The sequence below is a fragment of the Dipteris shenzhenensis genome, chromosome 23, assembly GCF_047967505.1.
Source record: "Dipteris shenzhenensis isolate YYH24624 ecotype China chromosome 23, Dip_SZ_1.0, whole genome shotgun sequence".
NCBI classification, from domain to species: Eukaryota; Viridiplantae; Streptophyta; class Polypodiopsida; order Gleicheniales; family Dipteridaceae; genus Dipteris; species Dipteris shenzhenensis.
The window spans coordinates 52851981-52912928 of record NC_141618.1 but is presented as its reverse complement, the minus strand read 5'-3'; the positions used below and the strand labels follow the sequence as shown (position 1 = coordinate 52912928).

The following is a 60948-nucleotide window of genomic DNA, read 5'->3' as shown; positions in this document are numbered from 1 at the left end:
TGAGGAAAGGAAGGCATGTGTCACGGAAAAACGAGGTACTCCAGGTTTGGCTGTTGTGAGCACACGAGTGAGTTGTTGCTATTCGAGGCGAGCTTAGGGAGAGTTTGTTCTAGGGAAAAGCACATCCGTTCGCACTTGGGTAGAGAGCCGAGAAGCTCTCAGCCTCTTAAGATAGCATGGGTAGAAGGCAGTAGAGCCAGTGGGCGGGAGTTGCAGGACTGCGGGAGTAACAACGGACAACGGGCGGTCAAAGGGCCTCAGTGGGGATATGCTGCTCTAGACATATGGGACGTTGTAGTAAAGAGAGGACTCAGGGAGTAAAGAAGGTGGCGGTAGCGGCAGTCATTATAGGTATTAAGGGCAGTAGAAAGTACCCTACACAGAACAAGGTAGAGGCGAACGGGTGGGTAGTGTAAAGGGAGGGTCTCCTAAATAGGCTAGCAAGTCGGTAGCTAGGGAGTCGGGGGAGGGTAGAGAGTTTTGGGAAGGCGGGTCATAAAATTGCGGGTCAGTCGGGACTTCGAGAAGTGTGTAGAAAGGTGGCAAAATAAAAAAATCGGGGGGGGATAGTTAAGGTGGTTAGGGGGTAGTTAGGGGGATTAGGTTAGTTAGTGAGTGTAGTTTAGGGGAAAAAAAGGGAAGAGAGAGAGAGAGAGAGAGAGAGAGAGAGAGAGAGAGAGAGAGAAGGGGGGTTGAAAGAGAAAAAAAGTTAGAGAGAGATAAAAAAGGAAGAAATTGGAAAAATTTAGGGGGAATTTAGGGGGGCCAAAATAGGGGGAAATTGGGAGAAGAACTAGGTGAAAATTAAGGGGAAAAAGGGGGGGTTAGGAAAATTAGAAAAAATAGAAAAAATATATAGGAAAAAGTTAAGGGAAATTTAAGCAAAATTAGGGGGAAATAAAGAAGAGAACTAGGGAAAAATTAGAGGGGGGGTGGGTTAGGAAAATTTAAAAAATATGTAGGAAAAATTTAAGGGAAATTTAAGCAAAATTAGGGGGAATAAAGGAGAAAACTAATTAGAGAGGGGTTGGGGGGAAGGAAGGGAAAAAGGAAGGGGGGGGGAAATTAAACATGGAAATAAATAGGGGGAAGGGATAAAAAGTAAATTGAATGTAAAGTGGGAAAGGGATAGTAAGTGTGTGTGTGTGTGTGCATGTGCTCGTACCCGCCCTTATCCCATGGTGCGCACAACACCATAACTGGAGTGATGGTAGACACGCCAATATGGGAATTGCCTTCCATTCTCCATGACCATAAAAAAGTTCTTCATACCTTCAAGGAGTTCAACCAGTTCTAGTACTTTTAGTAGTGCACTAGGAAACTCCGAGGAGTTTAGGCACTGTCGTATGAGGTGTAGTAATTTTTGTTTTTTGAAATCGCTATTAGTCATAAAACAGACCATTTCTAAAATAGCTGTAAAAGCTTTGGCATTACTGTTGCGCGTAAGTAGGGAATAGGAAAGATTTGGGAAAGGATCATCTTGTAGGCTTGGCCAATAGGTCTATTTGATTGAAAGTGGATAAACTTGGATATACGGAAGGGAATTGCTTTTGTTTTATCAAACTTATCCATAGTAAAGCTACCATCCCCTAGGATTCCAATAGAGAGATTCATAGAATTTGTGGATAGAGTTATTACTTTCTCCACAACACAAATGGATTTGTGAATGGTTTCCTTTATCTCAATGAGAGGTAGGGGATATATCCAAAATTGGTTATTTGGATGTTTGATAGCATTTGGATGAAGAAAATCTTTTATGCAAATATTGTTAATAGATAGAATGCCATCAATGTACCTATATGGGTAGCCAAATGCTATGCTTGTGATACAAAGCTCAACACATCACTCACCCCTTGACATAACCAAACGACTACTACATAGTCAAAATCAGTTATGTTTAAAGAGTGGTAACAAGTTGAATCTACCAAGTCTCATTAGCCTTAAAATGAAAGAAGAATCATACCAAAAGAATTAAAAATTGCACCATAATGGGGAGCATGAAACCCCATTGGAATCCCCTTAACCTATTTCCAAACTCTATCCCCACATTGTATTAGGGGATTGCTAGTAAATAACAAGCTACGAAAATTTATGGATAGATGGAAGGCATAATTCCTGTCCAAGAACTCCCACCTCTATATGATGGTGACTATAATTTCGAGTTGCCTACGGTGAATGCAAACACCTATTCTATGACAGGATTTGGGCAAAGAAGAGATGGCCATCCACAAGATTATAAGTATATTAGGTTTCAATGGCAATGTGACATTGTTAGCTTTTTGTTTGTGACAATAAGTTGAAAAGGAAGATTGAATATTCCATGTTTCAAGTGTAGGGGGAACATGGAGGACCATTGCTTTGTTGCAATGAGAGGCCATTACATGAATTAGAACGTGCATCAAAGATATGTGAGGTGCACAAGGCTTATTGTTCACTTGGGTTGCCATAGTCATGAAATTGAAAAGGGAGGATCCAACTAGCATATCAATATCATGAGAAACTTGGTGGAGGATTATGCTCAAAAGATCCCTACAGCAGGGCAAAAAAGGATGGAGACAGGGGTGGCTAACAACTATCTCATAAAAACGATGGGGACAGAGGTGGCTAATAACTATCTCATAGAAAGGACTAATAAATATTTAATTTAGTAAACTTCAAGGATGGATAGATACATTTAGTAGTTGCTTCAAATTGAGCTGATGATTCAATTGATCTATTCTGAAGATGAAAGCAAATGTCAGTATGAATACTTCCATGCTTCTGTGTTTCTTGGGCAATTAATAGATACTACCAATAAGAGATGTTGCATTTTAAAATGTCAACTACTGGACCAACAACGGGTGTTGATTGAGTGAGTAGGATGCAAAAAAAAGGGGATTTGCAACATTCGTGGGTGTGCTTTCATCATGTGCGAAGGATGCATGGGTGGCCTACAATTGTGGCACGTGTATGACCCAAGGTATGTAGATTGAGCACCCTTAACTTGATTTGAAAATTAACTTTTTGGAGGATATTAAATAACTTTTTATTGTTGTAGTATTCAAAGTCTGCAGTTGTGAAATCGAAGTAGAAGATGCAATAGCCCATATAAAATTTTTAGAGACATTCAATATTATGATGAGAAACCATAGTGTGATAGATGTTTAGTTCCATGGATGAGGCCATGGCAAATTGGAATGCCCTTCTTGTCTCTAAAAATATGAAGATGTTGTCCATATTGCGAGTCTCCTTTCAAACTTGTTTGGAAATCTCCTTTCATGTGTATTCCTTTTCACAAAAACTATTTGAGTTGAAAAATTATAAGTCTCCTTTCATGCGTATTTCTTCTCTCACAAAAGCTACTTTGAGTTGGAAGTAATTAATGTAGGATTGTGTGTAGTGTCCATTGATGGCATGATAGCAAGTGACTTATCACAAAAAACATTTATGGAATGATACTACTTGTTGAGTTTAAGGGAGGGACAAGGGTAGATTATGTTTTGAGTAATATATAGCTAGCCACAAGCTATATTTTTATAGGGTTAAAAACTCACAAGAAAAAAACTCGCAAACTGCCAAGGCCCCTTTTAGTGTGCTGTCTTGTATTGGTTTTGTTCTTGTCGAGCTTTGAACTCTCTAACTTTGTCCTGTTTATATTTAAGTTGTTTTTTCTTGTTTTGGTCCTTTATCTCACTAAGTTTGGTTAATGGTGTAACGCATGTAGCAATTCATGAGTGTATGTAGTTGTGCATCTTGTTTGCATAGAATGAGGTTTTGTAATAGATTAAAGTATGGTTATGATAACCATGCAATAACCATGTTACAAGTATGGTTACAATAACCATACATGAACCCAATAAGGATGAATTTTAACCTTAGGATTATAGAGATCATTGTCTCACATGTGAGACCTCATATGAGGAGAACATTAACACAGATAATAGACCCCTAAAAAACTATATTCAAACTTCTCAACTAAACAAAATGATGAAGATGTATTCGGGCTTCTAAGCAAAACCAAAGTATGAATAGTCTCAATGAAGATGAAGTATGAAGAGGTATTTGGTCTTTTCAATGAAGCCAAAGTACCACCAAGTCTTCGGGACTAGGTTTCAAAAGGCAAGAGTCCCTAATTGATCCAAATGATAGGTAACCCTACACGCATACAAAGAGAAAGCATGCAAATTCCAAATCCAAAGTGCGACCATTCAAGATAGTCAACCAACATCAAATGACATCAAAAGGACATGCAAACATGATGCATTGACCAAAGACAAAGGCAAGGTGAGACATCAACATGCAAAAGATAGCGGTGAACAACAACTACAAGCAATCAGCTACAAATCCAAAGAGTCAAAGTGGCAAATGAAAGTGTTAAACATGAATACCGGCATCAATCTAGGACAAAGCAAAGAGATAAAGGAGCATTTTTTGCAAGCATAGAATATGGATTAATCAAAGCCATTGAGTATCTGATCAAAGGTGGACAATAGAGTACAACAGAAGAAGAAATGTCAATATCCACATGCATATGAAGTTAGAACATCTAGAGGGAAGTATATATATATCAAGCAAGCACAGTCTAAGCAAAGTACATCATAAAGAAAGTATGGTTCTAGAAGGTAGAAGGCCCAAGTTGGACCTGGATGATAGCTATCCTTATTAACAACCTAGATGATGAACTAAAGCATTGATTTGGGGCTTGAATAACTAGCTATAAATCATGAGATAATCTCTCAGGATTTTAGGGCTTGAATTAGCTTGCTATAATCTCTCCATGATGTCGGACTCGTTCAAAACAAAATAGTTTTCGTTGCATATTTCAAATCTGGTGGGTCAGGGTTGTGATCTCTAACATGGTATACGAGCCTTGTTGTTGAAAGCTCTTGTAGTCTAGATAGATATTGAATGAAGAAGTTCCTCGTGAATTAAAGAATTCCAATGTTTAGTTAAGTACTAAAGTTTGTTGACTGAGCCAAGTTCACTCTAGGATGGTTCCATCCCCAGCTTTGAGGAGATCGAATAGCTTTGATTGCTCCAACTATCCACTTTGGAAGATGAAGGTCCATACTGACCTTGTTGTCAAAGGAGTCTTGCAGATCAATACCGATATGACATGAGGTCAAAAACATCGTTGAAGTGGTGACTACCATATTAGATCACATTGTAGTCCAAGATTGGATAGTGTGCGATGCAATGGCCCTAGTGAGCATCATCCTACTGCAGACACTATCCTTTCATATGTATGGCGCGCCAAAATGTCAATAGAGCCATGGAAGGTGCTCAAGGAGATGTTGGACGTGAATAACAAAGTGCAAATACTTGACCTCAACATTGATCTTTACAACATGAAGATGAACGAGGCATATAAAGAGCAGCACATGCTAGTTGGTTAGAAATTGGAATCATCTTGGATTACCAAATTGGTGCTAGACATACTTCTCTGGAGCTAAAAGGCTTTGAAAGGACCATGATTGTAGGACAAAGGCTAGCACTAGTTACATTCAAAGATTTAGTTCTTACAGGAGGAGGCATGGGAGACGAAACATGGCAGATATGGAGACAAAGCATTCTTGTTAATATGGAACAATACAGGACAAGTAAGCCAGATTAGGGTTCTAGGTTTAAAAGTTGACAAGAACCATACGATGTACTTCAACCATGGAAAACAATAACATTTTCCTTGAGACTGCTGAAGCAAGAAAGCAAGTCCACAATGGCAAAATGTCAAACCAGATCCATTGAAGGTAGAAATGGCAAATGCCATCAAGGACTTGTTTGTTGCTTAGGTGACAAAAAGGTGCTTCATGTTGATGGTAGCCCCAGTGTGTGATGATTGGTATGTGGATAGTGGTGTATCCAAGAACATGTTAAAGACGTAGGAGTGGTTCTAGACCCTCATCACTAGAGTGCCATGTGGGTGACGCCCGAAGTTGTCCAATCAACAAAATTAGAACTATGGCATTTAAGGCCACCATTAGAGAAGAGAAAGTACTCAGAGAGGTACTTTACATTCCAAATCTATGCAAGAATCTACTCTCTATGAGTTTGCTTGCAAGAAATGGGATGAGTGTGCAAGGTCTTTGACAAAGTTGACATCATCATTTCCAAAGTCACGGGGGTAGTGATTGCTAGAGGAGAAGAGGATCGATAAGAGAGATTTATCAATCCACCTATTTATAGTATTGCTTTGCAAACAAGCCAACTACATTTTCGAGGCAACCACAACATCCTTGTGTAACCTTATAGTGCCATCTTCAATGTCACTGTATCCATCTGACTCTTATACTTGAGTTCCCCTTAAATACTTCTCCCTTATGCAAGTGATGTTAGCAATGTTCCCTTAAATACTTCTCCCTTATGCAAGTGATGTTAGCAATGTTCCCTTAAAAACCTGAGCAAACATCGATGTCCTTTAGCCTCACAAGGGTCTCTGGTCCCTTTGACTCATTAGACCATATCTCAATGTCAGACATACACATAGGTAGACCTTGATTTTCTATATCTATTCTCAACAAGAGTCGGAGTTGTTACTAAGAAAAGTTATTTGCTTCGATTACCGCATTGGCTAGTGCTTTGACTCCTCTGGCTCTTGATTGGACTCCTTCCTTCTCTTTTGGTTAGCTTTTCTTTCCACAATCCTTTGTCTTGACTAGTCATAGTAGAAGTATTCCTTCTTTTTCTCTCTTCCAATAGATGAAGAGTCCTCCTTCCCATGAGGTCTCTCATTCCTCTTTTCATTGTCATTGCGCTTGCCATTACTAGGCTTGCCCTTCCCTATGCCTTGGCTCTTGTCCTATGCAACAAAGGTTTTGTCATGGGATCCGTTGTACATTCTCTCCCAATCTTCGTCATCTATAAAAGCAAAGGTGCTAGAATAATCGGTGCTAACAGTTGTCTTGTACCCATGGTCATTGTGAACCCTTTATAGCTCGTAGAGGGAGCATGCCAAGCAAAAGCATAACAATATCTGCGGAATTTTTCTACTGACCAACTGCTGACAATTCTTTCCCCTCATTTTCTACATAAATCAACATCTAATCTTCTAAGTCAAGAGTGGATAACTCACCTCTTCGGACCCTTCCCCTATTTTGATATGCAGTAGCAAGACAAGTGGAAGATTGGCAGAAAGATGCTTGCCACCACATCCTCCTTCCCCTCATAATACACTATATGCATAGCCTCTACACAACCACCCTATTCAATGCACACATGGGGCCATTTACGTGGAAAGGTTGGCACATGAGTAAGATTGCCACCTCAACCATGGGTCCATGGCCCTCTTATTCTATATTATACATGCTGATACTAGGTAGTGCCTCTAAGCATTCATAGTCTTTTGTAGAATCTTCACAACCTTTTGCCATATTATTTACCCTCATGAAGTATATGTTTATGCCCACCAACAATTGAATAAAATAACTATATTGTTCGACCAAGAAGCACCATACATTATGCTACATGGAGATAATAACAAGTCTATGAAAAGACAAGGTTACATTCAACAACGCTCACAAGCCTCCTTGGCTTAATCCAAGGCATTTGCTCCACATGTTTAGTTTATTGGATTTGGAAACCAAATGTCTATGTGATTTTGTTTGTTGTGACAAAGCCCCATTATTTTTTTCACCTTGCCGAAACATTCTTTAATTAAACATTTCTTTGACATATTATGGTCAAGTAACTTCTCCACACTTCCCCAAGGAGTTTTAATCCACTAGCTAATATGCTCGCATGTCAATGCTCCAAGCACAAAGTTAATTGGCCTTTCTTGGATACAAGAGGGTGTTCAATCATCACATAGGGAAGGAGTGGGGCGTTTCTCTAAGAGATCCTTCATAGTGAGGGACCATCTTGATGCCATTAGAGACGGCATTGCGTGACCTTATCTTTATATAATGTGCCCTCTAGTCCCCTCTCCTAGTCCTTGATGAGTTTGTGATTTGACTAACCAAGGAGTTTGTGATTCAAATTCAAAATTTTGAAGATGTGGGACACAAGTGCCTTATGCCCTCTCAAAAGTTTCATTTTATTGCACTTACATAATTTAAGCATTCCCCTCATCGAAGAGACAAAGAAGATGGGTGAGATGGGCAATGATAATAAGGATTCTCATCAAAGGGACTCTACCATCTTACTTGTGGTAGTTTTGTGGGAAAACATTCCCCCCCCCCCCCCCCCCTTTTTTTCCCCACGAAAAGAGTGAGCTCTTGAGGTCAATGACTTGTGAAGCTTTACATGGTTGACAATGAGATAAAATCCATATTTTCACCTGAACATTATGATAGTTACCTTTTCCCACCATGTCTTGCCTTTATTCCATGGGATGTGAACACAAGGTGGATAAAGACTGGAGGCATCCATGCTTGCCCATGGTGGATTGAATGCATCTGAGCCAAAGGGCTGGACGTGGGTGCGCAATACATACCCCTGTCGACCATTTACCCCAACATCCACATAGTGGGCGACATCAGGCCGTTGGACGAGTTCCGACACTGTTGCAGTGATGGAGCACATGTGCGTGTGAGACGAATGCTCCTATGTGCATGTGAGGCGTGCCTCGGATCACCCATGGTTAAAGTAACTCACCCATGGTTAAAGTAACTGGGAGTAATTGGGAGATTGGATGTGGATGCTATAAAGGTATAGGAGTCCGTGACACTGTGTGGCCACCGAAGAGGTTTGTCTGATTGTTTACCAACAGTGAAGCTTCACCACCCACTCTTGGCCTTTGTTTTTTTGCATGCACCTTCAAAGCTCTGCATTTTCTTCGATTTGTTCGCGCTCTTTTGCCACTCCACTCTTCATTTCTATCGCTTCCCTCTCTATCCCCTGCCTCCATAGCCACCAATTACTTCTGCTCGCCCTTCCTTTCAACATGTCTTGCTCTCTCCCTTCTGCCGTTTTCAGTATCCCTTGGCCAAGTTTGTTCATACCTTAGAAAGCTTCTTCGACCTGCCCCTTTTGTCGCGCATTGTAGATTTTCCTCCTCACGAACTTAGATCTACTTACGGTCCCAATCAGTAGGTTTTGCCTGACATGGCTATGCATCCTGGAACAGCCGACGTTCTAGGTACCGTGATTTCAGCTGCGCCTTCGGTTTCGGTAGCAGAGGAAACTTCGAAGAAAGTGAGAAAACCCTATACTATCACGAAATCTAGGGAGAGCTGGACGGATCAAGAACATGACAAATTCCTGGAGGCCCTTCAGTTGTAAGTGCCAACATCTTTGTGTAGTCCCCTGGTAATTGATGTTGAACTGAATACCAAGGAATGCGTTGTCTGTAGGAACATCTTGTTGAAATTTAGAGCCTGACATACTCCTCGGGGTCGAGGGAAATATTTCACGTAAAATGCAGAGCGGTACGCCATGGATTTTGGCGTCTGTTTTTAATGCTTAATGAATTGCTATAGGACATGGTATTGACGTTCCCAGTGTTCCAGGGTTGAGCACAACGATTAAAATGAAGGTGCGAAAGATTCTGCAGGATTGAGGCTCGTTTTATCAGTTAGACAGGTTAGGAGGGAGGACCTGGTCACATGCTAGGGCAGTTGCGTCGTCTTGCTCCCGACTAATGGATGGAATGATGGACGGACACTTGTGATATTTTTATCGACAGTTCCCACGAGACTTAACGCGTCGTAGAGACAACTGTCTATGACTGTTTGGCTAGACAGTGAACAGTATGCCTTTTCAACTTACAGCTCCTGTGAGACATAGCCTTTCATATAGAGAATTCTGTGAGGAAGAGACATAGATCCTGCGTATGCGGATGCCCTCCACTGTCTAGCCTCTTCTGATGGAGTAGCCTCTTGTACAACAAAATTCTGAATATGTACGATTGGAGTCTTACAAAGGCATATATATAGCTACCGTACTCATGGAAGAGTGCAACAGCGGGCATATGCAAGAGATGGAGAAATAGCCTACTAAAATTTTTCCACCTGCCCTTCACTATAATCCTCTAGCGGCCTCTCCATTTACCCACATAACTGCAATACACGCAGGTGTGCTTGGGCTGTCCTATTACACCTCTTTTTTTTTTTCCCCCTCTCTATTACACCTCTTTAACAATCACCCTTTTATGAAAGGACATATGCCTCTTTAACAAACGGACACACCCCTTCATGTCAAGGGACATATAAAGGGACTCGCCTCTTCATTGTAAAATAATATACCCCTTCAAACATACTATTTAAGACACACGCAGTCACCCAAGGGAGACATTGCATCAAGAAGGGACGTACATCCAAGGCGTACATGGAAGGGATTATACTTGTTCTTGAAGGGAGGCCAAACTTATCACCCTTTCACAAAAGGATGTACCCCTTTGCGAATGGTCATTGCAGGAAGAGGTTTATGTCCTCATGGGGAGCTAATTAACGGGAAGGTTGATGAAGGGGTCGAAAAGAAACTTGACATGCAACGTTCTACGTGATTCTATGGTGGTGACTTCTTGTCTTCTTGAAGAGTGCATCTCCCCGATCGGTTCCTGAGCTCTCCATGAGAGTTGGTGGTGCTGCGTCTTGGCTGGAGAGGATGGCGACTCTTGGAGGACCTTGATGGTCGTGACTGCTGGCTATTCTATGGTCGATTATGTTAGAAGAGGTGTGAGTGCTTTAGGTGGTGTGTAAGCTCCAACAAGTCGGTAGACCTGAGGAGATTTAGATGAGCTTTAGTAGGTATGCGTGTCGGTTGTGTGTGTCGCTCTTGAGAGTGGAAGACTTGTGAGCCTTTGTGGTTCTACTCCATAATCTTGTAAGCTACACCAAACCCGGTAGGGGTGAGTAGCTGTGTCTTGAGTCTACAGTCCATACTGTGTGTGTTTGTGGTCAAATAAATAGAAGACATTTTTCTCTTGTCTATCATTTCATGTGAGGAATTTATCATTTTATGTGGTGATTAATCTAGCACTAAGCTAGCTTGCATCACTGATTGCCAACAGTTGGTATCAGAGCGGCGTCTAGGTCCTGAGAGTTGAGGTGTGCGTGAGGATTAAAAGAAAAAATTCTATCATATGTTGAGGTGGTCTACCCATACTGATAACAAATCATAGTTGTTCCTCAGAATCTCAAAAAGCCGGGAAGTAGAGGTCCTAGGAAAGAAAAAGCGTCATTGGATGTGCTTGCTGAAGCGTGTTTTCGTGTTCTGCTAAATCCATTAGGTCTTGGTGATGGATACAACAAAGAAGGACAAGAACGGAGGAGTTCTTGTGATTTTCAATGGCAAGTATTTCGTGTCCTGGCAACTTGCTACACGATTACTGTTCATGCAAAAAGGATTATGGGGAATTGTAGCAAATACAGAGAAGAAACCCAAGGGTTATGCATTGGAAGCAAAGACGAATGCATGGGAGATGAAGACCGAGAAGGCTATTGGCTACATGGGACGAGATCTAGGTGCTGAGTTCTTCGACCATCTTGATATGAAGGTCAGGGTATCAGAGAATTGGCAGATGCTAGACACTGTTTGGAGTACGCATGATACACGCCAAAGCTAATCTCAAGCAGGAACTATTTGATCTATGCATGCAAGAAGGCGAGACACTCGGAGTGTTTTTGAACAGGATGCAAGCATTGCTAAGGCAATTAAATGAGCTTGGAGCAAAAGTTGAAGATGAAGATAAGAAGGCGATACTGCTCAAAAGTCTACCAGTCGATCAGCATGGAGAAGTTGTACGTATATTGTGCATGGATGAGGAAATGGATTTTCTTGACTGTGTTGGAATGTTGGTTAGCGAGGAGAAGCGTAATAATGCATCTCTTTATGATCCAAGAGTATATGCAGTAACTGATAAGAAAAGATTCTCTCAGAAGAGGATTGAGTGCTTTAGGTGGTGTGTAGGCTCCAACAAGGTCGGTAGACCTGAGGAGATTTAGATGAGCTTTAGTAGGTATGCGTGTCGGTTGTGTGTATCGCTCTTGAGAGTGGAAGACTTGTGAGCCTTTGTGGCTCTACTCCATAATCTTGTAAGCTACAACCAACCCGGTAGCAGTGTCTTGAGTCTACAGTCCATACTGTGTGTGTTTGTGGTTGAATAAATAGAAGACGTTTTTCTCTTGTCTATCATTTCATGTGAGGAACTCATCATTTTATGTGGTGAGTAATTTAGCACTAAGCTAGCTTGCATCATTGATTGCCAACAGTTGGTATCAGAGCAGTGTCTAGGTCCTGAGAGTTGAGATGTGCGTGAGGATTAAAAGAAAAAGTTCTATCATATGTGGAGGTGGTCTACCCATACTCAGAACAGTTGTTCCTCAGAAGCTCAAAAAGCTGAGAAGTAGAGGTCCTAGGAAGGAAAAAACGTCATTGGATGTGCTTGCTGAAGTGTTTTTTCGTGTTCTACTGAATCCCTTTAGGTCTTGTTGATGGATACAACAAAGAAGGACAAGAACGGAGGAGTTCTTGTGATTTTCAATGGCAAGAATTTCGTGTCCTGGCAACTTGCTACATGATTACTGTTCATGCAAAAAGGACAATGGGGAATTGTAGCAAATACGGAGAAGAAACCCAAGGGTAATGCATCGGAAGGCTACATGGGACGAGTTCTAGGACTTGAGTTCTTCCACCATCTTGATATGAAGGTCAGGGCATCAGATAATTGGCAGATGCTAGAGACTTTGTTTGGAGTACGCATGATACACTTCAAAGCTAATCTCAAGCATGAGCTATCTGATCTACGCATGCAAGAAGACGAGACACTCGCAGTGTTTTTGAACAGGATGCAAGCATTGCTAAGGCAATTAAATGAGCTTGGAGCAGAAGTTGAAGATGGAGATAAGAAGGCGATATTGCTCAAAAGTCTACCAATCGATCAACATGGAGAAGTTGTACGTATATTGTGCCTGGATGAGGAAATGGATTTTCTTGACTGTGTTGGAATGTTGCTCATTGAGGGGAAGCGTAATAATGCATCTCTTTATGATCCAATAGTATATGCAGCAACTGATAAGAAAAGATCTACTTGAGATGCTCAAAAAGATAGAAAATGTCATTACTGTGGTAAAGATGGGCATATCGAAAGATTCTGCTATACTAAGCAGCGTGATGAGATCCTGAAAGGTAAGGACAAAGAAAAAGTGTTAGCTGTGAACGAAGGTGGCAAAGAAGAATCTGTTATGATGGTTGAGGCAGATGTTCTTAAAGACCAACATTGGGCTTTCTAGTAGAAGTATTTGTGAGCAAATCAGTTCTCTGTGTCTCAGTGCGAGTTTGTCTTTTTGATTTGGTCATAGTATTTTTGATTTGGAGCTCTTTGTGAGCATTGGCAGCTCATACACGGTACTCTTTGTGAGGTGATGAGCTCTCAATCTCCAACAAGGTTGGTAGACCTGAGGAGATTTAGATGAGCTTTAGTAGCTATGCGTGTCAGTTGTGTGTGTCACTCTCGAGAGTGGAAGACTTGTGAGCCTTTGTGGCTCTACTCCATAATCTTATAAGCTTCAACAAACCCGGTAGGGGTGAGTAGCGGTGTCTTGAGTCTACAGTCCATACTGTGTGTGTTTCTGGTCGAATAAATAGAAGACGTTTTTCTCTTGTCTATCATTTCATGTGAGGAATTCATGATTTTATGTGGTGAGTAATTTAGCACTAAGCTAGCTTGCATCACTGACTGCCAACAGTTGGTATTAGAGCGGCGTCTAGGTCCTGAGAGTTGAGGTGTGCGTGAGGATTAAAAGAAAAAATTCTATCATATGTCGAGGTGGTCTTCCCATACTGATAACCAAATCATAGTCGTTCCTCAGAAGCTCAAAAAGCCGAGAAGTAGAGGTCCTAGGAAGGAACAAACGTCATTGGATGTGCTTGCTGAAGTGTGTTTTCGTGTTCTACTGATTCCCTTTAGGTCTTGGTGATGGATACAACAAAGGACAAGAACGGAGGAGTTTTTGTGATTTCAATGGCAAGAATTTCGTGTCTTGGCAACTTGCTAAACGATTACTGTTCATGCAGAAAGGATTATGGGGAATTGTAGCAAATACCGAGAAGAAACCCAAGGGTAATGCGTCGGAAGCAGAGAAGAATGCATGGGAGATGAAGAACGAGAAGGCTATTGGCTACATGGGAAGAGTTCTAGGTCCTGAGTTCTTCAGAATCTTTTGATATGCACATCTTTACCACAGTAATGACATTTTCTATTTTTTCGAGCATCTCAAGTAGATCTTTTCTTATCAGTTACTGCATATACTCTTGGATCATAAAGAGATGCATTATTACGCTTCTCCTCACTGCGCAACATTCCAACTCAATCAACAAAATCCATTTCCTTATCCAGGCACAATATACGTACAACTTCTCCATGCTGATCGACTGGCAGACTTTTGAGCAATATCGCTTTCTTATCTTCATCTTCAACTTTTGCTCCAAGCTCATTTCATTGCCTTAGCAATGCTTACATTCTGTTCAAAAACACTCCGAGTGTCTCATCTTCTTGCATTCGTAGATCAAATAGTTCTTGCTTGAGATTAGCTTTGGAGTGTTTCATGCGTACTCCAAATAGTGTCTATCAGCGTGATGAGATCCTGAAAGGTAAGGACAAAGAAAAAGTGTTAGCTGTGAACGAAGGTGCCAAAGAAGAATCTGGTATGATGGTTGAGGCAGATGTTCTTAAAGACCAAGATTGGGCTTTCTAGTAGAATGCTCTTTGTGAGCAAATCAATTCTCTGTATCTGAGTGCGAGTTTGTCTTTTTGATTTGGTCATAGTATTTCTGATTTGGAGCTCTTTGTAAGCATTGGCAGCTCATATACGGTAGTCTTTGTAAGGTGATGAGCTCTAAATGAGCATCGATATCTTCGTGGAAGTTTTTTTTTGATTAAGCTCTTTGTGAGCTGACGACTATTTATCTGTTATCTCCCCATTTTGGCCGACGGGGGGTATGTAGGAAGAGGTTTACGCCCTCATGGGGAGCTAATTAATTGGAAGGTTGATGAAGGGGTCAAAAAGAAATTTGACATGTGGTAGAATTACATGCAACGCTCTACGTGATTCCATGGTGGTGACTTCTTGTCTTCTTGAAGAGTGCATCTCCCCGATCGGTGCATGAGCTCTCCATGAGAGTCGGTGGTGCTGCGTCTTTGCTGGAGAGGATGGCGACTCTTGGAGGTCCTCGATGGTCATGACTGCTGGCTATTCCATGGTCGATTCTCTTAGAAGAGGTGTGAGTGCTTTAGGTGGTGTCTAAGCGCCAACAAGGTCCGTAGACCTGAGGAGATTTAGATGAGCTTTAGTAGTTATGCGTGTCGGTTGTGTGTGTCGCTCTTGAGAGTGGAAGACTTGTGAGCCTCTGTGGCTCTACTCCATAATCTTGTAAGCTACAACAAACGTGGTAGGGTTGAGTAGTGGTGTCTTGAGTCTACAGTCCATACTGTGTGTGTTTGTGGTCGAATAAATAGAAGACGTTTTTCTCTTGTCTATCATTTCATGCTAGGAATTCATCATTTTATGTGGTGATTAATTTAGCACTAAGCTAGCTTGCATCATTGATTGCCAACAGTTGGTATCAGAGCGGCGTCTAGGTCCTGAGAGTTGAGGTGTGCGTGAGGATTAAAAGAAAAAATTCTATCATATGTCGAGGTGGTCTACGCATACTGATAACCAAATCATAGTCGTTCCTTAGAAGCTCAAAAATCCGAGAAGTAGAGGTAGGAAAGAAAAAACGTCATTGGATGTGCTTGCTCAAGCGTGTTTTCGTGTTCTAGTGAATCCCTTTAGGTCTTGTTGATGGATACAACAAAGAAGGACAAGAACGGAGGAGTTTTTGTGATCGAAGTCGGAGGATATGGTGGACAACAAGGGGGAGATACTCATACCAGTAGATGGAGAGGAGCTCGAAGCTTGGGAAGAAAGAGATGCCCACGTCTTGGCATTGATCACAGGGACTACGATGGACTATGTTCTTCCTCACATCTAGATGACCGACGCGTCAGTAGAGGCGTGGGCCATTCTGAAGGATCTGTGCGAGACAAATAACACATCCCGGATCTTGCTTCTTTAGCATCAGCTCTACAACTTGGATATGGATGAAGGAGATTCGGTACATGACCACTTGACGAAGGTCAAGGTGGTGAGGGATCAACTAGCATCGGTTGGTCAGAAGGTGGACTCGTGCCAGTTGGCCTTGATGTTACTGAGGAGGCTACCTCGAAGTTTCAAAAGCATCGTTAAGACTGTGACAGTAGGACATAGGACCATACCTTTGACTTTTGAGGAGTTTGGTGCATTACTGCTTTAGGAAGAAGCTAGGGAGAAGCTCTACAACAACGACAAAATGTTAAGGCGTTGCTAGCAAAGGATTACGTTGGCAGAGGGAAGGGCAAGCCTAACGGTGGCAAGTCCAAGAAGGATGACTCTGATGACGAAGACATTTCCAAGAAGCAGCAGAAGAAGAAGGCCTTCTATTGTGACATGCCAGGCCATTTTGCGAAGGATTGCAGAAAGAAGAAGGCGGATCAGAAAAACAACAAGGAGTCCGACTCAGATTTAGAGGGTCACACAAAAGCCAAAGCTAATGTGGTAATTGAAGAACTGTTCCTGGTGACATCTCCATGTGTTACTGAGGTACGATATGTCGCCCTAGAAACCACAAGGAGTCAAAAATCTTTGTGAATGTGAAGGACAGCATGGAGTGCTTGGAAAGTTCGAGGTGCGTGGCTGTTGATACTGACACGAGAGTGGATTCCATGGAGTTCCCTAGGGTTTCATGTTTAGATGGATGCTGTAATTTAGAAGGGGGCAGTACAGGATTGCACAGGTTATCGGTATGTGCCTCGATGATGTGCATGGTTTGCTTTTAGAGCAAATACACAGGCAGTACGACGATTTGGGATGTACTTCATGTTCTTAATTTGAGCCTTTATAGCATCCTGTGGAGAGAATTTGCTCTTCATATTTCTCAGGTAATGCGAGATTGGAAGGAATGGGCCTTCTTCGAAGGTAGAAGGGAAGTGTGGGTGCTTCTTCAGATCTTGAACACAGTTTGCTGGAAGGGGATTGTAATGAAGGGGAAAAGGGGGCAATTTAGAGGACCTTTAGAGGCCTCTTAGGTGGGAAATGTGGAGGGACTATATAAGTCCCCATCCACCCCTATTTGTGTATTTTTTTGGATGTGACATTTAATTTTATTCACTCTTTCACCTCCTTCTTGCTACTTGCTCTCTCTCTCTCTCTCTCTCTCTCTCTCTCTCTCTCTCTCTCCTACCCATACCAGCAGTGTTTGGCAGGTTTCGTTCATGAGCCACAAGAGGATACTCCGAGCACGGAGGCAAGAGCAAACTTCTTCCTCGGCTGATCCCCCTCAGAGCTCTATCATGGAGTTCTTTCAGCTAGATCACATGGAACCCCATGAGACGAGGCCGCGACATGACCGTGACCCGATAGTTCAGATAGAGGGTCGACACACAGATCACACTTGGGGACATCCCCTCCTTGTTTAGAGTCGGAGCCCGACCGACGGGGGTCACAATAGCCCTGGTCAGACGCAGAGCTACGACCAGAGACGTGCTAGGACCACACCTCTAAGTGGCCTACAACACTCTATTGCCGACTTCATGCCTTCACCGCCTCATCCATCCTGATATCTTGCTGTTGCCGATGATGATGATATTGATGACGATGCTGAGATGTGGGAGCGACGACTTGACGAAGGTCAAGGTGGTGAGGGATCAACTAGCATCGGTTGGCCAGACGGAGGACTTGTGCCAGTTGGCCTTGATGGTACTGAGAAGGCTACCTCGAAGTTTCAAAAGCATTGTTAAGACTGTGACAGCAGGAGAGAGGGCCAAACCTTTGATTTTTGAGGAGTTGGGTGCATTACTGCTCCATGAAAAAGCTAGGGAGAAGCTCTACAACGACAATGATGACAAGGCGTTGTTGGCAAAGGATTACGCTGGCAAAGGGAAGGGCAAGCCTAATGGTGGCAAGTCGAAGGAGGATGACTCTGATGACGAGGACACTTCCAAGAAGAAGTAGAAGAATTGCCTCTATTGTGATATGCCTGGCCATTTTGCAAAGGATTGCAGAAAGAGGGCGGTGGATTAGAAAAACAAGGAGTCCGACTCAGATTTAGAGGGTAACACAAAAGCCAAAGCTAATGTGGTAATCGAAGTACATGTGTTATTGAGGTACAATATGCCGCCCTAGAAACCACAATGGAGATGTCTGATATTGAGATGTGGGCCGACGAGGAGTCAGAAACCTTTGTGAAGGATAAAGACATCATGGAGTGCTTGGAATCTTTCAAGTGCATGGCTGTTGATATTGACGCAAGAGTTGATTCCATGGAGTACCCTAGGGTTTCATGTTTAGATGGATGTTGTAATTCAGAAGGGGGCAGTACAGGATTGCACAGGTTATTGGTATGTTCGTTGATGAGGTGCATGGTTTGCTTTCAGAGCAAGCACACAGGGAGTACGACGATCTGGTATGTACTTGATATTCTTAATTTGAGCCTTTATAGCATGCTGTGGAGAGAATTTGCTCTTCTTATGTCTCAGGTAATGCGAGATGGAAGGAATGGGCCTTCTTCGAAGATAGAATGTCACTACTTGCGGCATTGTCCTTAGCGGAAGAGTGAGAGGATTAGTGAGGGAGAAGGAAGCAGACTTTGCGGCCGTCACTTCTATTGGTCTAGCCTTTCTTGCCTTCTAGTAGCACAAGAGAGGATGTGTTGTCGGCATGCATTCTAGTTCCAGATGGAGGATTGCTTGCTTGTTTGTGGCAGCGGGAGTTGCTAGACAGATGCGGTGGAGGAGTTTTGTTCGAGGCAAGCTTCCAAGAGGACCTGGAGCCACGAGGAGTTGTTTGTGCTGATTCAAGTGGCCGTATGTATACGAGTATGTTATTGTTTAGATGTGATGACCTGATAGACCTAGAGAGGGTTTCCTTGTGTTCTACTTTAGCTATTGTCTGCTGAGCTGCTAGAGATCGGGATGGGTTAGATGATTGCCAGTGTGGGAATCCAGAGACTGGAGATTGATTCTGTAAGAAGTTGCATGTCCATTGTTTCTTGGAGCATGGAGGTTCCTCGATGTGGAGTTACTGTAATAGTTTGGGCTTGAGAGGGGGGGCATTAGGAGGGGCTGGGTAGCTCTGTGATACAGTGCCCATGCATGGAAGCAGACCTTGCACTGGTATAGAGTGAAGGTGTGGTTTAGAGTGTAGTGTTGTCTCTGGAGTCTAGCTTGTCCGAAAGGCTTCTGTCCTTGTGCCTCTGTGTAGGTATTGATCCCTCTCTCTAGTACAGATTCGTAATCTTGGCCAGTGTGGCGCCAATCATGAGATTGCCCACGATGTTGAAAAATTCAAAATTCCTATCAATTAGTTCATCCCCACTTTGGAAGTTTGCCCGATTAACATAAGTAGACAGTTATACGATTAATGGTCCCCCCTCTCTGCCCTTAACAACGAAATTGAAGGTACGCTCTCACATGCCTGCTCCCCCAAAATTCTCTCTCATGGCAAAAAAACCTCACTGTGGTATCTCCCTCCGTTCGCAGCTTCCTTGCTATCCTCCCCCTTCCTTTCCCTGCTCACTTCTCTCACTTCCATCGCTTCCTTTCAGCCCTTTCCTCACATGAGCCCTCCCTCCCCTTTCGCCTCAATCTTTCATCATCCTTCCTCCCTTCTTAATTGTCTTGATTCCTTGGCTGTGCGTTACCAGTCCCTCTACACTTCCTGCTTCCCTCTCTTCCTCCAACTTCCTCTGCTTCGGAACCCCTTGCTTTCTTACTTAAGTTTTGCCTGTTGATCGATCCCTTCTGGATGCGATGACCTCTAGAGAGCAGCTCTTCGTTTGGGCTGCTTGGTGTTGGTCTGGGCAGCCGAGTTGTTTCTCTCTCCTTGCCTAAGAAAAACTCGCGGCTCTCTAAGGATTACAAGGAGACTTAGCTTGACCGGAGTAGGTAGTGACCTTATTGCATTAGAGGAACATCTTTTCCTTCTTCATCGCTCTAGTAGTACGCTGCAGGGGCAAGGCTGAGCAGTGGGGAGAGGGAGGGAGAGAGAGACACTTGTGTTGAGTGAAGGGGGAGAGGGGCAAGAGAGGCCGAGTAGAGGGAGGGAGAGAGAGGTTTGAAGGTGGAGTGAGGCGTTCTTTCACAAGGGGAGTTGACTCAGAATCAATGCGGAGGTAGAGGGGTAGAGAGTGGAGGGGAAAGAGTGGTGATGGTTCAGGGGAGGCAGAGTTGGCGGTGAGGGACATGGCTGAGAGCTTAGGTTAATTGTGTTAATTTGGTGAGGCAGCAGAGTAAGTTAGGTTAATTGAGTTAATTTTGTATGGGGTGAGAACTAATTAATCATTTTTTGAATTTTCAAGAGCCAGTATATCCATGTGATCGTCTTTTGTGTATTGGTAGTACTCCAAGCAGGGGGGAAGCCGTGGCATACAGCATGGTTGAAGTTTGAACATCTGCGCCAAGATCGGGGCCAAGATCTCCTGCCCATGTGCAAAACGGTTTGGAGCCCCTCATGGTTTTGGGCTCTCCATGTGGAGTTGACTCAATGCAGCCCTCACATTCCATTTGGTAAACAAGATGGATATGGTGGGCTTTGGCAGGGAGGACATATCAGGTGGTGCAGTGTCTTGGGCATGGGCGAGGTTTCTATCATCTCCAAGGGAGGTTGATAACTCATGAGACAGGTGGCTTGCATAGATCGCGTGAAGGGCATGTTAAAAAAAGTATCTGTACATGGGTGGTAGGAAGATGGTGCCTGTGTTTGGCGTTAACAGTTGAGATGCTAAATGCCAGGTAGGAATGGTTTGCGCGGAGTTGGGGGGAGCGATTGTAAAGTCATGCACAGAGAAAAGTTTTAAGCTTTCTGTGGAGCTTTAGGCTTGATTCTTTGTGGTGATTTGTCTACTTTCGTATACGTGCTCACACTCCTCTATAGGGGGAATTTTTACCTCTAGTTAGAGGGGTTTCCCCCCTTAGTGTTAGGTCTTTATGTAAGAGGTATATAACCTCGTGTTTGAATTGTACTTTGTAATGTTACCTTTTCCATTTTGTAATAGGATAGTATTTTGGATAGAATGGAAGGCATGAATGCAAGGATAAAAAAGCCCATCGGTAGACGGTTTTGGAACTGCTGTTTCCAGCCTTTTTTTTTGGGCCAAATATATAGGTATATTGGCGGGCTGCTCATGGACTGGATTTGACCAGATCTGGTCGGCAGTCGGGTCGGCCTTCTGGTCTGCCAGATCTACCAGGTCGGCCCTCATCTCTCCTACAAGTCATCTAGTACTCTTGTGTTGAGTGTAGTTTGGAGAGAGTGTGAGGCTGTCTTGTGTTTCTTCCACTGCAAGCTTGCTGCAGCAAGCAGACCTTATTTCTCTAGACTGTCACTCCTAACAAGGCCAAGCTGGCCCTGAAATGGCTGACCAGTTTGCAGGGACAACCCTAGATATTGGCCGACCCCTGCATCTACAGCCAACCTATCAGCCACCCCAGGCCGACCAAAACAGGGCTGAATTGGGCCTGATGCCCTGGTGGCAGATTTCCCTCAGCGTGGGTGCATTCCAGGGTGTTCCTGGCTCGATAGAGCCTCCGAAGTGCTGCCCATCCATGGTGCCTATCTGGCAGCCAGACCTCATTGATTTGTACCCACATGGCAGCCTATGATGCTGCACCCCTGGCATCTTATATGCTGCTGTCATGCCAGCCATCTTTGGCCCAGATCACCCACGGCAGACTGATTCACTGCCCATGATGCACTCCTTTTTTGCAGTAATCTTCCCATGTGGGCAATCTCATAGTCCAACACCTCTCTCATCCTCATCTTCTGACTGTCCTGAAGATAGTGATATCTTTGCAAGAAAGTTAGCCACCTAATACCTAACGTAGGTATATCAAACGGTATTTGATGTTGGGAGGCACCCCCAGTAGATAAAACCATCCACATTGAAATCTAATGGTCTGAAACTTTGCATTGGAACAACTTCAGGCTAGTCAACAGCCAAATCTCAATACATTTAACCTTTGAGGTGAACTTTTGTAATAGCAGGAGTGCCTGGTCTCTAGTCCCATAGATCCTGTGTGGTCTCAAGCAGACTTTAATAGAATCATATCATATCATATTGAAGAAACCCTAGAAACCTTGAGATATATTATGGGTTTCCTTCCATGTTGCCAATGTCTATATAGCCAGATAAATTTGTTGCCCTAGGATAGGAGAGCCACTAATCAGCCTATATTGGCAAGAAAAAATCATACAATCTAGTGTGGGGAAGAGGCATATGATACACTCATAAATGGATGGACGGAGATGCCGTGGCACCACATCCTTAGGAACCTCTTTGCTTTGTTTATGGCGGCCTAGGGATCGCTTGGGCATGCTTTATAGAGTCTGATCCATTTCCAACCAAGTTTGTGTACTCGAAGTGTGGGTGCTGAACGTGAAATCACACTTGTGAGAATTCTGCTGGTGCTGCATGTGTTTTACTTCCTTTTCTGGTAAGATGCAGGCCTCCAGGAGTCATTTGGGTTAGTAAATAACCAAGAGGCGTTTCATTGTTTGTGTGTTTCCCACCTGCTTATGTTGAACTGATCTCTGAACAATCAGATTTAGTACTTGCAGTGAGGCCCTGCAACAATAGTGCGTAGGCTACAACTTTTCTGCTGAAATGGGATTTGATCTGTCCCTCTGATCTGTGCATGTCAGGTGTTGGCAGAGTTTTAAACTACTGTAGTGGTTCAACATGGTCACATAAATAACCACTCTTCATATGCTTTAGAACAACAAAAATTCTAAATTTGTATGATTGGACTTATTCTAGTCTTACAAAGGTATATATATATATATATACTCTTCATATACTTTAGGAGGGAGTTTTACCGTATTTGTTTCATTCCAAATTTTAACGTTTATAATGTTGCATTTACAGGTTTGATCGGGATTGGAAAAAAATTGAAGCGTTTGTTGGCTCGAAGACCGTCATTCAGGTAAGTTTCAAACTTTTTATGGTTGATCTGGGGATGCTACTGATCTAATAATATGGGGCGCCAGGTCTTCTAGTTGCACTCACTAGGAGAATCGACCAGTAACATTTGTAGAGCTGATTGTTGTTAGCCCTTTGTACTTGCCTCTGTTTGGAATCGAAGTATTTCATGCTAGTTTCTCCCTTAGGAATCCTTTGTATTAAGGTTCAGAGATGGAAAGCATTGCATATTTGTATTTGTTTCGCTTGCTGTTGTATGCCCTTGATAGCATGGAAGTGGACTCATTTCGACATGTATTTTGTAGATTCGAAGTCATGCACAGAAGTATTTTTTGAAAGTGCAGAAGAATGGTACAGGGGAGCATGTACCACCACCTCGTCCAAAACGTAAATCAGCGCAACCTTACCCACAGAAAGCTTCTAAAACTGGTATCTTACAGAAACTTGACCGATGGGTTGATGTGACTGAACATAATGCCTGAACCTCTGTACATTTTGAATCCTAGTTTCTTTTGAATTTGTTTTCGATTGGGATGCATATCAGCTCGTTCCTTGACGTTGCTAATTTGAAAAAGGTGCGCATTGCTTTCTTCAGCGCTTGTGCCACAGCAGGTTTCTCGAGGTAGCACATCTAGAAGCCAAGCAGAACCCACGTATGCTGCAAGGGTACAGCCCTGTGCAGTGTATAGCCCCCCTGTCTCTTCTTCTGCAGCTATGCCAGCTTGGGTTCATCACATGGGTCCTCCTGGAACAGGATTCATGACAAAAGGTAAGCGAGTTATTCTAACCTTTAGGGGAAATATATGGTATTGTATTCAGGTTACTGGGTTTCTGACTTCAGTTGTAAACTTTGTTTTTTGTAAAATGATTTTGTATATTTATCTTGCGTAGTTATCGTTGGATGTTTTGACAACTTATGGCTAAGTCAATCAATCTATTTGTTACACTGAAATACTCAGATATGATTCTGTGCTCCAATTTTCCAAGCAGGAATTGCAACAGCAGGACTTGGATCCAATAGTGTGATTCTTGGAAAGGATCAACTTGATAGCAATGGTGGAAGCTCTCCTTCCAGATTTCAACAGCAATTGGTATCAGCGCCTCAAGGAAATGGGGAAACTTATCTTCGAGGTGTGCTTGCTCTTTGTGGTCTTGTGCTATTTCATCAATTTGACATCACCTTTTGGCCTGACCAAGACTTAGATAATATCTATTTGTGGTTTTGCTTCAATCATCTGACTTCTGTCAATTTGTCACAATCCATTTGCATATGTTTTACTACATCTTTTGCAAGCCTCAAGAAAATGTGTGCGCATGCGCATGTGTGTCTGGTTGTTGTACTGTGCTGTACCATTTGATTCTATGAGCACTTTGTCATGAATGTCTTTCCCTATTTCCGAGCTTCTTTCTATCGGTCTCTTCAGGATGCTCATTCCCATAGAGACCTTCCTCTGGCCCAGTTAGAAGTCTTTTATTACTGCTTCTCGTTTTGAGTACTAGCTGATCTACTTAGGGAGCTATGAATGTACATTTTTCTGAATGAACTCTCTCTTTTACAAAAGAAGTGTGATTGTATAGAGGCACCGGGATGGGACCCCAGCCATGCTCATGACAGATCAGACATAGGATCTAGCTACCTGAGATAGACATGATGCACAGCCCCAATCCCTGGCTTATAAATCTAGATGTATTTATAAATCTTGTTTGGGTTGGGAAGTCCAAGTTTTAGTAAGCAATGGGTTTACCCAAGAGATTTGGAATCTTTCGAAACCCGGATGGCAGCTTAAGCTTGGGTACTGAAAAGAACATGAGTGTAGCTTTGCTTACTAAGTTATCTTTGGTTTTTGATGTTCTGATTTACTCATAATTTTGTTTACAGTCGCATACAAACTCCCTTCGTTCTTTTGCTGCTTGTATAAAAAATTTTAATTTGTAAGATTGGTTATCTTATGAAGATATACATATTTTACAGCTTTTGCTCCTGCATGCACTACATATGTAGAGGTATGCTGGGCATCTCTAGTTATATGGAGTGTTCTGATCATTGTTGGAGCAGAATCAAGAGAAAGGGAGAAAGCAACCGGTTGTATTGATCAAGCTCTCACAAGTGGAGAAAGAAAGAAAGAAGGGAAGTTTATTAAAGTCTTCGAAAGACCGAAGGGATTACGAGACTGAAAAAACCAGATACAATGAGCTGATGGTGGAGCCTCTAAGATTGCATATGCCATACATAAACTAAACACTAGTACAAAGTGGCTGAGCTGCAGTGTGACGTCATGGTGGTGGACTTTTGTATGTTGTCTGAGGAACCAAGTCCAGTGGTGGCTGAACATGGATAAGGTGGTATCAATAAGAGTATGTGAAAGAGGCACACAATAGAACACGTCTATCTGTAGGGTTTGAAAAACCCAAAAGAATGATTACACAGTTAATTTTTAAAAACGTATCCAATGCGTCCGCAAGCTACCCTAGCTGAGCTGAGATGAGTACTAATCAAGGAACTGAGAAGATATTAGCGTGGTGTGGGTGGTCGTATTTATTTCTGGCCTGGCCCTGTGTGGGTGGTCAGATGTCATACTTCAGAGCTTGGACCTGTGTGGGTGGCTCCAGTGATTCCTTTTGTTACCTGGTGCTTTGTAAGTGGTCTCATTTTAATGTTCCTGATTTTAGTTCTTTGCCATGTGTGGGTAGCTCATCCGCATCATGTTTTGCTCCCCTACTCGGTTTAAGGGGGGAATTGTAGGAACTTAACCATCATATGAGGACCTAGTTAGGTTTAGAGGCCACGCCGTTGCAATGTGGCAGTGTTAGTGCATGCAAGGTCGTGACGGTCCAATAAAACTCAAGTTTTCAAGTAGTGACACCCTCGAGACCACTTGGTACTATTTGATCAAAGAGAATCTCAAAATTAGCACCGTATAATAGTGCCTCCATGTTTTCGAGACATGGATGATGGCATAGAGTTCTTTCTCATGTTTTTTTGAGCTGGGTCTAGTTTCTTGCTTTCAACATAGCACCCTTTCTCTACCACTTGCATTGGTTTCAATTATTAGGGTCAGTCACTCTCAAAATTGGGGCAATTGCTAATAATAAGAAGAAAGCTTCTTTGAGCTTCCTTAATACAAGTAAAGGTACTTCTTTTTCTCTTAATTTGATCCATAATAGGCATTGCAATCTTAGCATAGTCCTTGACAAAGCTTCGGCAAAACCATAAAGATCAAGGAATATTTGAGGTTCTTCTAGAATAGTCGCTCCAAAAAAAAAAGCTTCAACTTTATATCGATCCACGTTCCTTAGAGATAGATACTTGACTTCTTTATAAAAGAAGTCACACTTAGATTGTTTGGCATATAACTTACGTTGTCTGAGCAATTTGGAAAGTAGCTTCAATAGCTCCAAATGCTTGTTCTTCTACTAACTGAAGATAAGAATATCATCCAGAATGACAACTATAAATTTGCTGAGATAAGTTCTAAGCACACTGTCCAGCGAAGTCATGAACATAGCAGGAGCATTCGTTAACCCAAAAATGCATTACCTTAAAATGAAAATGACCTTTACAGGTTCTGAAAGCAGTTTTGGGTACATCATCAGGATGAATCCTTACTTGATGATACCCAAAACATAAATCAACTTTATTAAGCAATTATGTCCTGCAACCGATCAAGAGCTCATCAATGCGAGGCATTGGATACTTATTTTCAACTGTTACCTTCTTAATGTCACGATGATCTACGCATAAACACATTGATCCATCTTTCTATGTAATAAAAGAAGTGGCGCAGTCCACTGGCCTGAATCTGCCCTTCCAATTGGTCTTCATTGTCGTTTCACAAACCTCTGCACAGCTTATGCAGAGCCCCTTGTCACCACTCTAATATCAATGTTATAAGATTTTGTAGAAGCATTGACTACTTAGCTTGATAGGAGATTCACCACCTGGCCTCGGCAGATCATCCAAAGGGCAGATGACTAGAAACCTCTGAATACACCTACTGTTACTCTGACACCCAGTGGTCACTTATCTTTTTTGACAGTTAATAGACTTTTGTGCACACGTTTTGAGATTTGAGAGTAATGTGATCTGAGAAATCCATTATTCTGCTGCTGGGATTAGTGTTGGTGTATGCTGCACTAGTATCTCTGACATGTTGTAACTCTGTTAACAGGTGCTTATGTACTGACAGCTACCTCTACCAAGAGAAGTTGGTCAGGAGACGCCTCTGGACAGAGAATAAGACGGGACATTTGATTGTCTTACTACGTAGGTGCAGTTTGGATGGAAATAAGTCTCTATTAGCTTTGGCATAAGGCTGGCCTTTAGCATTTTTGAGTCTGTCCTACACCGCTAGAGCTTTGATTGACACATAGTACAAGAATTTTTTGGATGAACTTATGGAAATGCATCTGAGAGTATGCATGTGTGTACTTGTGCTTTGTTGATGATCCATACCTACTGTTGGATACTGAGTTATGGCCGGCCTATCAGCTACCAGCTACGCTTACCATCAAAAGTTGCTTAGAACATTGATGTTTGGGAGAGAATAAGGTGTAAAACCTTTTCTTGTCTTCATTAACAGTTGAGAAACTTCGATCAGCCTTCTTCCTTAGTTGCTAGCCATTAGCGCTGGGGCTGTTTTACATCTCAACACGGTATAATGATCTTTGTATAAAATATGCATAAGCGTGTGAAAGTATATGTATGTGTATGCATGTGAGGGGCATGCATATGTGGTGATCCGCAATCATTGTCGGGTAGTGAAGTCAGTGGGATATCTTTGTATTTCCATGCATGATGGAATGTTGGTTTGTAACGTAGGTCCTAAGTACTGCCTGTCAAGAGGATACAAACTCCCCTTTTCGATTCTCTCATATAATCAGTTCACGGATCATCTGAGAGTCCATACAAACTCTCTTTTTGAGGGTGTTGGAAGTTTTCTTTGGAAGGAAAGAGTCCCGTTGGTAGCCTTGAAGCATTGTGCTATGGAGCATTATGCTAGAAATATTCTTACTTTTAAGAGTGTCAGCCTCTTCTCAATAGGGACAAGTCAAGTGCGATGCTTAGTGCTGTTCTATTTTCCATTTTAATTGTTAGCTGGCCTGCTGCTTCTTGGGTTCCTTGTTTTGTTGCCAAGTGGGTTGTTTGTGTGTGTATACACTCAGCAGTTGAAGGGTCAGATTAAATTATCTGAGCCAGTTTGCGGTTTGAAATTTGTGATGTGTCTGTGCCATTTAGCAGATCAATTATTGTATAAATGTTTGTCTAGCCGGACTGAGTAGTAAAATGTAAAGGAAAAGCTTTCCATGATACTGAGAAATACTTCATTGTTCTTTTTCAGCAATGCCGGACTTTGCTGAAGTGTACGGGTTTATTGGGAGTGTGTTTGATCCGACTATGGACGGTCACCTTAAAAGGATGAGGGAGATGGCACCTATTGATAGAGAAACAGTAAGCATATGACTGTGTACAATTAATTTTAATTGCAATGTACCGTTGTTTCATTCATGCGCATGAGTTTAAAGACAATGTGCAAATGCGATGTGGACCTGTCAGCATTGACATGCTGAATAAACTGTCACCCTGTACCTGTGCCTTTTATCGCATAGATTATTATTAACTAGATATGGTCATGCTAACTAATGCGTGCATATTGTAGACAGGTTATATCTTTTTCTATGCAAGAATAACCTTTTGGTGGTGTTTGGCAGGTTTTGCTTTTAATGAGAAACTTAACAATAAACCTTTCAAGCCCGGATTTCGAAGAACATGTACAGTTACTCTCCCCTTTTGAGGAACTTTTCATGCATCATCTGTCTCCATAAGGATGGCCCTTTCTTGCATCTAGAGTGACATTTCATCTTCTTGTGGTTGTTTGATGAACAATCAATTAAGTCATTAAGCTGGACTTCTCAGGAAATCTGTGTAGGAGGGTGATTCAAAAACTGATTTGGAATCTTTGCAGAAGCTTTTTATGTCAGTTTATGATATGAACCCTGAAAACACAATGCCTGGAGAAGGAACTGATGTGAAAGACCACACAGGAGGCGTAATTGCAGCTTCCCAACCTAATCTGGTATGCTTACATCTGTGAATCAAGGACTGTAATCATTTCTAAGCATTGCTTGCATTTAGACGGGAGTAGAATGGAGAGGTAATTTTCACTGGTACAGAATTATACAGCATGTGATGAGAGGAAAAAGGGTAACTACTCCATTCTGATGTTTTGAACACGAGAGAGGACACGCGACAGAATCACAAGCAACGTGATGGCCCCCTGCCCAATGTCTAATGCAGTGGAAGATCATTAATATGCTTCTCTAATAGCTAGAATCATTTTATTGACTACAGGATGCTGGTGATGGGATACCTTTTTCAGGCCAACCAGAACCACCAGAAGTAAGTGAGAATACAGAAGTGGTCTGTGAATCAGAAGCTCAGGAACATAAATCACTTATACAATTCTATCATGAGGGTGCAACTGATCTTCCACAGCAGTGCCATCCGTATGATGGGGGAGGGGAAGAAAGAAATAATACAGCTGATGTGCAAAAACCCTTCGATAGCAGACAATTGTTGCAGCTTCAAAAAACACCACGTTTGATACTAGCACAGTGCACAGTCAGAACACCAGGACTCGTCAAAATTTCTTCTGGATTGGAAGCTCAGAGTTTAGGGAAACAAAATGGTTCATTTGAAGCAGCTGGAGAGGATGATGGAGTAGGCGAAGGCGTGGATTTGTGGTGGTCATAAATTCAGCTCCTATATGAATTTCTGTGGCTGGATGTCACTGGATTGTAGTCTGGCTTCTGTTGATATATTCAGAAAGGTCTTTCCCTGTTTGATACATATCTTAAAGCTTGTATTATAAGCTGTAAAATCAGCATTTCTTTTGACCTGCTTGGTCTTGGAGAGTGTCTTATAGCATGCGGTGTAGCTTGTGGGGCTATCTGGTACCTTAAGAAGAGACCAGAGTTTTCTCTTCTGTATATTTGTAGAATTCCATCTTGTACAGAGAAATTTGTACGTGATTGGGTAATGCTGTGTTCTAAGTTGCTGTACATCTGAATTTTATTAATATAATGTTGATGCCAATGCTTCTTTCTCGCATTTATAATGAGCATGAAATATTATTTTGTGTACTAGAGCTTTTGTTCATCACCTATACAGAAGGAAAAATATTGTGCATTATTCAAGATCAAAGCTCCTTCAAGCATGGCTTGTGGTTCCACCAATGCTCCATTTGTTACTTTCTGGAGCAGAAATGGGGCTTTGGTTCTTGTGGGTACTAGGTAACTTTGTTGAAACCTTGGGTGGGAAAGATCTTTACATTCAAATACACACTAGTCTGCAGAATGACCTACCTATATTGCATGGTATACATGGATATCTCCGCATGGGCATACTTGAGTTTCTCTCCAAAGGATGAAGTTTGGGAGTCAATCATTAGCATCATTGCTTGGAATATCTGAGTAGTTTAGTGATGGGGGGGTAGCAGACTCCATCTGCAGCCACCCTTGTCGACTTATGGCATGATGTCATCTAATACCTTGTGAGCCACTTGGGAACTGGGTACGGAGGGGTCTAATAAGACCTTTGAAAAGCGGGAGCATTTCTACAAGGCATGGCTTGCGGTCACTTTTTAATTCTCACGGATTGAGGAATCTGTCGGTTGTATACCCCTCCACTGTCGGTTGTGTGCATTATTCAAGATCAAAGCTCCTTCAAGCATGGCTTGTGGAACCACCAATGCTCCATTTGTTACTTTCTGGAGCAGAAATGGGGCTTTGGTTCTTGTGGGTACTAGGTAACTTTGTTGAAACTTTGGGTGGGAAAGATCTTTACATTCAAATACACTAGAGTCTGCAGAATGACCTACCTATATTGCATGGTATACATGGATATCTCCGCATGGGCATACTTGAGTTTCTTTCCAAAGGATGAAGTTTGGGAGTCAATCATTAGCATCATTGCTTGGAATATCCGAGTAGTTTAGTGATGGGGGGGTAGCAGACTCCATCTGCAGCCACCCTTGTCAACTTATGGCATGATGTCATATAATACCTTGTGAGCCACTTGGGAACTGGGTACGGAGGGGTCTAATAAGACCTTTGAAAAGCGGGAGCATTTCTACAAGGCATGGCTTGCGGTCACTTTTTAATTCTCACGGATTGAGGAATCTGTCGGTTGTATACCCCTCCACTCTGCTTGTCGGTTTTTGAGATACTCTAGGCAATGAGTTGGGATCTTATGAAGCAGGTTACATAGTAGCCAGCTGTCTTTTTTTTTGGGCCTAAGTGTCCCCTGATCTATATCAGCTTTTCAAAGTCTTTAATAGACACTTTTTAATGTGGAAAAGATATGTACACATCTGATAGTGATTTACAAAATGGAGGTGGTGAACAATACAGGCGATTAGTTTGCTCACATCTCTATTCATCTCACCCTCGTAAGCATGGATGGTCATGTTTTACACGTGGATCTGTGTCAGGAAACCTGTCGACCACAATTATATCCTGCCAGCATGCAGCTTTTGTCCATGGATATCTGGTTATGCCGTGTTTTTCATAGGAAGGAGACATGTATAATTGGTTTTGGTACTTTGTGAGGACATTCATTGATAGTATAACAAGGAGAGGTTCTACTTCTTGACTTTAATGCGAGGATGAGGGATACATTTTGGACTTTCAAGAGGATGTCATCTGCTTCACAATGGACAGTATAGCACATGAGTTTCAATGTCGCTGACACATGATGGATCCTTAATCACATAGTATGGGAGATGCTTAGTGGACGTGTGCACTCTTCATGGATGATTGAATATAATGGTCAACATGGATGCCAAATATAAGAGAAATATATGTGTCCATATGGAGGTGACCACTATGTTGTGGGGTTCTCTTTTTATAGTTCTCTGATCTCATAGTTCATAGTTCATAGCCTCGTGGTAGAGCTACTCACTTTTACTCATCCTTTGATTTGATCCCATCTGATGCCAACATTTTTGCCATACTCTTGGATTGGTTGCCACATCAGAGAGCCAATCTTGAGTTATGCCACTTTTATACACATGTTTGCAAGGAGTACCATTAGAATGATCCCATGCTAGGTAAGCCATCTCATACACTTTAGACCACTAAATAGGTTCATCAACTCCCTTATATCCTTGTCTACTTGTTTATCGTACCTTTGGTTGGCCTCTTTCTAGTTAATGACTAGCCTTGTTACCAACTATGAACCTTTGATCTTTGTTAGGCAAAGGGAATAGATCCTCTCTCTAGTTAGGTCATACCATTGCCTTGTTCCTTTGGGTGTAATTTTGCAATAAAGAATGATTAGTTCTATTGAATACTCCATGGAGTCATGCATTTTGCAAAGCTATTTGATCAATAGAGATTCTGCCTTAATTTGCAATTTAGGAAAATCAGCCTTGTCCTCCAATTAAGCCCTTCTAAGAGGATCACATGCATCTTATGCTGTTCTTGGGATCAGACCAAAAGAATGATTTGAACACTATCCATTTTGAGCCAAAGGGCTTTTTAGAATGCCTAGGTCGTTTTTTGTCTTGCAAAAGTGGATATAGCCTTGATTGCAGTATCCTATCTTGTTCTACTTTTTATCTTGCAAACGTGGATATAGCCTTGATTACAGTATCCTATCTTGTTCTACTTTTAGAAACCTTCTTGTGCCCTATGCCTCTATGACATCCTTGCATAATTCTTCCAGTAGTAAATTGGGGAGCAAGATTGAAGGGTATCTTTTTCTATATAGGCTACTTGCTAAAGAGCTCGAGCGGTTATGAGATGGCAATGTGAGCATTCACCTCTCCATGTAGGGGAACTAGCCATCAGATGAGATATGCACTCTTTCTTGCTTGAAAATACATTACTTGTCCATCTTTGCATCACAATTTCTTGCGTTGTTTTTTTAGCATCCACATGTATAGAGCTTAGTACCAATTTATACCATGCATCCTCTTTCATAATTGACATCTCTTTACAAGGATGGCTTTTGTCCATAGGATTCGTCCATGTTAAAATCCTTGACCATAATTAACATTGTTGAATCATCCCTCTCTAATGGTACCTTATGGTCAGAACCAGGGAACTTCTTAGAATCCTATACAGGTCACGACATAGTCTTTTATACAGAGACACATCAGAGTCTAGAGCGCTCACTACCAATAGTTAGCGGGTATACATGGGAGTCTGCCTACAGAGATGAGATGAGGGATACTGGAGGGGTTCGAGGGTCAGGAGGAGTCACAGTCCTTTACAAATCCACACTTTTAGAGGCCATCTCAGTGGAGCAAAGAGATGCACATTCTAGGTTTCTTTGGATCCGGATTCGGCACATGGACAGCCGGGATTTGTTTATTGCAGTTTGCTACTTCCCCCCTGAGACCTTCCACTTTGCCAGAGATATTCGAGGTGAGGATGAGACATCTCTATTTGCTACTCTTTATCAGTCCATTGTTGACTTCTCTAGCCGCGGAGAAGTCCTAGTTGGGGACTTTAACGCGAGGACATGCACTCATTAGGCACCACTCCTTGACTTTAGGGATGATTTCACTCTACTGTCAGACATTGACCTTGAGGAGGTCGGTATGCTACGGTTTCGGTTGATAAACGAGGACTGTTCACATCTTATGGTAGGCCCTATTAGACCTTGGCATGATGCATGATCATTATTTATAATGGTCTTGACAGATGGCCCCCCTTAGGTGGTTTCACGTGCTTTCCACATGGGGGAGGCTCCAATGTTGTTGACTACATCATGGGATCCCCTGCCTTCACATCTTGCATCACTAACTTTATCGTAGCACCTCTTCCTCTAGGGGCTGATCATACCTATCTTTTCTTTAGCATTTTCACTCCCTGTCGCGCAACACTTTCCACCCCACTGAGTTCTTACTCCACCTACCATGATATACGCTTTGATCACGATCACTCATCTACTTACTTTGGCCGTTTGTACATACTACTTGCCTACATTGACTTCATACCCGTATTAGAGGATCGTGTGGCCCTAGTCACCCGCTCATTACACGAGGCTGCTCTTCACGCTTTTCCCTACACTACCCGCTCCACCATCCCCTGGGACCGTACCCTGTAATAGCTGGTACAATGATAGTGTAAGGCTTTATGCCATCAGCTCAGATTCGAAACCAAAAACAATCTTTTGAGCAAACCAGAGACACAACACGAGTACTGTCGACTGGTACACAGAAAGAAACTAGACTTTGTCCATCGAAGTGAGGAGCTACTAAACATTCTGTTCAGTAATAACTCTAAGGACTTTTGGAGGAGATTTCTAGAGGGACGGTCCCCCTCACCACTCATTGACACTCAAGTGTGGTTTGATTATGCATGCACACTCTATGATATTCCAAAAAGTTAGTCCCTAACCTCACATATGCCATGCTCCACATCCTACACCCTCTTCAGTAGGGGGGGGGTAAAGGATGCTGTAATGAAACTTCATAATGGTCGAGTGAAGGATCATGAGGGACTGAGTTCATTGCATATGGGATTAACCTCCTAGCCCCGATCTTAGCAAAGCTATTTAATAAAACTGTTTGTTTGGGGTTTCCATGTACCTGGACCATTAACACTATCTCACCCCATTCACAAGGCAAGGGTTCCCATGAGCCCGGAGAACTACATGACCATTATGATTGGACATGTCATGTCCAAGATTTATGCATCAGTACTTGATTTCGAGGTCAGCAGATTTGCGGAGTGTTGAGGACTTAGAGCAGTAGGACAGGCCGGATTCCGGCGTGATCTGGGACAATGGATCACATTCTCATTCTCAAGTGTATCATCGAGGAGGCGAGGGCACAGAAGCAGAGGGTTTATTGTTGCTTTGTGGATTTCCACAAGGCATTTGACATGGTTTCGAGAGCCCGCCTTATATGGCGCCTACAGCATTTGGGTTACGACCAGGAGATCATTTGGGTTGTCATGGCACTTTATGAGAGTTTCAAGCAGAGTCTGGCAGGATCTGGGTGGACAGGCGAGATCATGAGCACTATTGGGTCAAACAAGGGTGTCCATTATCACCTACCTTGTTTGGCCTCTACATTGACGAGCTTGAGACAGTGATGCAAACATAGGGGGGGTAGGTTGCTCTCGTGCAGGCACACTAATCCGGATATTGCTTTACGCAGATGACGTGGCTCTCTTGTCTTCCTCAGTAGAGGGGCTCCAGAGACACCTTGACGCACTACAGTCCTTCTGTGAGTCTCATGATTTGAAGGTCAACCTAAGTAAAACCAAGGTTATGATGTTTAATACATCTCGAGCTGTCATGCGCCAGGAGCAGCTCACATTTGATGGGTCCCCTATTGAGGTAGTTTCATCATACACTTATCTTGGGGTCATCTTTTTCGGACCCATCTTCACTATGAGACCCGCGATGTAGGCACGCTTGAGCAGAGGATATGCTTCATTGGCTAGACTAGAGAGGCAATGATTCCGCTCTCACTTTCAGGATCCACGGACCAAAGCGTTGCTTTTTAACTCCTTGGTCCGTCTAGCGGGGAGGTATGGCAGTCCTGTTGAGATATCGAGCTCCACTTGTGATATGCCAGGATGACCGTTGTGCATTTATGTCACCGACTTGTTAGCTGCAGATGCGGTTGGTACACCGCCCACGAATAATAGCTGGATGACAGCTATCCTTATCTACTCTAGTTTGTGGCTCAGTTAGTATGCCACCTTAGTTAGTTGAGTTTGGTTTGAGACCCACATATAGGGTTCTTCTATTTCTTTGTACTAGAGTTCTTTTGGCTTTCACAACTAAGAAGAGGAAAACTGTTTTCAGCCTCCACCTGTGTGTGTATTCCCCCATTGTGTATGTGAGAAAGCCGCAAGTGAGACTCCTTCCCTCTCTCCCACTATCTTCACATGGTATCAGAGCCTTGTTCGTGGTAAGGAGCTTAAGAAAGCAAACCAAGTTTGCGGTGTCCTGGTAAGAGGACCAGTGTTGCTTTCCTTTTTCGAGTTTGGGAGCAAATCTCTACAGGTAGCACAGCCAGAAGTGCAAGAGTGCACTGTCTCAGATTGAGACGCCCTTCGCAGTGTGGCCAGAGGGCAGTATATGCTGATTCGAGGCCGTTTCGGGGCCGGTTTTGAAGGCGAAAGTTCGCGGCCGTTTTGGGGCCCATTTTGAAGGCGGAAGTTCTTCGCAGGCACTCAGAAAAAGGCCCTGTTTTTGCTGTGCGACCATTGCTCTACTGGTCGGTGAAAAGTTGCCACAAAAATTGCATCGTATGCCTGTGTGCAGAGATATTGAGAGTTGCAGAATCATGCATGTTGCCTATTGATGCAAAATCGTCACTAGGAAGTGACTGTGTGGTCAAATACCACTTTCGTCAGTTTTGCAGATCTGCCCGTGTGAGGCAAAAGCTGTGTTTTTTTGTAGTGACAGAATATTTTGCAGTGTTTTGTAATGGCGTCTGATTCTCTTTCACAGATTGTCACTGAAAAGCTTGACAAGAACAACTTCCAGGCATGGAAGTTTAGAATGACGAATTTCCTTATGGGAAAAGGCTATTGGGAGTTCATTACAGGAAATGAAGAAGAACCAGTTCTTCCTAATGTTCCCAATCAACAGGAAATGCAGGCATTTAAAGGATGGCATGAGAGCGAGAAAAGTTATGTACTGGCTGTCTATCAGTATTTCAGATTCTATGATTGTGCATATTCAGGATGCAAGTACGCCAAAGGAGGCATGGGATACTTTGGCAAAAATGTACAGCACAAATATGCAAGCCAGGAAAATGCAGCTCAAACAGGAGTTGCACAATGTGCAGAGAAAATTTGAGCATCAATGACTACCACATGAAGGTGAAGAAAATTGCAGATGCACTTGCTTCCATTGGGTCGCTAGTGGAAGATGATGACCTAGTTTCTATGACCTTGAATGGTCTAGGAAAGGATTATGCACAGTTCCGGACATCCATTGCCGTCCGTGAAAAATTTCCCGACTTTGAAGAGTTGTTTGCTCTTCTAATTTCTGAAGAGCAGAGAAATGGGGGTGCATCTTCTTCAGGAGGAACTTCAAAAGAAACTGTCTTCTACTCAAGCGCTAGAAGAGGTAGAGGCAGAGGTAGAGGAGGCCGATCTGCAGGCCGTGGTAGAAATCAGAATATGCAACAAACTCAAGGAAACCAGTCCTATGGAGGAGGACGTGGTAACTCTAGAGGTAGGGGGAGCCAAAGAGGCCGTGGTGGATGGCAGAGAGGCCAAAATGCAAACAACAATGTTGAATGCTACTACTGTGGTAAAATGGGTCATATGGCTAAGGACTGCTACAAAAAGCAGAATGACATTATGAATGGAAAATTGTAGCAAGGCAATTATGCATCTTCCAGTAGACAAGGTGATGACAGAAATGAGCATCTATTTATGGTGCAGCACATGACCAATTCTGTGACAAGTGCAGAAGAATAGAATGATGTGTGGTATGTTGACTCAGGTGCGTCAAACCACATGACAGGTCATGCAGAGTGGATGCAGGATGCAAGGAAAATGGAAAAACCAGGATTTGTGGAGACTAGTGATGATACTACATATCCTATTGTGCAGATTGGTAAAATTCCTTTGTCTATGCAGGATGGGAAAAAGAAATACCTGTCTGATGTATTTCATGTCTCGAACATCACCAAGAACCTGGTTTCTGTTGGTCAAATGGTTGAGCAGGGCTTGCAGGTCAGATTTAATCCTCATGGATGCTTTGTTGAGGATATGAAAAATAACGGTCGCTTGATAGCAAAAGGAAAGAAGAAAGGTAGGATGTTTACGTTGGATGCAGACATGTCTGAATTGAGTGCAACAATGTTTGCACATGGGACCGGTGTAGTTGCAGATATTGATATCTGGCATAAATGCATTGGTCATGTTAATATACGACGACTTAAATCAATGCAAGCCCAAAATATTGTTGCAGGATTGCCTAAATTCAAGGTTGCAAAAATGCATAAGGTTTGTGAAGCCTGTCAATTTGGAAAACAGGCAAGGAAACCATTTCCTAGGCATGTTCAAGAGAGTAAATAGCCATTGGAATTAATCCACTCTGATGTGTGGACTACTAAAGCTGCATCTATTGGAGGCTGTCACTATTTTGTCACTTTTATTGATGACTTCAGCAGAAAAGTTTGGGTGTATTTTTTGAAAAAGAAAAGTGAAGTGTTTGGGCACTTCAAAGCTTTTAAAGCTATGGTTGAAAAAGAAACAGGCCTGCAAATAAAATGCCTAAGGTCAGATGGAGGGGGAGAGTACCTCTCAAATGAGTTTGCAAGGTTCCTGCAGGAGCATGACATAAAGCAGCAATATTCATGCAGTCATACCCCACAGCAAAATGGGCTTGCAGAAAGGGAAAACATGCATATTGGAGAGGTATCTCGGGCCATGCTAAATGAAAAAGATCTACCAGATTATTATTGGGCTGAAGTAGTTGCTACAGCAGTTTACATAATGAACAGGATTCCCACTGCAGCAATACATGGCATGACGCCAGAGATGTATACTGGTAGGAAACTAGACATTTCTCATTTGAAAATTTTTGGTTACATTGCCTATGTTCATGTGCCAGATGAGTTGAGGTCCAAGTTGGATTCAAAAGCTGAGAAGTGCATCTTTATTGGTTATTCTCTACAGCAGAAAGGGTATAGATACTATAACCCTTCTACTCGTAAGTTTACAGTGAGCAGAGACGTTGTTTTTGATGAGATGAGCAGCTGGTATAAACCAGTAAATGTGATGATTGATGTAGATGCACAAAATGGTAATGCTGCACAGAATTCACAGCAGCAATCACAAAATATCAGTGGACCTGCAATGTCCTCTAGCAGTGGTTCACATACTTCGCCATGGATAGGTAGATTGAGATCAGGAGAATCTCCTCAAAGCAATGCAAATAGTGGTACACAGGTATCACAAAAAGGAAAAGAGAAGGTAGATCACCCATGTTTGATGTGAATGCAGGTCACTCTTATGTGGATGGTGAATCCAGTGGCTCAGAATAGAGCATTGATGATGAGTTGGGTATTCCTTCTGTTGTTACGCCTGGAGTAAGGAAGACCAGGGATGTTTTGAGAGCACTTGGAAGTGAGCCTATTTTGCACAAGTCTACCAGAGCTAGGTATCCTATGGATAGGCTGAAATATGATGGATTTATAGCCATTCACTATGCCTATATGGTCAAAGTGATACAGGAACCAGAACCCACTTCTTTTGAGCATGCCATGGGAAATGAAAAATGGGAGAAAGCCATGGATGAAGAAATGGATGCCTTGGAAGCAAATGCTACATGGGAATTGGTGCCTTTGCCTAAAGACAAGAATGCAATTGGCTGTAAGTGGGTTTATAAGATCAAGCACAATGTAGATGGTTCTGTGAACAAATACAAGGCAAGATTAGTTGTCAAGGGGTATGCATAGACATATGGCATTGATTATGAAGAAACATTCAGTCCGGTTGCAAGGATGGCAACTGTAAGAGCAGTCATTGCTATGGCTGCATCAAAGGGATGGTGTTTACATCAGATGGATGTAAAGAATGCCTTCTTGCATGGTGATTTGCAAGAAGAGGTCTTTATGGAGCAGCCACCAGGTTATGTTCATGCTATTCATCCTTAGTTTGTTTGCAGGTTGAAGAAAGCCTTGTATGGCTTGAATCAAGCACCTAGAGCATGGTCTGACAAGATAGGACATTATCTTGTCACTATTGGTGTTCAGATTTCCAAGGCAGATTTCTCACTCTATGTGAGAAAAACAGAGAAAGGTATTATGCTGCTTGTCATTTATTTGATGATTTGATCATCACAGGTGATAGTGATGAAGATATCATTCATGTGAAAATGCTATTGAAGCAGAAGTTTGAGATAAAGGATTTGGGAGAGTTGCATTATTTCCTGGGCATTGAGGTGATTAGATCACCAAGTGGGATACAGCTCTTGTAGAGGCAATATGGATTGGACATGCTGTCCAAATATGGATGACAGGCTGTAAGCCTATTTCAGTTCCTTTGGAGCAGAATGTGAAGCTGAGCACAGATGCAGGTGAGCTTCTGGAAGACCCTACAATGTACAGACGCATAGTAGGAAGTTTGATTTATATGACTATTACCAGGCCAGATTTAAGCTATGCTATTGGATTGGTAAGTCAGTTTATGCAGGCTCCAAGGAAACCGCATTTGGATGCGGCTAGACGCATACTCAGGTATGTGAAGTCCACATTGCAGTATGGACTATTTTATGAGGCTGGGGTTCAGATACAGTTGCATGGATACACTGATGCTGATTGGGCTGGTAGTACTTCTGATAGACGATCTGCCAGTGGGTATGTGTTCTCTTTTGGGAGCGCTACAATCAACTAGATTAGCAAGAAATAGCCTACAGTTGCCTTGTCAAGCACAGAGGCTGAGTACAAGGGTGCATCAATGGCTGCATGTGAGGTAGCTTGGTTGCATAAGCTACTTTATGATATGCATCAGTTTATAGATGGGCCAGTTGTCATTTATTGTGACAACATGAGCAATATACACTTGGCAAATAACCGAGTCTATCATGCTAGAACAAAGCACATTGAGGTGCATTATCACTATGTGCAGGAGAAGGTTTTACTAGGTCTTATTGATCTAGTTTATGTCAACATAGAGGATCAGGTAGTTGACATATTCACGAAGGCATTGGGCACATAGAAGCAGCGCAAGTTCAGAGACCTGCTTGGTGTGCAAGAATTGGGATTGAGCTTGAGGGGGAGTGTTGAGATATCGAGCTCCACTCGTGATATGCCAGGGTGACCGTTGTGCATTTATGTCACTAACTTGTTAGTTGCAGATGCGGTTGGTACATCGCCCACGAATAATAGCTGGATGACAGCTATTCTTATCTACTCTAGTTTGTGGCTGAGTTAGTATGCCACCTTAGTTAGTTGAGTTTGGTTTGAGACCCACATATAGGGTTCTTCTATTTCTTTATACTAGAGTTCTTTTGGCTTTCACAACTAAGAAGAGGAAAACTGTTTTCAGCCTCCACCTATGTGTGTATTCCCCCATTGTGTATGTGAGAAAGCCGCAAGTGAGACTCCTTCCCTCTCTCCCACTATCTTCACAAGTCCATGTTGGGGACTAGACTTGTTGGATATAGAGTGGGCCAGGGTGGAGTGGCTACAGGTTCTCATGTTATCACAGATGATCCATGGTAAGCCATCCATTCCTCACCAGATCATTCAGGCAGAGTTTGGGTCACCCCCATTACAGCTAGATGCTGCATTTCTGGTCATCACGGCGGAGTTTGGGTCACCCCCATTACAGCTAGATGCTGCATTTCCGATCATCACGGATCTGTACCGAGTTAGGGAGTATGGGGATTACACCTTTGGGCGTAGCAAGCTACCATGGCGAGCATTGTCCTCTTCTATGGCACTTGCAGTAGGAGGAGACCAAAGGTGCTAGTATGCATGCACAGAGAGATTGTTTGAGGGATTGGGTCTCCATGTGGACAGACTATCTCCATTCCAGTATAGCATGGATGCTCCGTTTTCTTCCCTCCTATCGCACGAGGTCAATCGGGTTATTTGTGAGGATCTATTACAGCTACAAATATTTCGGACCTGGCTGGGCTCGAGTGATCTTCTAGTGAAGCTGGGATTTTACAGAGATTACTTCTTACATATGATAGCAGAGGGTTTCATTAATCCACTAGGGTACACTCAGATTTACTTACCCCACTCAATGAGGATCTCTCTTGGGCAATTCTAGGTCTCTTCACATAGAGTTCATATCGAGAGCGGTAGAGTAGAGTGACTACCTAAGGAGAGCCACATATGCACTTTGTGTGACATGCAGGGAGATAGAGGAGCACTTCATCTTCAGGTGTCCTGTTTACTATGAGATCCAAGGACATTTCTACTGCCTCTTTAGAGATAGCTATGGGGTTTTGGCCCGATTCATCTCCTACCTAGACCAACAATGTTTGGCAAGTCGTTTATGAGGCACTTAGACACCGTGAGAGGATGCTTCGAGCACGAAGATAGGAGCATACTTTTTCCTTGGTTGATCCCTCTCAGAGCTCTATCACGGAGTTTTTCGAGCCAAATCACATGGACACCCACGGGACAAGGCCTTGACATGACCCTGACCCGGAGCTTGTGTGCTGATAGCTCAGATAGAGGGTTGACACATAGATCACACTTGGGGACATCCCCTCCATGTTTAGAGTCGGGTCCCACCCGATGGGGGTGATAGTAGCCGTGGTTAGACGTAGAGCTATAACTAGGAGACATGCTAGGGCTGCACCTTTGAGTGACCCATCCACCCTAATGTCTTGATGGTGATGATCATGATGAAGTAGTCGACTACCGATATGACATGACTATGTTTTAGTACTGACATTCTGCATTTTTTGCATTTGCATTGATGTCGATGCTCGTTTAGTAGCTCCACCACCACAGCTCATTTGTACCAGGTTTTTCACAGTCTCATGGACCCATTGGTCTTCTGAAGACTTTAATAAACTCTCTCTCTCTCTCTCTCTCTCTCTCTCTCTCTCTCTCTCTCTCTCTTTGCTCCCCCCTCGCTGTAGCTCTCGCCCCTCTTGCAGCTCCTCCCTTGCTAGCTGCCTTTGCCCTTGCGCCCTTGCAGTATTCTCTTCGCCCTCCGCCGGGCTTCTCGCTCTGCCCTGGCGCTCTGCCCTGGCGTAGCTCCTCTCGCGAAGCTACCTCCACCCCTCCATCCACGTAGCACCTCTCGATCTTGCTCCCTTCGCTCTCGGCTCCTCTTGCTCACCCTTCGCTCTCGGATGCTCCTCTCTTGCCCGCCACCTCCCTTGACTATCGCTCCTACTCCCCCCGGGCGCTTTGCTCCTACTCATCCTTCCTTCACTCTTGCCTACCACAACACCTCGTTTGGCTGCTCCTCCACTCTTCGCGCACCTCTAGCCTACCCCTAGTAGCTAACCTACCCCACCTCTCCGCTGTGTGCTATTGGTGTTGCCTTTTGTGTAGTAGAGCCCCACCCTGCCTCTTCATTGAACCCCAGGGAGGGCCTCCCACCATGGAGGGGGTCCTCGTGCTCCCGCTCCTGCTACCGCTCCCTCCTCTACCCTTGCACTAGGACTTGTACAAGAAAACAACTAGAAGTTAGTCCAAGAGAAATGGGAAAGGGAGAACGAGCTAAAGAGACAGACAAAACCAAGAAGGATGACACAAAAAAGAAGCAAACACAACTGAAACTTGAGGATATGAATGCGTGCTACAATTGAAGCGGACTTAGGGTTGACACAGCAAAGCAAATCCACCTCAGCCTCAGCTTCAGCTTCAGTATCTGCTTCTACTTCTACTTCACTCATTGCTTCAGCTTCAGTTTTAGTTTCAGCTCCTCTCGCTACATCCTCATCTTTAGCTTCAACCTTAGTTTCAGCTATAGCCCCTACATCCCCAGCTACAGTTATTGCTAGCGACATACCTTTGACATCGGCCGCCTCCCTCTCCCCTGGAATAAGGGAGTTGTTACAGCTTTCATTCCTCCCTTCTTCTCTCTTACAACTCTCTCACAGATTACGACACCTATTGTGGAGGTGTCACATTGCTCTATAGTACGCCTCGACCTTTCTCTCCCCTCTCCTTATGAGTCAGCCTCCTGTGATTCCATATCCCGTTGGGATTGCCTCATCCATGCCATTGTCATCTCCATATTTTACCCAACTCACCCAGTCACCCCCAGCTTCCGATCTGATCCTCATACTTTTATGCCATAGCCCTTCTAGTCTCAACTAGGACATAGACTGGTTGACCCACTAGAGGCCTGGGAGCCTTGCTTATGAAGGTACACAGTATCTATGAGCATGAGATGAAGCTGACACGCTTCGCATAGGAGTATATCTGCTTCACCTAGGAGCAGGGCCATGTCATATAGGAGCAGGCTCATGCTATTCGGAACCAGGCTGATCTCATTCAAGACTCAGACAGGATATCTCACAGTAGGCGCATATTGTGAGCATGCAATTTGTAATTGAGGAGACTTCCAAATGGGTCATCGTGGCCAAATGAGAACTTGCAAGGGAAACCGTTTTGGCTACCCTCATGGAGCAGCAGTAGAGATCCAGTAAGGCTCTCAACATCAGAGTCCGTGGGATCTCGCGCACTGAGGCTACACCGTAGATGCGATGACCTTCGTGTCCACTACGTTGGGTGTAGCTGAGCATAGGATCGAGAGGGCGTGGCAGGTGAGGAGAGACCCCAACTGAGAGCAACCCTTGATCATACTGTTCCATGACACACAAGCACGACTTTCGACGCTACGACACAGGCTAGTCCTGTGAGATCGGCCCAACGATCTCCATGGATGAGGACCTCACCCCCTAGAGGTTGAGGAGAGGCGCTCCCTGTTGCAGCAATGGGATTAGGCCCATAAGAGTTGGAATTGGGTAGTAGTACGAGATGGATGACTTCTTACAGGCCCTCGTTGGGCATCAATTCCCCCTCCCACATAGAGAGGCGAGGTCTATGAGACTCAGATCTCTGAGACCCTTGCACCATTTGGAACTGTAATGGTATCTTATGGTCAGAACCAAGGAACTTCTCGGAATCCTATACAAGTCATGACATAGTCTTCTACATAGAGACACATCAGAGTCTAGAGTGCCCACTACCAGTAGAGTCAGTGGGTACACATGGGAGTCACCCTATAGAGATGAGACTTGAGACATAGGGGGAGTACGAGGGTCAGGAGGAGTAGCAGTTCTTTACAGAATCACCCTTTTGGGGACCCTTTCACTACGCTTTCCCTCACACCACTCACTCTACCCACCCACCACCACTCGGGAGACTGTACCTTGTAATAGCTGGTATGATGATGAGTGCAAGACTTTATGCCATCAGCTCAAATTCGAAGCCAAAAACAATCTCTAGAGCGAACCAGAGATGCTATGTGAGTGTTGTCAACTGGTACGTAGAAAGAAACTAGATTTTGTTCGCCAGAACGAGGAGGAACTACTAAACATTTTGTTTAGTAACAACTCTAAGGACTTTTGGCGGATATTTCTAGAGAGACGATCCCTCTCACTACTCATTGACACTTAGGTTTGGCATAACTATGCACGCACACTCTATGACATCCCAAATAAGCCAATCTTTGATCTTTCACATATACCACGCCCCACATCCTGCACCCTCTTCACTAAGGGGGGAGTGAAGGATGCCATAATGAGACTTCATAATGGCCGAGTGAAGGATCATGAGGGGCTATGCATTGAGTTGGAGAATAACAAGACCACTATGATTGGACATGTCATGTCCAAGATTAAAGCATCAGTGCTTGATTCCGAGGTCAGTCGATTTGAAGAGTGTCAAGGACTTAGAGCAGTAGGATAGGTTGGCGGGATCATGGAACCATGGATCACATTCTCACGCTCAGGTGTATCATCGAGGAGGTGAGGGCACAGATTCAGAGGGTTTACTGTTGCTTTGTGTATTTTCGCAAAGCATTTGATACAGTCCCGAGAGCCTGCCTCCTCCGATGCCTATAGTATGTTTTCATGGCACTTTACGAGAGTCTCATGCAGAGTTTGGGTAGGGTTTGGGTGGACAGATGAGATCATGAGCACTATTTGGATCAAACAAGGGTGTGCTTTATCGCCTATCCTATTTGGCCTCTACATTGATGTTATACCACACATCCTTACCCCGTCGACCTGCCTCTTCTATTTCTTCGGTAGAGAATTCAAGTATAGTCAAAACGGAAGGAACTTGGGAAAGGTTTAGTGTTTCGAAAGGAGCATGGGTGCTCATGCAACCTAGCAAAAGAAAAAGACCCTAGACAAAAAACATTTTCTTGGCATCATGGAAGGGAAGAGTACGAGATTTTAAAATCACCAGAGGGAAGATATTGGTGAAAGAAGTTTTGATTCAGCATGTGTACATGCATAAAGAACTTGTCTTGCGAGACTATCCAAATGATCTTCCACAACACAGGCCTAATTGTATATTTTTCTATTGTGGCTTTTTTCTTTACGAGGTGTATGGATTTTTAAGATGAAGCTTTCTTTCTTTGCTTATTGACATTCTTGTGTTGTTTTATTTCAGATTTATACCCTTCATCATATGAGACATGGCAAAACATCGATTGTATTCTAGGATTTATAGATGTTTTGCATGGATCGATAGGAGAACAACAATACCAAGGTTGATGTGCAATAGAGCTAGCTCAATCGGGTATATTTTTTACTGATCATTTTTATCAGTTGTTGGACAATGCTAACACACATGGTGTGTTAAGGAAACAAGACCTTCCGGCATGGAATTCAGTGGATTGGCCTCACCCACATTTTAGTGTTACAGAGGCATATAGGGCCAAGCTTTTCAAAGAAGTACAGAAAGCTCTGAGGCCCCATATTGCCACAAGGATAATAAAAATTTCTTTATGCATGCCTCTCACAGTTTTTGTGGACTTGTTTAGTACCTTTCCAGTGAAGGTTTCAAAAACAATGTTCACAGTTAAAGCAACAAGTTTGGCATGCATGCCACAATTTTTGGATAAAGGTTGAGATAAGAAGACATGTAGTTCAGTGTTTTGTGAGGCTGTCCAACCTTCTATGCAACTGAAGTATGCTAGGCACAAAACTAGTCCCAATGGAGCAAGATGAAGATTCTTTTGGTGCATAAAATAAACATTTTTGATATTGATGTTGTTGAGAATGGTGATGTGCTAGCCAATATCTCATTAAGAGAATGTTGCTCCCTAGCTCAATTGCGCAATGACATTCTGTTTGAGACATAAGGTTCTATTTCAAAGGACTTTTTTTTAATCTACAACGATAAAAAGGTACACCATCTGATTTATCCTAGTCTCATTAAGCACTACTATTAGTTTACTTTACCCTATTGATTCATATTGCTTTTTTGTAGGTGCTCAAAAGAAGAGAGAGTTCAATAAAATGCAAAGACATTGAAAATTGGAAAATTGAGATAACACAGACTCCATAAACAAAGGTATTGTATTCAATAAAGTAAAGTTTTGTACAGAAGTGTTTAATTGTACATGTAGAACATATTCTTGACAACCATTTTCTATTTATCTACAGCTTGATCCAGAGGCTGCTCTACATGGTCCAAGCTCTCCGTATCATCATTTTTTGGAGAATCTGTTTTCTGCTGCTCCATCCTGTCCTGTACAGTATCTTGGTGCTGCTCCATTATCTCCTCTACTACCCCTGGAGCATTTGTTTGCTGCTGCTCCATCTTTTCCTCAACAACATCAGTAGTAGGTCCTTGTTCCTGTGCCTTCTCCTCATTAACACTAGGTCCTTGTTCCTGTGGCACCACATCAGCTTCATCTGTGTCATCAAGGTGTATTACAACTTCTCAGACTTTAGAGCTCTCACCCAACTTGACAGTAGCTGGTACAATATGTTTGGGGGAGGCATAGCTCAAAAACTTCCAAATTGTATCAGCTCTGAAATTATATACATAGTTTGAGCTGAAGCTATCTTCTCTCATCTGCAATGGCATATGATGATTTAGGACACTTTGTACCACTATCAATTATCTTGAAGCTAAATGAAAATTATTTTTTCTTACAAGGTCTAGCTGTCCTATCTCAAAATAGCTTGAAAGTAGATATTGGGCACTAATCAGCACTCTCCATCCACAGCTACTTGAATCATCTTGTTCTGGTGTCTGTACAATTGGAAAGATATGTTAGAAACTGTTAACATCTGAACAAAACAAAATTATTCAATAAGTTCAAAGGCATAGCATGAAATAGACATCAGTAGAGGGAACGACTTTTTACCTCTAGATTTATTGGCTCTATTGAATCCAAAAGAGAGACATTAGGAGGACAGTGATCCAATGCATCTAGAAGCCTTCTAATACAACTGCAATACATATAATTTAGCTAGTATGAAATCAAAATAATGAAGTTTGAAGTTAAAAAAAGCACACATACCACTTACAATTTCAGCTCTCTGTGTGTGTTTTAAGAGAGTTGAATATAAAGCATTGCTTCTGCTAGATGTCAATAGAAACAAAACTCTAGTGGTCACTGCATAAGGAAAAAAGAATTAAGAAATCAAAGGCTACAAGAGTTCTCAATCTTAAAGAAGAATCCCAAAAGAAGCAGTCACCCACATACCTGTTATGGTATGGAAGTAGCAAAACATCAATAACTTCAAAATTGCAGTGTCTGAACCAGTTGGAAATACTGATGGGAGTTTCCTTTGCATCTCTTAACTTGGAAGAAATGGCAGGATCAATAATATGAACTGTATGCTGTACAGAGTGGTGAAGCCAACTTCTCATCATGCTGCATGGGACCAAAAAATAATTAGGGTAGGGTATAAAGGAGGTACAAGGAGGATTGTTTTGCAAGCAAATGTAAAATAATAGACACTTACTAGAGCATTGCAAGAATGATAGTATCTGAGCAATACTCATTCTTATGAGCCAATGCTGCCAAGCATGGCTTTGTCAAGTCAAAATCATTCACTGAAGTTTCATCCTCAATATGGACAACTATATTAGGGCCCAGCTCCTGCAACCTTCTTTGTATCTGTAGCTCCCTCTTTCCAATCTCCACATCTATAATAGATCCTCATAAGTAGCCTTCCCTCTGGTGTTCTTTGAGTGGGTTACTTCAACAACCTTAACCTCATCTACCTTCGACTTCCTTGTAGGTGGAATTAATAATATGTCTCTCATCTTTATGTCCTGCCATTCCACAGGATGAACAAGCTTGTCATACCTCCATCTCACTCTGGACAAAGTGTTGAAGTCTTTGGCCATCAAAGTCACCCTATGAGCATGGGCTGCTACCAGCATTGCATCTTCAAAATATTTTTCTAAGTAATCCTCTACCATTTCCTGTAAGGAAAGAATGGCAGTCCTGTTCCACCTGAACCCAAGGTGCCAACTATCACCTATGTCTTTCACCAGTCTTTGAAAAGGTGCCTTGGGAATTGCAAAGCCTATAGCTTTCTGTTGCTTCCTGATCTCCCTTAGCACACTTGCACCATGTTTCAATCTCTTGGCCTTTTGTTGGAGCAGGCTCATTGGCTTACCCTTCTTGCCATGTGCACCTCTTCCCTTTGGAGGCACACTAAATTTCTTGGTACCTGCCCTAGCTGCTGTTGCTGCAAGCCCTGGCCCTTTGCCAGCTTTCCTTGCAATTGACTTGGTTCTTGCCATCACTCTGACAAATTGCATACAAAGCAATGGAAAGAGATTACAGCCATGGAGAACATGGTATGACACAAAAAGGCAATGATAGGGGTGGATGAAGCAACATTGACAATTTTGCAATAAAACGCGATATGGACAATTTGAAAATCCTAACAGCTCGAAATCGCGTTTTCTTGCAAATACCTGAAGTGACATGTTGGTGCATTCCTACAGTGATTTCTCTATCTTTACAACTAAATACAATATGAATTGAGTCTATGCAAGGAGAGTACAGCCATGGATAACTATGAAAGTCACAAAACTAGAATGATAGGGGTGGATGAAGCAACAGTTCAATATTTGCAACAAAACGCGATTTCAGCTGTTTGAAATTCCTAAAGCCTTCTCCTCGCATTTTCTTGCAAATTCATGAGGCAGCATGCTGGAATATGCCTTCAGTCATTTCAAGGTGTTTGCATGTCCATGCAGGATGGATTGAGTCTATGGAAGGCAAGAAGTGTGCATAGACTGAAGGAAGAACCCATAAGTAAAGTTTTACCCTCACATGCAATTATCACACTTGAAGATCTGCATTCCTATAGTTATTTCTCTGTCTTTACAACTAAATAAAATATGGATTGAGTCTATGCAAGGAGAGTATAGCCATGACACAAAACCACAATGACAGGGGTGGATGAAGCAACAGTTCAATATTTGCAACAAAACGCGATTTCTTCTGTTTGAAATTCCTAAAGCCTTCTCCTCGCATTTTCCTCCAAATTCATGAGGCAGCATGTTGGAACATGCCTTCAGTCATTTCAATGTGTTTGCATGTCCATGCAGGATGGATTGTTTCTATGGAAGGCAAGAAGATTGTAGAGACTGAGGGAAGAAACCATAAATACTAACCTGAAAGCTATCTGTGGGTGTGCTGTGCTGTTGATGAGTACCCTGTGCTGGGGATGAACCTTTGCTACTGGTCAGGATGCTGATGTTGCAGAGTAGGGAGGTAGGGATGCAAGAGAGCTGAGACTGGAGGGCCGAGACAAGATATATTAAACAAGAGGGAAAAGATTAGTGCAAAATACAAATAAGGCAACTACTAAATCCCACACGTGTGGAATGGAGTCATTTTTCACACGTGTGGATGGGACGTAGATCTCTTGGAGTTTGAAACTTGGCACATGTGAAAGGGACACTTTTTGCCTTGGAACTTGTGCCATTCATGATTTCATAATCAGTACCATAACCGAAGGTGAAAAGGTTTTTGTGCATACAAATCATATTTTGTCCATTGACAGGCTGAGGTACCATGTGAATAGAAGATTTGATAGCCTGCCTGATCAATATAAATTCAACTTTAACTTGCACACTAGAAAGTGTAGAGTGCTTGAGGAAACCATGGCATTCCTTATGTACATTGTCTTCAGTCAGGACTCTCTGGATGAACAAGGGCAGGAGGCTAAAGAAGAAGACACATCTAAAGCAGAGGAAAAAGAGGATGTTCCTTTGGTAACAAAAATGGCAGAGCAAGAAGAAGATATCAACCTCCAGGATGAGGGGTTGCAAGTGGCTGCTCTTGACTTTGTTCAACTGAGGACAAAAACTCTTAGGGCAGCACAGCTAGTTGAAGACTTTGATGTTCAGAGCAGCAACTATGCAGTGCCCATGCTTCCAGGTGTCTTGATTGGTGGAAAAGATTATGTTTTCCTCCATGATATAGAGTGTATGTTCAATTTGAGAGAGGACTATGCCATTTCCCTTATTGCCCAGGCTTCAAGGCTTGACAAGGAGGTTGGCATAGAGGATGACCATTCACTACTATCTTTGGAAACAACTTTTGATCCTACGGAGGCCCTTACTATTTGTTTCAAAGAGGCTAAAAAGTTCCAAGATCCAGGTGAAGTTGCCTTCCAGCTCACACAGGAAGCTATGAATCTCTCAGCACTATACACAGAAAAGCTTAAAGAAGAGGCTAGATTGGAGGGGAGAGGAATAAATCTTTGGAAAGATGAACTGCTTGTTGTTGATGAAAATGAGAAGGTACGATCTTGTTACTTCAAATCAAATACTTTGTCTTTTGCTTAAATGTTTTATAGGTTGTGTATTGTCTCACTCTGATATTTTGATATGTGGCAGCTACAAATTGAGGATGAGACATTCCTCCAGAGAACAAGTGGAAGAAGGCCGGCTGGGTTTGGCAAACTGTCAATCCTAGCTCATTATATTCATGATCTAGGCAGTGCTAAGATCTTGATGTACCATAGGCAGTTGAGCAACAATGGAGAAGCCATTGTTTACTTCTTAAAATGTTTGTCCAAGGTTTTAGGTGGACATGATCTTTCATGGCAAAAGGAAAAGATCATTTTGATAGAGAGGTTGTCTGCCATAGATATATTTGGGGATTATATGAATAAGCAGGCCTCTAGGGCCTCCTACTTTTTGTCTTACACTTCTTATGCATTAGCATGTGGTGTTAAGGAGCCCAAATGTGTAGAGGGCTATGGAAAACACAAGCTCATAAGGTTTCGAGAGCCACCCATGATTGCATCAGGGGACACAATCCAAGAAGAAGAACATGTGGAGACAGTTGAAGAAAAGGATACCCCTCCCAGACAAGCAACAGAGGCAAGCATTGATAAACAGACAGTCGACATCAAGCCAATAAGGAAGAAAAAGAGTCCAATCAAGATCAAAAAGAGAGTTCCGATCGGCAGGGCTTGGGAGAAATAGGACTTAGTCATCAAATATAGCACAAACATTATATTGAAGTTGAACTGATTTGTACAAAGTCTTTGATGTCTGGTATGATCTTGTATAAATGAACAATAAGTTGAAGATGAACTGATTTGTACAAAGTCCTTGGGATAGATAGAGTGGTGTCATTAAATATTAAACAAACAATATATTGAAATTGTGAACAAATTGTATTACATTTAGATCACATGTTTCACAAAAGAAATAATGTTGATGGAGTCTCAAATCATATAGGCATAACACCAAGAGTCACTTGTTCCACAAAAAGAAATTCTATTGATTGAGTTTGAAAACATGTGGACATAACACCAATAAGTTACAAACTGCTATTCATGTTTACTTGTCCATTTATGGTTTCTAAATATCTTCGATTCCCTCCATTGTCTATGTCTCTCTGCTGCTATTGAATTGTCTAGAGTTTGTCTTCGTCTTTGCTTTTGGGCTAGAAGAAAAGCAAGCTTGACTTTGGAGCTAGCAACTTTTCTTTTAGCATGCAGCCTCTGTAGTATGCCTCGGTAAAACCATTGGAAGACTTCCTTTAGACTATTTGCCCTTTGACTCCCTCCATAGTATTGTGTGTGTCTGAAAAATGTATTACGTGCCATGTAGTGAGACTTCTCCATGCCTTGGGTAGACCAAATTGCTGGGCATCCATACTTTTTGACAAAATAGGGAAGGTGGTTGTAGATGATATGCTGTAAGACATAAGAATGCATAGTAAGTAATAAAAAAAAAGAGGATCATACTTAAGTAAAAGAAGAAGATAGAACCTTACCATGTAGTGAGTTATATTGCAGGCTATCCACGTGTCTTTCATTGACTTCCCAAAATGTTTAATTACCTCTTCAAAGTCCTTGTAATCACTCTTTGTCCATGTTACTTTGTCACATAACATGAAGAGTCACATCAAGAGACCTCCACACCTCTACCTTCACATTTCGTGCTTCCCCATCTGCCTCACGATCTTTCACGGCATTATGGACTTGCTTCCACAATCCATAATTAATCTTTGAAACTATTCTACCTTGCCTTACTTGCTTATTGTGTTTGGTGGGTCGAGACAAGAATCTTCTTGCCTTAACACCACCAATAGAGGGCTTGATTGGTACCTCCTTGCCATTGGTAGACTTTTAAAAATCCTTTGTGATTTGAACATCTCCTCCATGTAGACCTATATTGGATAACACTTTTTCCAATGCTTGAAGAGCATCCTTTCTATTTTTTTCGGGATGGAGTTTCCAAGCAAATCCAATATACAAAAATACCAATTTCTCAATAATTCGACATAGACCATGCAATGTGCAGATGTGAACATTACATAGTGGAATGTCCAGAATGGCCTTGAAGTCAGGGTCAACTTTATGTCTATTAGGTGGTCTCTGCCACCATTTGGAATCCATTACTTGAGCTAATTCTTTGCAGTAAAGACAAGGAGACTTTGCGTTGCCTCCTTTACTAATGTTATACATGCACTTAAGTGTTTTAAGATCCCCCGCCATGTGCCACTCCACTTGAAAATCACCTTTTCCTGCAACATGGAGATTCTTGCCTTGCACTTGTCTTTTGATTATTCTTGGTATTTCCATGTGGTGAAACACCCAATCTAGTGTTTCATGGTCTTCTGTCTTCACCTACCAGATTATAGAAAACAAAAGTCTTACTATAACAGATTTGATAACAATGACCAAAATCAAGTACGAAACAAAAAATGATCATACCTAGAACGCACCTAACCACCATATGTGTTTCTCCGACTGCACACTAAAATACTTCGAACTCGCTTCAGTCAATGTTGTATCAAGTGCTCCATTCATCAATGTAATAGTAACCCTTTCCATTTTCTTTTCTTTTACAACCTCACACTCATCCAATTTGATAACAAATTTCAAAATGCCTTTGCACTCCTCAAATGTTATTCCATAAAACTCGACCATTCTTCTTTGAAGTTGTTGTAGATCTACAAATATATTCTTCCAAGGTTCATACACAGTGGTTCCTTTACCACCATGAAATATTTCTTCAATATGGATATATTGCCCAATAAACTCATCTATACTTTCATTCAAATAAGCTCTTATCCTCCACACGGTTGCTGGATTTGGCAGTAAAACTCATTTAATCCTTTGATCTTTCAAAGTTGGGGATATCGCATGGAAAATCGAACTATATCCCTTCCTACTAACTCCAGTAACATCAAGAGCCTCTTGGATTATAGTGCCATCAACTTGATTATTGGATACAAAGTCCTCTACAACATTGCATTTGATTTTTTTGTATTTTTTTTCCTCAATCAAACCTTTTGCTACACCACAAGAAAGCAATCCTTTCATTTCTTTAACAAGAAGAAGGTTTGGATCCATATTTTCTTTTGCAGGCTCCAATAATTTCCTATAGTAACAACACAATATGCTTATATCATTCAACACCTCCATTCTTGTTTTGCGGTAATGGATGAAATAGATATAGTCATTTGAGAGCCTTTTTGAGTATACAAAATGATAAATTTCAATCTAGCCTTGCTTCCTGAATTCTTTGCTTGCATCCACCAGTCCCAGCCTTCAAATTTGCAATGTTTTTAATCTTCCTGCTTCTTAGTCTGTCTCCAAGCAGGGTTCTCTTCTTTCTTGCTCTTGTCAACTCTTTTTCACTCTTTGAATGCTCCTCAATTTCATTCTACAACTGCTGCTCCAATTTTGCACGAATGGCTATCTCCTGCATCTTGGCCCCCTTTTCTTTTAGGTACATCATTTTATATGTTTCTGCAAATGCAGACTGCGCTGAAATATAACCAAGAAGTCCATTTTGTCCATCGTCGGCAAACCTCAGTAATGTGGTGGGATTGACAAATGGAGGTGTAGAGTTTTTTACTTGACATTTTGGATATATGCTTCCATCGCACCATAAGTCAATATGTTGAAGCGATTCTCTTCTCATATTTTCCCGTTGTTGAGCATTCAGCACTGTATCCTTTCGTCTTTTTTGTGTTGGAGCATATTGTTCTTCTAAGTCAATGTGAAGATGGTGTAATCGCTTCTTCTGAGATAGTGACTCACTAGTATCGGCCATTTTTTGTGCTTCTGAGGTTGCGAAGTTTGCTTGTCAATCTCATAGTCATTTTGTAACATGAATCGTGGAAGTGTGGCAATATCCATGTAAATATTTTGAAAATGTGCAATCACCAAGTTCAGTGATGGATTCTTTATGAAAGGCATGCACACGTTGGCAAAAGAGATGCGGAATCTTCGGGAAACAAAAAAAAAACTAAGGAGATATTTAATGCAAAATCATGTTAGTTAGACAAAAGATTATCTTATTCCTTTCTGAATTGACAGTTCTGTAGTCCTTACTGATAGTTCTGAGCACGTTTTCATATTTTAATATTTTTGAGGTCTTTTAGGAGAGAAATAAATAAAAAAATAGTGAATTTCTTATAGCTCCCTTTTTCCCTAATACGGTCCTCCTCTATGGCACTTTCGGTAGGGGGGGACCAGAGATGCTAGTATGCACACATTAAGAGATAGTTTGAGTGACTAGGGCTTCACATGGATAGACTCCCTCCCTTCCAGTACAGTATGGATGCTCTGTTTTCTCCCCTCCAGTCACATACACATTCTAGACCTGGTTGGGACTAAGTGAACTCCTAGTGAAGCTCAGCTTCTACAAAGATTATTGTTTGCACATCACAGAGGAGGGTTTCATTGACCCATTAGGGTATACACAAATCCACCTACCCCACTCATTGAGGATCTGTATTGGGTAGTTTAGGGTCTCTTCACATAGACTTCGTATCGAGAGTGGCAGAGCAGAGGGCCTACCTAGGGAGAGGCACATAAGCACATTATGTGACATGTAGGAGGTTGAGATGGAGGAGCACTTCATCTTCAAGTGCCCTGTTTACTATGAGATTCGAGGTCATTTCTACTACCTCTTCAAAGATAGCTTTGTGGTTTTGTCCTGATTCCTCTCCTACCTAGACCAAAGATGTTTTGAAAGCTTCATCCATGAGGTAGTCAGGCACCGCAAGAGGATACTTCGATCATGCAGACAGGAGCAAACTTCTTCCTTAGTAGATCCTTCTTAGAGCTTTATCACAGAGTTCTTCTTGCCAGATCACATGGACACCCATGAGACGAGGCCTCGACATGATCGTGACCCAAAGCGAGACCCAACAACTCAGACAGAGGGTTGACATGCGTAGATTACACTTGGGGACATCCCCTCTCTGTTCAAAGTCCAGTCGATTGGGGTTAATGGGGTTATTGTGGCCCTTGTTAGACGTAGAGCTATGACTAGGAGACATCACAGAGCTACACCCGTGAGTAGTCGACATCACTCTATTGTTGATTTCATGCCTCCATTGCCTCATCCACCCTGATGTCCTGATGAAAGTGATGATGATGATGAGATTGATATGTAGTCGACCATTGACATGACTATGTTGTACTTATTTTGCATTTTTGCATTTTGCATTAGTGTGGATGCTCATTTAGTAGCTCCACCCTCACAACTCTAAATTTCATGGCTTGCCTTGAGATATTGTGTTTTAAATGGAGAACTCACGTTTATCCTCCTTTCTCTTGGTCTACTAAATTCAGTAATAACTTACTCGATTTCTTTGGGCAATGTCATGCACAATTGTCACTGGTCTTAATTCATAGAAAGTATGCTCCCCTCTATACACTTAAGGGAATCAATTACATTGAATAAGTATTTCACAAATAGTGTATGTGAATAGGCATGCGAGTCCCTCAATTTCAAAAATTATCCTCTATTAACTAAGGTGCTACATTACATATTCATAAGGGGGCATTTGGATGATCAATTGAGTTCATGAGTGACCAAGGAAGACACCCCAAAAGTTATGGTGTTGCACATAATGGCTACCACCTATCACCTTTTGTGCAATGGGCCTGACTTAATGAACATAACATTGAAGGTTTTGATGAATGCACATTGTATTTCAGGCTTTATGTGGCTTTATTGGCCTATAGGATAGCATACAAGCTAGCTACTTCACATAGTCCATATTGTTTGGCCTTTACTTTGGGAAGTAAAGGTGCGACTCGACTTTTAGAGTTGAGCTAATAAGTAGTGGCTAATCACAACCTAGGGAAGCAATGGTGATATCACACCAAGTGAACCAAATTCTCTAGCTTGATGAGCTATGTACTTAAGTTGCATGTGGTGATAATAGTAAATCCAATAGAGAAGGAAAGCTTGGCATGACATGCTCATAATACTAAAACACTCGAAAAAAGGCATGTTAATAGCAAATGACATATGTAATCGGTTATGACAGTGCTAAAGAAGAAATGATGTTCCATGTTTCAATTCATAGTGTACAATGCATTGAAATGTATGAATGTTTGCCATCTTACAACCTTTGTAGGCATCATGTGGTCGTACTCCACATTATGCATATCGTGCCTAAGCAATTGTGTATCCTATTTTTGCATTTTTAAAGATAAAGCCCTTAGCCAAACAACCACAAAATTAGGTGGGACCTTCTTGTATTTTTTGTACTGTAAGAGAAAAAGTGTTGGATAAAATCTAGTCCTAAGCACATAGTGTGTGTTTTTAACATCTATTTTTGTGAGTGAGTATGCCGTTTAAAACTGAGAATAACTATTGTTTATGTATGTCAAATAGCTAGCAAGTGCAAGGCTTAGAGAGTAGAGCTCATAGAACTCTGCTAAATAGAATCTAGTTTCAAAAGGGGTTCCTTGGTTGCCAGCTTCAACAAATTATTGTGGCAAACATATAAGATTAGAGGAGAAAAAATCTCTTATAGGACGGAAGGCACAATATGACATCCATAGTAGATCTTCAAGAATCCATGAGAAAAGAAGATCCTAGAAATGGCAGAGTAAACCATTAAGTATAGTTCAAAACCATCTTGCTAGGCAAGAATGAGGTGCAAAAATTGTTGTTAAGAGTATAAATGCCTAAATAGCGTGCTTTACATATAATAACTTCTTGTTCTCTTGTTGCTAAGCTATGCATGAGAACATAGAAAGGATTGGATATCACGAATATATCTAGAGGGATAGGTCCATAGAAAAATTAAAGTGAGAAAATAAGGGAGTTGACAGCTTGAACCTAGTGATTGAGTAATGTCAATAGGTTATGTATAACCATTTAGTCCACTATCATAAGCTTGGCATGAATGAATGATGATTTAGCAAACTAAATATTTTAGCATGCACACATTATGATTAAGGGGGGGCCTACACATTAGCATGCACACATTATGATTAAGGGGGGGCCTACAGAGGGATGAAGCCAGCTTCTCATCATGCTGCATAGGATCAGAACATAATTAGGGTAGGTTATAAAAGAGTTACAAGGAGGATTGATTTGCAAAAAATGTAAAATTTAAAGACACTTACTAGAGCATTGCAAGAATGATAGTATCTGAGCAATACTCATTCTTGTTAGCCAATGCTGCTAAGCATTGTTTTGTCAAATCAAAATCATTGACTGAAACTTCATCCTCAATATGTACAACTACATCAGGGCCCAGCTCCTTCAACCTTCTATGTATGTGTAGCTCCTTCTTTCCAGTCTCCACATCTATAACAGATTTTGTTTCTTTTATTTGTTGCTTCAGTGAGTCCTCATAAGCAGCCTTCCCTCTGGTGTTCTTTGAGTGTGTTACCTCAACAACCTTTACCTCATCAACCTTGACCTTCCTTGTAGGTGGAATTAGCAATATATCTCTCATTTTGATGTCCTGCCATTCCACAGGATGAACCAGCTTGTCATATCTCCATCTCACTCTAGACAAAGTGTTGAAATCTTTGGCCATCAAAGTCACCCTGTGAGCATGGGCTGCTACAAGCATTGCATCCTTAAAATATTTCTCCAGGTAATCCTCTGCCATTTCCTGCAAGGAAAGAATGGCAGTTCTATTCCACCTGAACCCAAGGTTCCAACTGTCACAAATTTCTCTCACCAGTCTTTGAAAGGGTGCTTTGGGTATTGCAAAACCTATGGCTTTCTGTTGCCTCCTTATTTCCCTTAGCACACCTGCACCCTTATTCAATCTTTTGGCCTTTTGCTTGAGCAAGCTCATTGGCTTACCCTTCCTGCCATGTGAAGCTCTTCCCTTTGGAGGCACACTAAACTTCTTGGAACCTGTCCCAGCTGCTGTTGCTGCAAGACCTGGTCCTTTGCCAACTTGCCTTGCAGTTGATTTGGTTCTTGCCATCACTCTGAAAAACTGCATACAAAGGATTGGAAAGAGATCACAGACATGAAGAACATGTTCTAACAAAGAAAAGGCAATCACAGGGGTGGAAGAAGCCAAATAGAGAAATTTGCAATAAAATGCGATATGAGCAGTTTGGAATTTCAAACAGGTCCACATCGCATTTTGCTGCAAATTTTTTAAATGAAATGCTGGTGCACTCCTACAGTGATTTCTATGTTTCTCCAACCAAATACAGTATGAATGGAGGTCATGCAAGAAGATCACATGCAAATATCACACTTGAAGATTTGCATTCCTTCAGTGATTTCTCTGTCTTGGTTTGAGCCTATGCATTTCCATACAGGATGTAATTTTTCTATTTTAGGCAAGAAGATTGCAGAGACTAAGGGGAGTCACAAAACCAGACATGTTCTCACAAAGAAAAGGCAATCACAGAGGTGGAAGAAGCCAAATAGAGAAATTTGCAATAAAATGCGATATGAGCAGTTTGGAATTTCAAACAGGTTCACATCGCATTTTGCTGCAAATTTCTGAAATGACATGCTGGTGAACTTCTACAGTGATTTCTTTGTCTCTCCAGCCAAATACAGTATGAATGGAGTTTATGCAAGAAGATTACAGCTATGGAAGTCAAAAAACCAAAACATGTTCTCACAAAGAGAAGGCAATCACAGGGGTGGAAGAAGCCAAATAGAGAAATTTGCAATAAAATGCGATATGAGCAGTTTGGAATTTCAAACAGGTCCACATCGCATTTTGCTGCAAATTTTTTAAATGACATGCTGGTGCACTCCTACAGTGATTTCTATGTTTCTCCAACCAAATACAGTATGAATGGAGGTTATGCAAGAAGATCACATGCAAATATCACACTTGAAGATCTGCTTTCCTACAGTGATTTCTCTGTCTTGGTTTGAGTTTATGCATTTCCATACAGTATGTATTTTTTCTATTTTAGGCAAAAAGATTGCAGAGACTAAGGGGAGAACCCATTGTTACTGACCTGGAATCTATCTGTGGATGTGCTGTGCTGCTGAGGAGTAATCTGTGCTGAGGATGATTCTGTGCTGCTGGACAAGATGCTGATGCTGCAGAGTATGGAGGTAGGGAGGCAAGAGAGCAGAGACTGGAGGGCAAGAGTTCTAAAACAGGATACCACAAAGAAGTGCAAATAGAATTAAAGAATCACTAAATCCCACACGTGTGGAATCTAGTCGTTTTTCACACGTGTGGATGGGACCCAGATCTCTTGGAGTTTGAAATTTGGCACGTGTGAAAGTACACTTTATTCCTTGGAACTTGTGCCATTCATGATTTCATCATCAATACCACAACCACTTTTCCCTCTCCTGGATTCCAATCTCTCATCCCTGCCACGACTCTCTCCTGATCCTTTCTCTCTGATCCTTTCCTACCCAGCACACTCCATCCAGACTGCAACCTGCCTGAAGACAGTACTGCTAGATCTCCAGGTTACCTAGAGTGCAAAGTTCAAGCTAGAGAAAGAGCAGGAGATTTACCAGTGCAACTCAATCAGCATGGAAAAGGAAAAAAAAGGTCAGAGTTCTAGTTTGGTTTCAATGTTTTTCAACATTTATTTCTTCCATCCATTGGATTTTTGATGTCCCAATGTCTTCACTCAGCTCCATCCTTCTTCCACAATGTGGTAAATCACCCAGAAATTAGATTGTAGGTTGATATGAATAGAAACAAGAAATTTGCAACAAAATGCAGGAGAGTGGTTTAGAATTCTCTAAACAGCCCATATCGCATTTTGCTGCAAATTCCTATTGTGGACTCCTTGCTCATGAAAAGTTTCACTCATTCCATTATTTCTCTTGCATATGAGATCATAGTGTCCAGGAATCATTGAAATGAACCAAGTGCTTGATTTGACATGCACAT

General features: G+C 42.2%; 1 protein-coding gene and 1 pseudogene across 2 annotated transcripts; one reads left to right on the top strand and one right to left on the bottom strand.

Annotated features, from left to right (window-relative positions):
- Positions 1–8652: 8652 nt before the first annotated feature.
- Positions 8653–29979, top strand: LOC147887550 (protein REVEILLE 8-like). 2 transcript variants are annotated; one of them, XM_087394458.1, is made up of 9 exons: positions 8653–9191; positions 22855–22912; positions 23214–23337; positions 23504–23677; positions 23899–24039; positions 28248–28357; positions 28618–28677; positions 28872–28982; positions 29258–29979. In XM_087394458.1, exons 1-9 carry the CDS (start codon positions 9019–9021, stop codon positions 29657–29659), a joined length of 1353 nt encoding a protein of 450 aa, XP_087250584.1. In that variant the 5' UTR covers positions 8653–9018; the 3' UTR covers positions 29660–29979. The 2 variants fall into 2 exon arrangements, with proteins under 2 accessions (XP_087250584.1, XP_087250585.1); XM_087394459.1 differs by having other exon boundaries at positions 29286–29451.
- Positions 29980–46982: 17003 nt separating this feature from the next.
- On the bottom strand, positions 46983–48225 carry LOC147887549 (uncharacterized; annotated as a pseudogene).
- Between the last annotated feature and the right edge of the window lie 12723 nt (positions 48226–60948).

What these genes read in the sequence shown, in the direction of transcription:
- LOC147887550 (XM_087394458.1), top strand. Translation starts at nt 9,019, where the DNA reads ATGGCTATGCATCCTGGAACAGCCGACGTTCTAGGTACCGTGATTTCA. An exon ending in TTCCTGGAGGCCCTTCAGTT is followed by an intron (nt 9,192 to 22,854) that starts GTAAGTGCCAAC and finishes TTGCATTTACAG; the next exon opens with GTTTGATCGGGATTGGAAAA. An exon ending in ACAGAAAGCTTCTAAAACTG is followed by an intron (nt 23,338 to 23,503) that starts GTATCTTACAGA and finishes TGCTTTCTTCAG; the next exon opens with CGCTTGTGCCACAGCAGGTT.